At 36.7% G+C, this 72,089-nt stretch overlaps 1 protein-coding gene across 1 annotated transcript; it reads right to left on the bottom strand.

Annotated features, from left to right (window-relative positions):
* Positions 1–18,329: 18,329 nt before the first annotated feature.
* On the bottom strand, positions 18,330–47,719 carry LOC131062742 (uncharacterized protein At1g01500). The gene is made up of 2 exons (XM_057996468.2): positions 46,646–47,719; positions 18,330–19,023 (listed from the first exon to the last, which is right to left on the bottom strand). Exons 1-2 carry the CDS (start codon positions 47,315–47,317, stop codon positions 18,784–18,786), a joined length of 912 nt encoding a protein of 303 aa, XP_057852451.2. The 5' UTR covers positions 47,318–47,719; the 3' UTR covers positions 18,330–18,783.
* Between the last annotated feature and the right edge of the window lie 24,370 nt (positions 47,720–72,089).

Genomic DNA, 72,089 nt, shown 5'->3' on the forward strand with positions numbered 1-72,089 from the left:
AGTTGTGGAGAATACAAATTGGAGGACGTCTTATTAATAGGCAACCTCCCTCTCTCGCCTAAGTCATTTGGCAAACCAAAAGAGCTCAAAAAGGACCCAAAACCAATCATGCAATGCCAAAATAGCACTTTCTAGAAATGGGGCCCACTTAATGAGGAGAGCCTTGAAGCAGATGTCTCTTCCTGGTTGTACTGGGAAGAGGATGATGATCCAGCAAAAATATCCAAAAAAATGTACCCAAAAGCATCTGCCATAGTTGAAGGAATGGGTTACAAAGGACACGGCTTGGGACCAGAGGAGAAAGGAAGAAAAACACCCATAAATCCTATCTCCTATAGATACAACAGAGGATTGGGGTGCACCCGGTGCCTAAGATTACTATCGCTGGTGCCCCTTCTAATCCTTCTTCGGATATTGAAAGCGTTGATGAAGAGGAATTCCACGAAATGCCTTATGAATACGAGAAAGATATCTTCTTTGACACTTACATCAATACCATCACCCCTGTAACCCCTCCCACTTCACACGAGCTACATCTTGTCCATCCTGAACTCATTGACTGGGGCCAACGAGACAAACCCACTTTAGATATCTATGCCGACAATAATGCTCTCATTGCTCTCCTGATGGTGCAAAACCTGGAAGATTGTAACAGAATCGAGGGTATTCAACTACACGAAAAGGTATACTTTGGTAGTCAGGTCAATTCCCTTAGCCACAAAAAAAGATAATAAAAGGAAAATACTTGATTCCCTAGGTGAAAACCTCCCTAAGGCACCTTTGGATGAACAAAAATAACAACAAAGAGCGTATCCGAAAGTGAAAAATTGGAAAAAGCACTTGATGATGAGGGACTTGACCTCCCTACCATTGGTTACCTTCCACAGGATAAATCAAATTTGTTGATAGAAGAAACAGACAACATCAACATGGGCACCGAAGTCATTCCGAAAAATGTGCTCATTGTCAAATCCCTCACAGAAATAGAGAAACAAGACTTCATCAACTTCCTTACAGAGGTAAAAATCAATTTTGCATGGTCCTATTCCGATATGCCAGGTTGGATCCTGCCTTGGTGGTTCACAATCTCGCCGTCCGCCTAGACGCAAAACCTGTAAAACAAAAATTGCACAAAATGCACCCACATATTGCACTCCTGGTCAAGGCGGAACTCCAAAAGATGTTAGACACAGAATTTATCAAACTAGTAGACTACGCTGAATGGGTCTCTAACATTGTACCTATCGGGGGTATCCGCATTTGCACAGATTTTCGAGATCTAAATAAAGCTTGTCCTAAAGATGACTTCCCGCTCCACAATATAGACATGATTGTGGACCTTACAACAAGACATGAAATGCTATTGCTAATGGATGGGTTTTCCGGATATAACCAAATCAGGATAGCAGATGAGGATCAGCATAAAACCGCATTCACAACACCATGGGGTACTTTCTATTATCGGATCATGCCTTTTGGTCTCAAAAATGCTAGAGCTACATACCAACATGCCTTGACAACAATTTTTCATGACCTCTTACACAAAATTATGGAGGACTATGTGGATGATCTGCTAGGAAAATCTAAGACAAGACAAGAACACATTCCCATTCTAAAGAAGATCTTTGAAATATTAGAAAAATACAAACTACGCCTGAATCCCAAAAAGTGTGTGTTTGGAGTCACATCGAGAAAATTATTAGGATTCATTGTTTCTTGCAGAGGCATCGAGGTCGATCCTACAAAAGTAAAAGCTATCATGGAAATGCCTCCACCAAAAACTCTCAGACAACTGGGCAGTCTCCAGGGAAAACTCCAATCTATTAGACGTTTTATTTCACAACTAGCAGATAAGTGGCATCCATTTGCACACCTCCTACACAAGGACACGAAATTCAAATGGGACTGCTTATGTCAAAAGGCCTTTGAGAAATTAAAAGAATATCTAGCATCACCTCCAGTTTGATGCCACCTACCCCTGGAAAACCCCTCATTTTGTACATATGTGCTACTACAGTGGCATTGGGGGCAATACTGGCGCAAACAGATGATCAAGGGAAGGAACACACCATTTACTACATCAGTCGGACATTGGTAGGATATGATCTTAATTACACCCCCATTGAAAGAGCATGTTTGGCATTAGTGTTTAGCACACAGAAACTACGACACTATATGCTAAACAACAAGACAAAATTAATTGCTAAAATTGATCCACTTAAATATCTCCTGTCAAAAGCTGCTTTCACTGGTAGAACCGCCAAATGGGTTATGCTCCTAAGTGAGTTTGACATCGAATATGTGCTCAGTTGGCTGAAGCTCCACTTCCAGGTGACCATCCTATTCTCACAGAATTACTAGATGAGTTCATTATGATTGTTTCCACATCCTCCACATGGCAATTATACTTTGATGGCTCCTACACCCAAAAATGGATCAGGGGTAGGAATATTATTGGTCACACCTCAAAGAGATGGTATCCCCAAATCATACAAGATAGCCTTTGCATGTACCAATAACATAGCAGAATACGAGGCACTCATCACAGGTTTGTGTTTGGCTATCCACTGGAAAATAAAGGAGTTACAAGTTTATGGTGATTCTCAGCTCATTATAAAACAAGCCAATGATGAGTACCAAACAAAAGATGATAAACTCCTTCCTTATCGTACCATGGTTGGAGATCTTAAGAAACATTTCATAGCAATCACATTTAATCAAATCCCATGAACAAACAACAAGGCTGCAGATACAATGGCCATCATTGGCTCCCTCCTTCAAATGCCAACACACAGTCAAAAGTGTGAGTTCTTGGTCGAGCAATTATTTATACTAGCATATGACCTACCAGAGTCTGAAATGGTGTGTGTTCTCATTGGTCCTGAGTCCCCTTGGTACCAAGAAACCTTCGCTTTTCTCAAAGACAACACCATTCCCCCACATCTCACAAAAACCCAACAACAAACCTTCATCCGCCGATGTGCTCGTTACACCATCCTCGGAAACACCCTATTCAGAAGGCATTTTGATGGTTCCCTCCTAAGGTGTTTAGATAAACAAGAGGCGGAATGGGCATTACGCGAAGTACACGAGGGTATTTGTGGGGCACACTCAAGTGGGCTCACATTGGCTAAAAAGCTTTTGAGAACAGGATATTATTGGCCTAAAATGGAGGTAGATGCATATAATTATGTGAACAAATGCATCCCTTGCCAGCAACATGGCGACAAAATTCATGCACCGTCACAAGAATTGCAGCCATTTATAACACCATGGCCCTTCTCACAGTGGGGGCTCGATCTCATTGGTAAAATCCACCCTTCATCTTCCAATGGACATAAATCCATTATCACCGCCACTGAATACTTCACCAAGTGGGTAGAGGCTATCCCTCTTACTTTCACCACCGGTAAGCAAATATCCAAATTCATCCTGAACTATCTAATATGTCGGTATGGTATCCCAAAGGTTATTATCACATATAATGGCAAACAATTTAAAAACTAGGATGTCAAAGAACTCTGCCAAAAATTCAACATCCAACATCGCTTCTCCACCCCATATTATCCCCATGGCAACGGCCAAGCTAAGGCTTCTAATAAAACCTTAATCAAAATCTTCAAAAAGATAGTCAATGAAGCTGGCCATGATTGGCACCTCCAACTCCATCTCACTTTGTGGGCCTACCGCACCTCCATCTGCACCCCCACAGGCGCCACCCCTTATTCCTTGGTCTTTGGCTCCGAAGCCATCCTTCCCCTTGAGATCGAGATCCCCTCTCTAAGGGTATCACTGCAAGACATCCTACCAGAGGAAGAATACAAAATTGCCCACTTACAAGAGCTAGAATTGTTAGATGAAAGGCGCCTCAAGGCCTTGAACCATCTCCGGGTATATCAGAACCACTTGCGGATGATTTATCACAAAAGAGTCAGAACCCGGGAATTCCAAGTTGGTGATCTTGTCCTCATGGAGAATCAAAAAAATCCACAAGAAAGAGAAAAGAAGGGCAAGTTCGAGCCTAATTGGCTTGGACCATATGTAATCACAGCAAAATATGGATCAGGAGCTTATCAGTTGGCTACTCTTGAAGGTGATCCTTTGGATGATCCAATGAATATCATGCACCTCAAAATATTTTATGCTTAGTCCTCAGAAAGTCTTAAATTGTCAAAAAAATCAAGACAAAAATTTTATTAAAAAAAATGAGAAAAAGATCCTGAAAAAATCGTCACTTTGGTGAAAACCTGGCAAACAGGCACCTTATGACACAAAAAAATTAAAAAATCAGAAAAAAGAAAGAAAAACAATTTGTCCACCAATGAACCGCTTTGTGGCGCTATGGACAAGTACCTTGGTGAAAACCTCTGTGCAGGCACCAAGGTAAATAACCAGATCCACTGTCTAGCATGTCGATACTACAAATCATCTTCCATCCAGCCCACCCATGCGCAACATTCCTTCTTTTCCGCCTCCCAATAAAACATGTGTATGATGATGAGTCTTCACCTGAGTCATGAACAAGGAATGTCCCATTGAAACTGAGCTTTTATGCCTCTGTGTAAGCTTCAAGAAGTCTTGAGAAACAATCTCAAATCCACTAGTCACTCCAAAACCATAGAATCACTTGCCTAATCCAAAAGCCCACTTTGCCCTAGGGATGACACCTTCCCTCGCCTAGCAACCTAATCCTCCATCCTAGTTCTACTCTTGGCAAGAGGTATCATTTGGTCGCAAGGAAGTGACTTGTTAGATTTTGTTAGATCTTTTCATATAGACTTGCATCTTTTGCCCTATGACTGCCACTATTTATGACTGCCTGGGTTTTTCCATATCCAGGTACGCTATGATAGGCGCATACTGGGGCATATTTCATAGTATGGCATGTTTTGGATCCCTCTTGTATAAACCGGCGACCTGGTACTAGTGTTTATCAACACTTACCTTCTCATGTACAAGAGGCATCGGTGTGTTTGAGGGTTTCCTTGCACGAACCCACAACTTTGTATTAGTGTTTCTTAACACTTGCATTGTTGTGTGCAAGAAATTCCCGTTTGTCTACAGAGTCAGTCCACGCCTTGGGTTTCTCATGGCATCCCGATTTCTATAATCAATGGTGCAAGCCACTTAGGGCAACATCAAACTAGATTGGCTCTCCACATGTGTTGTGCACAAAAATCTCACCATCATTCCATCAAATCCTAAACTCAATAATCTCATGGAGTTCTCAATTTCCCCCACTTCCCATCCATTCCATATTCTTCTATCTAAGATCATTGTGTTATTATTGGCATATTCCCTCTTTTATTAATTCATTCACATCATATAAGATTGCATCACATAAATAAAAGATACACTCATCCATATAGCATTACATTTAGACTGCATCATAAATCATTCACACATGTGTATTTATACATAAAGCATAAAAAACACTCATCTTGCATCCAAAAACTATGTCAGCAACACATCATAAACATACATACATAAGCATCCACTCTGCATCACAAAATAGGTCAGCATATCACATCCATATATGACATCATAAGACAAACAAAAATAATTCATCACAATAAATGCTACACATCATCTTTAACCAATCGAATCATGTATACATATATATATAGAGGAAAATATGTTCGTCATGATACAATGACCCCTCATTGGATCCGTTGTGGCGTATATGGGCCCCCGTGAGGGCCCATCTTCCCCTGTGGTCTCGCCTCTACTATTCTTCTTTCTAAATTTTTCACGACTGCTTCATATTTCCTCCTCATTTATCCCTTCCACCCTGATTCTTCTTCCTCTTTTTTCGAGAATTTTTCGTCCTTTTTTTGAAAAAATTCTTGAGGGGACATACACCTCCCATGCTTTACGCTGGGGCATCCTTTTCTTCTTCTATCTTCTACACATCGCCAAAATGTAGACACTTAAAAATAATTATCTTAGTTATTTTTAATTCCTCACATAATTAATTCTAATTTTGATCATGTCTTATACAGGATGTATCCTTCCTGAAACCAGACGTTGTGATCTGATCATGTCTTATATACGATGAATCCTTCCTGAAACCAGACATTGTGATCCGATCATGTCTTATACAGGATGAATCCTTCCTAAAACCAAATGTTGTGATCCGATCATGTCTTATACAGGATGAATCCTTTCTGAAACCAGACGTTGTGATTCGATCATGTCTTATACAGGATGAATCCTTCCTGAAACTAGACGTTGTGATCCGATCATGTGATGAATCCTTCCTGAAACCAGACATTGTGATCTGATCATTTCTTATATAGGATGAATCCTTCTTGAAACTAGACATTGTGATCCGATCATGTCTTATACAGGATGAATCCTTCTCAAAACCAGACATTGTGATCCGATCATGTCTTATACAGGAAGAATCCTTCTCGAAACCAAACATTGTGATCTGATCATGTCTTATACAGGATGAATCCTTCCTGAGACTAGGCGTTGTGATCCGATCATGTCTTATACAGGATGAATCCTTCCTGAAACCAGACATTGTGATCTTATCATGTCTTATACAGGATGAATCCTTCCTGAAACCAGACGTTCTGATCAATCATGTCTTATACAGAATGTATCCTTCCTAAAACCAGACGCTCTGATAATGTCTTATTCAGGATGACTCCTTCCTGAAATCGGGCTGAATCTAGACCTTATCAATTGAATCAAACAAGATTATTCTTTGAATCAACGCATCATTACACCTCGCTTCAAAGAGGGGCAAAATGTAGACAACTAAAAGTAATTATTTTTAATTACTTTTAATTCCTCACATAATTAATTAATTAATTATGTTAATTCAAATTCTCCTCAATATTAATTAAATATAATTAATATTGTCACTATAGTATGTGACTGATTTATTTAATAAATCAATCCCTTTCTTTATTCTTCTAAAAAGATTAAATCCTCACAAATCATCCTCTTGGCTAATTAATTTGAATTAATTAGTTGACCTACATGATTCTTACAAACCATCTTCTTAATTCATCATTAACCTAATAAAGTCTTCTAGAAACTCCCTAAACTGACTTAACCTTATTCTTCTAATTTTTAATTCCCTCCACTCATTCTCTCTCCTAGTCAAATCCTCCTACAAATCCTAATCCCACCTAACATTTCCTCTAATCTCCCTCCTAATGAGTTGCTAATGGCTAATCATCATGATTAGCCACGAAGTCAACTCCTTGTCCCTTCCATCCAACCACTAGCTTTTAATGCTCTTTTCCTATGTGAATGTGAGATCTTCAAAATCTCACAATCCTCTAGGCATCTCCTCTCCCAAGGAATTTTTAATTCCTTCTTATTCCTCCAATTGCCATGATTATCCCTTTTGGGAGAATTTTAAATTCCTCCTCCCCATTCTTCAAGGAATGTCACATCCCTTGCTCCTCTCAAGGCACATTGGGAAGTCTTCCCAATGCACTTTGCTCTTCTCAAGGTACCTTGGGAAGTCTTCCCAATGTACCTTGAGGAGTGTGGAGACAAGAAATGTCTTTAAGGCATATCTCTTGGTCTCCACAACCTCTCTTGGGCTTTGTGGGAGCTCACAAGCAATCCTAGCCCTCCATCTTGAATCCATCCTAGCCATCCATTTTTCCTCTCCTCTTCCTATAAATTGAGAATGCCATCCCTTCATTTTTCATCTCCAAGTTTAGTAATCTTTTGTTGTCTTTTTGAGCCGAGGAAATCATCTTGGCAACCTTATCATGTTCAAATCATATCTCATCCACTCTTGATCATCTCTTCCTTATCATCTTCCAAATCCATTCCATTTGTGCACAACATTGGAAAGTCATCCACATCAAGCAAGCAAGAGGAGCACATCAAGTGGAGCATCACCAAGGGGCGCCTTCACTTCATCAAGCTCAATCCAAGGGAGAGGTATAAGGTTTTGTGAGGTATATGCATCTTATTCATGTTTTCATGTGTTTTGGAGTTATGTTTTTGATTTCATATGATTATATGTTTGATTTGCATGCTTATTAACTAATCCACCTCACAGGTCTTTTTCCCCTCTTCACATAATATTAGTTGTGACAATTGAATTGCTACCCAGATGTTTGTATTGCAATTTGATCTATGAATTCTATGCTTTGGAATCTGTGGCCTTCATATCTTGAAGATGGAAGTCGGTATGCTTGGAATTTGTGTTTATGGTTTCATGTCTATGGGTCTGGCAAACCTTTTTGTTTTGTTCCTAATAACTGAAGCATGTGTTCTAATAATTAAGAAGCGTGTAGAAGATCAATGAAGGCCAACTTGGTTATCGTGTTTTTTGGTCAAGGCATATTTGAGTAACGTGTTGATTCAAGCAATGAATTATTTGTATAAACTTTTTGTGCTTGGTCGACATATTATCTTGGTGTATGTGCTTATATATATATATATATATATATATATATATATATATATATATATATATATATATATATATATATATTGACATACATGTGCGGAGATAAAGAAAAAATTGTATGCGAGAAGTGTGCAGTGTGAATAGAAAAAGTGTGTAAGAGTGAAGGTGTGGAAAGTGCAAGTGCAGAGTTGCAGTAATCCCTTACCAGATCAACTGTAAGCAGTAGGATTGACAGATTGAAGATAGTGTTGTAGTAATCCCTTACTGGATCAACTGCAAACAGTTGTGTTGGCAGGTAAAAGAAAGTGTTGCAAAGATCCCTCACGGATCTATTGCAAGTTGTTTTCATATCTAAGCTTATCTTTGAACTGACCTCATGCATTTGGAGATACAATTTTCTTCAGTTCGCTTAATTCTATTGTAGTGAGCATTCTGGTAGTGAGCCCTATTGTATTCTAGTAGTGAACGGTATAATATAACTAGTTATATTATCTTGAGACCTAACCCTCTCAGTGGCTTTTCCCATTTGGGTTTTCCACTTATAAAATTTTGGTGTCTATCTTGTGAGTATGCTTTTGTTGGTTCATGTTGATGAGATTAATTGCTAAGGTTAAAATAAGTGAAAAGTTTTATTGTTGTGAAAATAATGATTCACCCCCCCCCTCTCAGTATTTCGGTCCCTTCAACCATTCAACAAACACAAGGTAAGTCTGAGCAGAAGAGACAGAAGAACACTTGTGACAACAAATTCGGCCTAAAAGTGCAAGACCGTGTGATAATTTTTGTTTTGGTCCCTGATGTCAGATGTAGATAAACTAAAATCTTTTGGAATTAGGATGTCGCACAGAATCTGTTTCCAAAAGCTCATCGAAAATCCTTGAGACAGTGGCAATTTTTTCATCCTAAACCTTTGATTTTCACCTTTGCAAAAGTCAAAACTAATCGTCATTGTCTCCTCTGTTGGAATCATTGTCCATGGCTCCTAGGCCTATCACCTATACATAGAAAGAAAGAAAATGTTGTTGTTGATGGGGGTTTGCCTTAGGTTAAACCCCAGATTTGGAATTGACCCTTGAATTGAAACTAAGATGTCATGCAAATGTTGAAGTAAAAGCTTATCTTTTGAGGATAAGGCTAGATCTGAATTTGAAATGCTTGAATTGGAATGTGATACTTTGATGAATCTTGCATTGAAGTCTTTATGCCAAGGTTGATAATGTCATGTAGGATGTCTTCATAAATTTTTTATCATGGACGCCATCATGAATGCTTGAAATCTAAACTTTGACCTCTCCTTCACTGCCTTGATGATGCTTGATTGCTTGCTCACTTGAATTTGCAAATGTCCAATTGAGAGATTGATTTTTGGTTACCAAATGAGAGAGTTAGGATCGGTTTTATATCTAATTGCACACAATATGTTTGAATTTTTGGGATAGGTCGATACCAAGAATGTTTTCCTACCTTCAAGATGTGATCATTGTGATGTCCAAATTTGGGCCCCTTTTGGGAGGAACATGGTGCCTAGAGCCTCCTGGTCCTAAGACAAGGGTGTCCATGGTGTCTTGGTCCTAGGACAAGGGTGACCAAAGCGCCCTAGTCTTGCTAATCAGGACTCAGATTTCAACAAGGCCCCACTTAGGTTGAGAAGATGTTAAATCTAGGTGGGTGTGAGCAAAATCAAAACAATATCAGGGATAGAAGACCAAAACACAAAAGCGAGGCCTAGGCGTGAATAAAATTGTGCAAGGCTACTATTTACGATGCTATAATATCAAACATAATAGTAATTTTGTGTTCTATTTTTTGTAATATGGTACCAAGCCCAAGGTGATCCTCGAGCACATGAGAGCGAATTGTCTTATGGATTGCTACCAATAGTGATGGATTGAGGAATTGTTGGTGAGATATAGAACGTGTCATACAATATAGTATGACCTCGTACAAAGACATCAAGGGTTTCTCGCTATAAAAATCATGTATTTTTTCTTGTTGTACATTGTGCCATTATTTGGAAACAAATTGTGTCATTTTTTGTTGAAAATTGCATTTCATTTCTCTAAAAAAATTGTGGGCCATTCTTATGGCAATTTTTTAATAAAATTGTGTCTATGTTTAAACTCAATTTTTCAAAAATCACAACATTCAAAGAAAAATTGAAGGATTTAATATGAGATTTGCAAGTTTTGTGCAATTGTTGCAAAAAAAATTGGCAATTTTATTTTAAAATGTGGACATTTTCAGTGGCTAGGGCACAAGATTTCTAAAAGAAATGTAGGTTTTGTTTTTATGATTTTTTGATAAAATTGTGTTTTTTGTTGTACAACTAGGGTTTTCAAACCCTATTGCGAGCTTCTTCAACCTTTTTTTATATTTTTTAATTAAAATTTTAGTATGTAGGATTGACTGGGGTTTAACCTAAAAATCTTCAAGACTACAACAACAAAAATTCTTTATTTTTTTCATAATTTTGAATTATGGGGGGGATAACTTCATTACCCAACATCATGTTGGAAGGTAGCCATCATTTTTCTAGTAAGAACTAAAATATTGGAAAACATATTGTCATGTTTTCTTAGTATAGATGGCTTGATAAGATTGTCCTTGAAATTGATACTCAACCAACAATTGTGGGCAAAGACTAGGACAACTTTGATGAGCATGATCGGGAAGTTGTCATGTCGATCAAGTTATCAATGAGTAATCCTACAATAATGAGTCTCACTTTTTCACCAAAGTAGGACATTGAAATCAACATTTTTAACTAATTTTTTATTTTCTAACACCTATCATTGTTAAATTGTTAAAAATTGGAAGATGATGCAAACTAGTGATTTGTGAGATTTGGTCTATAAATTCTATAAAAAAAAATGGAAAAAAATTGTGAAATTTTTATATAAATTTTAATAAATTATTTTTTATAGTAAACAACATTTTTTAAAAGTGACGTTTATTCGTAACACATAGATTTTTTTATACAAAGGAGACAATTCTATTTTTTTTAAAACATAGATTTGTAACACCAATATCTAGCGTTTGCATTTTGTTTCATAATGTTTTGTTGCACTTTTTTAAAAAAATTAAGTCTTGAAGTTAAAGTAATTATAACCTAGACATAGGTTTATGTTAAAACACATAACTTGTTTTGTATGTATCAAAATTCAAAAAGAATTGTTGGAACAAGGACATCAATACCTAATGTTTAGATATTTTTGAGAATTTTTTTCAATAAACGGCTATTTTTCCACGTATAGGACAAAGAACTTGATGTTTGGTGAAAATTTATGTTTAGTAAAACATAAAAAATAAATATATAATAAAACCAAAATAATTAAAATTATACTTGTTGGAAAGTGTAAAGTGGAAAATTGAACCCTGGTGATTCCTCACCTAGGAGAGAGAAAGGAAGTCACTAGGATGATTTTCACTTGGGAGAAACTTTACATTCAAAAGAGGGACTTGAATCCACTAGATCCAAATCCAAGGGGAACAAGGATATGGGAACAAGGATATGAATTCCAAATGGATTGAAAGGGTTGGAAAGTGATTTGCCCTCTTTTGTAAATAGATATGTTGACTTGTTGATTATGTAGAAAAGGGAGATAAAATGAATGAAATGAGGAGCTACCGGTTTGGGATCGCAATGTAATTTCGGATCTGAGATATTCAGACTGAGACGGATCTACCCTACAAATTTGAAGAAAAATCATCGAGACTGTCTTGAAAGTGCACACGGTCCTCTGGAAAATCCATATGCAGAAAAGGGGTTTTTCTTCTTTGTAAATGGAGTCCAATCCTGCAATTACAACCACGCACCTGCAACCTACACATAAAAAAGAAGGGAAGAAGGGTTGTGGATAGGGTTTTGCCTTGATCAAACCCCAGTTGAGGAATCAACCTTTTAAGAAAGTAATTGCAAATACTTAAATGTAAATGTAGGAAATGTCTATCTTGTAGATCTGCAATTAATGATGATGATTGCTTTGCTTCTTGAATGTAATCACAAATGTTGTATCAAATGGCATGTAACATGACAAAACCCTAACACACACATATGCTTGCAAATGAATGTTGTAATGTTGCTCCAATGGATGAATGAGGAAGACACATGAAGGAGAGAACTTGATGGATGCTTGATGAAGACCTTTCGCTTCAATTTCGCTTACTATCCTTATCTTGCCTATTTTCTCTTCTCCTTGAATGAGGGAATTAAATCTCCTTCTATACATGCCCAAGAGAATTAATTTTCATCCATCAAAGGCCGACAAAGAGAGATTTAAATTCCCAAAGAGAAGATTAAGCAAAAGGGGTCGGATGGACCCATCTTGGGGCCACCTTAAGAGGGGGGGATAGGGGCGCCACGCCCCTGTCCTGCCCTATTTTGGGGCCCAGACAGGGTCTTAAGACAACATAAGAGCCACAACAAGAGGAAACTCAGGATGAAAGTGTTGAAAGAGGTTCTCGTCGAGAGAGAGACGCAGTCGCTTAGGTGAGGACCTAAAATGTGGTCAAAATTGCGGGGGTCACAATTTTAGGACACTACAGAAAGCTCATCTAAGGGGCTATGATCTTGCAAATTAGTTTGTCAAGATCATTCCATTTCAAGGTCCAACCCAAGGTTTGAAACTAAATTTTCTAAGGAAAATTTGTGGAAGAGATTAAAAGTTCCAAGCCAAGGACCTTTGAACAAAGGTACCTTCAAGCGAACATATTACCTTTGTTTGAAGGGTACCTTTGGCGATCATGGTCACCTTCGAGCAAAGGTAGTTACTGGCGTTCAAATGTTTACCTTTATTTCAAGGTCCAATGGCGTTCATTCAAAGGTCCACCTTCAAACAAAAGTACTTGTAAAAATAATTATCTCCACTTTCAAAAAGTCTATGTCCCAAGTTTGGTACCTAGTATTGTGGGATGATCGCAATGATAGATGAAATGTTTTTGGAGCTTTAAACAAGCAAAACCTCTAGGGAGTTTTAGAAGCACTTGCTAGATCTGTGTGATGACAAATAAAGGCAAGACCTTCTTCCTAAAAAATATGGTTTTCTCAATCATGATGAACGAGAAGATCTCTTTGCAGGAATATATGATGAAGATTAAAGACATTCATGATCAATTGCAAGCCATAGATCATAGAATCACACGATAGAAGAAGATATGATACTAATAACATTGAAAAGCTTACCACAAGCAGATGAACATTTTATTGAGACACTCAACATCACATCTACATGTGTTGACCTGAAGTTCAAAGATTTGTGCAACAAGCTCTTGTAGCAAGACAAATGGAAGAAGCAATTTGGTAGCATTGATAATACACAAAATGTGGAACGTCTATGTAGCCAAGGACAATAGCAAAGACAAGTGGCCTCCAAAGAAGGGTTGAGGGAATAATGAAGATACTTCGAACAATTTCAAAAAATCATGTTATTATTAAGGTAAACGTGGTCATTTGAAGAAACACTATAGGAAGAGGTTGGCAAAAATCAAATCCAACCCAAAAGAGCCTCAACAAAAGGCTCATGTCACAAAGCATTCTAAGAGAAAGGAATTAGACTTTTATGCTTTCATGGTCAAATGGCCAACAAATCACTAATGTCTTTTGCATGGTACATTAATTCTGGACCATCTTGACATTTCACCCACAAGAAAGATTGATTCATGGAGTACATGACTTGCTTAGATTCAACAATTGTTGGTGATGGTGAGGAGTATATAGTTGTTGGCAGAGGAATTGTACAAATATCTTTTGGAGGGAAAACTCTCATTTTCCTCATTGTGTACTATGTCAAGAATGGAGCTCAATTTTCTCTATCTGAGTTAGATTATGTGTCATTGTAATAATTTGGATATCATATTTAGCAAACACAATTACTATCTAGTTGACAAGGAATCCAAGAAAATTATCATTGTTGGTACAGGAGATAATGGTTTGCATCGGCTTGTTGATATTGGAGAGGTTCAAAAGTATGTATTGGTAGCCAAGAGTACATCAAATATTAGTATACTATTGTATCAATAGTATGTGCACCTCAATTTAACTTTTCTCTCTTAGTTGGCGTGAGAGAATTCGGTAGAGGGTTTACCTAATATACAACGACAAATACATGGTGTTTACGGAGCTTGCCAAGCAAGGAACAACACAAAACTCCCTTTTCAAATAGATAGGATTGGAGAGCCTCAAGAGTCACAACCAATTCATGTAGATGTTCGTGGACTAATTAATATGGCATCAATCACTAGTATCAAGTACTTTCTTTTGTTTGTTGATGATTTCAATATGATTATATGGATGTTTTTTTTTAAGTCAAAATTAAATGTGTTTTAAGGAATTTCAAAAGTTTAAATCATTAGCAAAGAAAGAGTCAAGAAGTAACATCATAACTCTTAGATCTAGTAATGAAGGTGAATTCTATTCAAATAAATTTAATAACTTTTGTGCTAAACACATAATCAAACAACAATACACAACACCTTATACTCCACAACATAATGGAGTAGTTGAGAGAAGAGATTGTATAATTATAGAGATGGCTCAATGTATGTTGGAGAATAGGAGTGTTCTAAAAATGTTTTGGGTCGAGGTAGTTTACGTTGCAATCTATCTTCTCAATAGGTCTCCAACACAATTAGTGAAGGAGAAAACCCTAATGGAAGCTTGGTCTGGGAGGAAATTGAGAGTGAGTCATCTTAAGGTATTCAATTCTACTATATATGTATGCATTCCAAATGCAAAGAGAACCAACTTGGATTCAAAAATTAAGAAGTTGATTCTTACAAGGTACAGTGAAAATCATAAAGCCAACATATTGATTGGTGTTGACACTATCCACTTAACATTTAGCAAGGATGTTATGATCGATTAAGTTGGAATTTTTCATCTCTCTTTTGACATCAAGATTATTGAACATCAACCTATTAAGGCTATATATTCAAGTGTTTAGCTTCTACTAGCTCCACTTGAAGAGGGGGAGGATTCTTAGCATATGGAGTCTCCCAAGTAGGTACTAGTACCAAAACAATTTCTTGATGACAACCTAGATCAACATCTAGATACATAGAAATAAGCAACCCAAGTCATGATGGCAATGTTGATTTAGATGAGAGGTTTCTAAAAAGAGACCAAAGTGGCGGGAAAGTTTCATTGTTGATATTTGGGATGATGAAATGATCAAGGGTAGATCATAGAGAGGCAAGAGCAAGAACACAATTGACTTTGCTCTTATGGCTAACATTTAGAAAATTTACAAGCCATAAGTGTTTGAAGGAGCAAAATGTAAACCTGAATAGGAAAAGCCCACAAAAACCAAACATAAGAGACTTATGAATTTAAGTCTTGGATTCTTTTAGATTTTCCACTAGAGAAGAAACCCATTGATTGCGAATGGGCGTACAAAGTAATTGATGGTGCACTTCACAAGTACAAAACATGATTGGTTATAAAAAAGTTCTCACAAAGTGAATGCATTGAATATGAGGAGACCTTTTCTCCTATAGCAAAGATGAGAACCTGTAATGTCCCCTTTCTAGATTGCCTTATAATTTGCCCTAAATTCACAAAATCCAAATGAGACAAGGAATAAAATATATTTAGAGATATAACCCTCACCTAAGAATAAGATGAGATAAGCCTATTTTGGAATCACGCAACCAAATTAGATAGTAATATAGACATAATGCATGTAATACCTCCATTTTTACGATTAAGGGGGAAATACACTTACAACACATAATTCTCATGGGCTCAACCATAATGAGGGTTGAGATAGGAAGGACATGATGAGGTACCCTAATTATCCCTAGCCCTAGGCCCAAGAGCGGAAACTTTGTCCCCCTTGGTCTCATGTGGTCCTATCCATGCTCATCAGGTGGTGTGCCTAGCGGAGCTTGTACACTATTCCCTTCATCATGCTATCCTTTTTCTCCTCTAAAATTGAGGATCCCTTTCTAATTTACCTCAATAACTAACCCATATAAGGCTCGAAAGGAAAACTGCAAAAGGGTGCCCTTTATTCAATTTTGGCATAAACATATATACATTCATATCCATATGCATGAATAAACTAACTATGCCTCTATACTACAATGTTGAAGATGTTATCGCACAATCACCTTGATACTTGTATGATTATTCTGGATTTGATCGCTGCTTCCTTTCTAGTCGGGCAATGCCTATTTGTATCCCTCCACTGCATTTGGACGGTTATGTCTCTTCTTTGTGATTGTGACCCTTGGAGCGGGTCATGTCTCTTGCTGCCAGATTGTAACTCTTGCTACTAATCACACCTCTTCCTTGCTTAATCACCTCGTAAACTAATCCTTTCTTTGTTTTGGAGAAAATTGCATGCTGGAAGGAAGTTCGATCAAAGGTAATTAGCACTTAATACATATATTGTAGTTTCTCTCTCCCACGATCTGCTAAGGCAACCACAGACTATCTATTAAGATCATCATTGGCGTCTAGGGAGAGAAATCGTGAAGTCTTACAGTAGTAGGACAATTTCTTATTGTCTAATTGTTTGGTCAGGACATCACAATCCGCAGCATGATTAATCATTCCCGATGAATGTAATATTCATGAGAACCAATCAAGGGTGATCGCTAAGTTTTTCTGTACGTAAAATGGATATTGGATCGGGGGCATGACAAAACCATCCTTTTAGTTACGCCCGTGGTAGCATAGTTTGGCTGAAAAATCTATCATATGGACATAAAGAATGCCTTCCTCAATGATGATTTGGAAGAAGTGTACATGTCTCAACCTTAGGGTTTTCAAGTTGTAGGAAAAGAGCATCAAGTATGTAGACTGAAGAAAACTTTATATGGCCTAAAGCAAGCACCCAAGGCATGATACATTAAAATTGATAGGTATTTGGTTGAACAGGGATTCTAGAGGAGTCCTTCGGATTCAAATATGTACAGCAAAAGCATAGGCAATGCAATCATTCTACTAGTCATTCAAGTAGATGATATCATCATTGCAAATAGTGATATGTGTTTGCAAATAGTGATATGTGTTTGCAAATAGTGAGATGTGTTTAATTGTACAAATCAAATGTAATTTGAGTAAGGCTTATGAAGTTGTTTGGCATATAGGTGGTGGTATTTTTAAGAAAATTCTTTTCTTCTTTTAGTTAAGTTCTTATCCTTTGCTTTATTAATTGTCACTCTTATCCTTTATAGATAAATTCTTTGTAACTCTCATTTAAGGAGACTTTCGCTCCTTATTTTAATATTGAATGTCTTGGTAATCATTTTGTGTTCTATTTTTCATAATAAAATAATCATCTAGATATTGATTTCGACCTTCACTTTATACACATCTTCTTCTCTATCACCTCATGGTGAGGCACCATTATCAGCTTAGGAAGCTTTATTAATGGCTACAAAACTCATGGAAGCTCTATCCTCAATTCAGAACTCTCAAAATAATCAGAGTTTCTTTGAATTCCTGACTGGTTGGTAAGGTTCCATTTCCTCTTGAAGCTTGTTGCTAGTGTCTCAAATTCAGGGGTACAAATTTTGAATAAGATACCCGTAAACAAATCCACTTATAGGCTTCCACAAGGAATGTATTAAATGTAAATTGGCATCTATCTTGATGGTGACCTAAGGAAAAACTTTTCACTTTTTTTGCTGACAAATTGTATTAGAATCCAGCAGACTACCATGCAACTTCTGATGTAATACGTTTTCTCCACACCATCCTGCTCACTACAGGTGGTACCTTGGAAGAAAGTGGACGAAACCAACAATATTGTGTGTGAATTTTTGGGTCTTTGTAAGAGCTTTCCAATGTCTCAAATTTGCATATTCCCTCTTTATCTATTACTCTCGGCAGATCAATTATAAAGCAGAATGACAAATTTACAAGGAATTAAAGAAAAATAAAGTTCGGTTATGCAATGGCAGTGAATTTAAGCTCAAAACAAGAACTATGGAATAAAGAGCTCTAAGTTTTTAGTGCCCATGGCCATTGATACAAATGCTGAATCGCTGTACATGTTGTTGATTACCACACCAACAACATATCATTATATTCAATTATTTTGGACCATTCCTTTACAGCAAGCAATGTAAATCATTTACCAATGCTGTGTACTGAAATCAATTGCTTTGCCGAAATGTATAGAATCTGTCTGTCCAGACTGACCTTTTGCCCCATTGTTTGCCAACAGGATTTGGATGCTTTTTATCTACTGAACACATCACAGAATGTAGAAAATATAAATGACAAAAAGAAATGTTGAAACGAGAGAAAAAACAAAACTAAAATTTACATAAGGTAGTAGGCACATTCCTTGCTGTCTTACTGTTATCCTGTTTAGGGACACCAAAGTTGGTAAAAAGATTTGTTACTGACGGATTTTAGCATCAAGAGGTAAACTGCACAACTAAAACCGCCTGCTCCTACCAGCCTTTGTGGCTGTTTGATATGTGCTTACAAGCAATCCAACTCCTATTCCAACTGCAAAGCACAATCCTAGGCCAATTCCTAAACCAACGCTAACACCAGCATTGAACCAAGAGAGCTCTCCATTTTCCACTCCAGTGTAGTGATTACCCGGATCATAGTCAGTGAATGCAGGTCTAACATTTTCTTCTAGGTCTTCACCATCACTGCAATCGTTAAGCTGACACAAAAGAAAAGTTAAAACCAATTGTAATAAAAAACTGTGGAAAAAACAAAAGGGAGAGAAGGAGATACTTTAATAAAAGTGAATGTAATTCAGCTTTCAGCTCTCCTTTGCCTCTTGAAGCTGATTTAAGTATAAAAGTTCATGCTAAACATTTATTGCTTAGGAAATATGTGGTTTGATTTCTAAATGTGAAGTACAATCAGAGATGCTAGTTATATCATCTTATATAGATCGATACAACGCTGCAACACATTGTTCCTTATTTAGAAATCTTATTCCTGATATATGTGTCAGTTTTTCCCAAAAGAAATGAAAACCTAGAAGTTCACTCTCTTTTTCCTTTCACATCATGTTTAAAAGATACAAAATGTAGAAGGCGAATTTTTAAAACTTTGTTAAAATATTGAGCAACTATAAAAATAAATATGATATTGAAGATGCTTGTCCAAATACAAAACTCATATTCTCTCATTAATGCTGTTAAAACCAAACCAGTTTTAAAAGAGTTGAAGTACAGCCTCATTCTAGCATAAATGCTCCCAATTTTCTTGATATACAGTAGATTCAGTTTTTAATGCTGATACAAGGGTACCCCAATTTAAAGTACAAATCAGGAAAGGTCAATCTGAAGCATCTGTTAGCTTTTGAAATGTGTTGCTTGGCTGTTGTTCTCCCACAATTGGGCACTGAAAGCAGCTTTAGGTTTTAGTTTTAGTTTTAGTTTAATTTTTTTCTATTTTTAGCCAGGCACTGGAGTCTTTTATCTTTTCTATCTTTCAGTATATTTAGAGGGATGCTAAATTCATGAAGATAAGCCATTTTTGTTTCTAGAATAAGGAACTTTGTCTTGTGTTTTATTTATCTTTTTCTGTTTTAATTTTTTGTGAAGCCTAGAAGATTATCTTAGTCTATAAAAGCGATTTTGAGCGCATAACTTAACAGCAAGAAAAAATATAGAATACAAAAGAAGAATAGGGTTTGAGTGTATTTCAATTTTAGTTTAAGAAACAGTTTTTTCTGAGTTTTTGTTGTTTGTGTTTTCAACAATGTGTGTTTGTATGTTATCCTACTCAGGTCTGCTGTTTTCACTGAAGTTTCAGTTTCCAGCTAGGATTATTTTTCTGAATGCAGAATCTCCTTGCCATAGGCTGAATTTTAACATGGTATAAAAGCACAATAACTGAAGTCTTTTTGTCTGTGAATGGAATGTGTTGCTACATATGAGAGAAATTTGCCAGAATATTTTTGTAGTCTTACTTCAATCATCGAAGTCATCTACACTTGTGAAAGGTTGTAGGATGTGATGCCCTAACTGCTTCAGTGACTGGATTTTTTTATCTGCACCTGTGATAGGTCAGATAATTTGATTTGTTTTCAGCTGATTTGTCTAGTTTTAGCATGTTCCAGCAACTGTAAACTAATATCATTCTTAGAGAGTGTTATTGCCTACAGGGCACTTCCAACTTTACACCTTGGAAGTCTAGATTGCAGATGCTAATGGAAGAAGTTGGTCTTTGGGTATATGCAGACACCAAGGTTGCACCTCCTACTGATCCTATTTAGTTGGCTAAACATAACAAAACGATGGCCACAGCAAAGCAAGTCATCTTAGATTTAGTTAAAGATCATTTGATCCCTCACGCTGCAGTGATAAGGATAATGAAGGAGAAATGATACCTTGATCATTCTATATCAGAGCGTGAATATCTCTCATAAGATTTCGTTGAAGAATAAGCTTTGTCTCACATGTACGAGTGATACTAACACAATATCCACCTACCTAATGAAGATCACATAACTTCATAATCAACTCTTACGATTGAGGTAAAGATGGAAGATGGAGACTTGGTGCCTATTAATTTAAATGGGTATTTCTCCATCTTGGGATCTTTTCATTTGAGGCTTTTATCTCCATGAGAAGCTTCCCACTTTTGAGAAGCTTTGGGATGATTTCATCTAGGAAGAAACCAAACTTGAATCTACTTTAGGCACACTGGAAGATAGTTAGAACCAAGCCCTCGTCAAGAAGATGGAAAAAAGTGGCAAGAAAGAACCTATGAAAGGTCAGAAGGAAAAGTGGACTCAAATTCTCCTCAACAAGGGAAGAAAGAATTGAGCCATTGTTGGACATTGCAGATGCTAGTATATGTTGTTGTCATTGATGTGAACATATTCCTATGATTTATTGCTCCTGTGATTGTAGATTAGTTTATTGGGATCATGGTTCGTGTATGGAGTATTTCTAGTATCAGTACATCTTTCTGTATTGGTTTCAGTGATCCGGGAAGCTTAATTGAACATATCATATGCTCCGGTTTGCAATTTGGTTTTTCTAGATTAGTGCTTTACAAAGTTCGATATTTCCTCTGGTATATTCCAGTGTGATCAGATCTTGAGCTATGATTTTGGGAGATTGTTTGGGATGTTTTTGTGTATCTTCATTTTAGATGGATCGTGATTTGGTGCTCCGCAAGTTATCTTTCTTCGTGACAGTTGTTGTTGTTTGAGTATTCTTGAGGTTCAGATGTTGATCGATGAAGATTTGATAAGTGGTGTTGGTATAGCTATTACTGATGATTCTAACATGCTTGTTGGTGTTTCCTAATTATGTCTTATTTGTTTTGATGATCCGCATTGATCGTTATGCGATTTTTTGGTGGTTTTCATGAACTGGTGATGTTCTTCGTGTTATGCGATATTCTTGGTGGTGTAGCGTGTTGCAGTTGATCTTGGTGTGATTTCCGATGGTGTTGCATTTTTTGAGATTTGATTTAGGTCTATATTATGTCATGTATATTGGTCCTGTGGTCGATCTTTGTATCGTGTAATGTAATTTTGTTATTAGGTGTTGAGGTTTTAGCCGGCCTTGTTGTCAAGGTTGATGAATTGTTTAAATAGATGATAAAGTCATGTAATTTGAATAAGTGTAGTGTTTGCATTATCAAAGAATGATGTATGTGCAAACAAAGGAATTCATCCTTCGGTGTGATTGAACAAAATCTTGGTGGGTTGCAGAGCAGACATATGTGCTTAACTGGAACTGTCATCAGGCATTAGCAGATGCTATTATTGCAGTTCATTTGATTCCGGATTGTTGCCCGAATATTTTGTAAGTCAGTGAGACTTCCTTGTAAGGTAGTGAATCTTCCCTGAGGGTTGTAGCCTTTCGGGTTATTATATTTGAGTAGTGAGCTCTAGGCAATGAGCCTGAATGCAGGTGCATTCTCCATTGTAATATTTACACATACTATTGCAAAGTATCATCTTATTGTGGGTAGGTTCGCACCGTGGTTTTTCCCTTAACCGAGTTTTCCACGTCAAAATCTTGGTGTTGTGTGTTGTGTTGTTAATTTGCTTATCCTTGTTGTTACTGTAGTTTATCAGATTTGTGATTGTGGTTAAGTTTGTTATTCTGGTGAAAACTGATTCACCCCCCCCCCCTTTCTCTCAGTTTTCCTTCATTGTTGTTGCCAACAATTGGTATCAAAGCTAAATCCTCTGGAAGAAGCTTGACCGCTTGAGGTGATTGGGGATGGCAACTGGAAGTGTAAGTGTTATCTTTAAGAAGGAGAGTCCAATATTTGATGGAAGTAACTATGTGGTGTGATGTCTTCACACATCGCCCCATTGCAAATGGGGACTCCCACTTTTCGCTTTTTAGAGTGGGCAATTTTGCGTTTCCCGTGCCCGAGTCTCAGAGTTTTGATCATGCCTAGTGCCATCTAGGGTTTTTGAAGTGTTAGGATCAAGTTGCAAAAGATGATATTTTTAATGATCCTAAGTTTTGTCTAAGTGTTAGACCTATTGAACGTTAACATGTTTTTAAACACGTGCATCAATGATTTTAAAGTGCCAAGGTATTCACAGACCTTTTGGAGTTGTTTTCTCACTCCTAAGGTAATATTTAAGTTGGTTTCACATTTTATTCCAATATTTTCCTAGCGTTTTGCTCATATTTTTGGAAAATTAGTCTAAGTCCAATTAAATTTAAAGTCGCTGAGTGATTTTGAGTGGTTAAAATGATAAAAACCTAAGGGAAATCCTTATTCTAAGGGTTAAAAGGTCAAAATCCATGCTAGAGGTGTTTTTCCCCTCACATTCCAGACTACCCAACCATTCCCCCACTCAATACTACACATGGGTTTCCCCTGGAATCCATACTGGCCACTAATTTCCCCCCACTGTTTATCCACACCTAGGTCGAATTTCCCTTGGAAGTGCTAAAATTTGGCTAAGTGTCAGGATTTATCTAGACTGCCATCGAATTTCCCCTAGGAGTGCGGACTGGAGTGCGGACTGGAATGCAAGGATAATTCCATGCCTGGGTCGATTTTCCACCAAGATTTTTGTGACAACTAAGTGATGATTTTTGTCCGGATTTTTATCCAAACAAGGATCAATTTTCCCCTGAGCATTTTTGTAAGGATTTTTGTCTGGATTTTTATCCAGACAGGGATCGATTTTTCACTGGGAACATTATGAAGAGTTTTTAGTCCGGATTTTTGTCCAGACTAAGGTTGATTTTCCACCAGGGAGGTATTTTTTCAAGTTAAGTGAGTTTTGAGTGTGGATTTTTGTCCATACACCCATCGAATTTCCCCTAGGGCGTGATTTTTGCAAAATGAGTGCATTTTTGTCTGGATTTTTGTCCAAACTCATATCAATTTTCCCCTGGGATGGTTTTTATGTGCATTTTGATGAAATTGAGCATGGATTTTTGTCCAAGCATGGGTCGAATTTCCCTTATGGGGCAAATTTTGACACTTGAGTGATTTTTTAAAGGGATTTCTCAATCCCAACTGATAGCGATTTTCCCCTGGAGGCTTTATTTTGGATTTAAATTGTAATATTTTAATAAATAAGCTCCATTTTGATTGCTTTTAAATAATTATTAATGATTATTTAAAATTTAAAAGCAAATTTAATAACTTGCAATAATTATTAAATGTTTGAACCTTCTAGAAGCAAGTTAGGGTTTCACCAAGCAAGTATTTATACAAGTGTTTTTTATCCCACATTGCTTGTGTGGTGAAAGTTGGAGGTGAAAGCAAGTATATGAGAGGAGACTTAGCATTATTTTATTATTATTTCTGGCAGGTGTCTCCATGAAAGGTGATTTTTCTCCCTTATTGGCGAATTTTGGCAAAGTACTCAAGTGAAGTGTTCGGTTGAGGATTTTTTCCTCCATTTTTTCCAACTTGGCTGTTCTAACCTCCATTGTTGCAGATCCAAGCTGCCATGGAAGACATTTTCAGAATTATGGAATGGCGCCACAGCTGGGAAAATTTCGATTTTTATTTGGGAGTGCTTTGTGTCGTTGTTTGGGGTGATTTTCTTCATGCTTGGTGGCTGCCATTATTTTCAGACCTTGCTGGGAGTGATATGACCTCCATTGTTGGCTGGGAACACATTTTCAGAATTATTCTTCATTGCCCAGCTCATCCACACTAAGGCGATTTTGGTTAAAGGCTGTTTGGAGGAGTTTTCAGTGCATTTTCAAGGGCTGCCATTGTTGTTATAGTCTGAAACTCCATAGTTGCAAGTTGTCTTCAGACTGATTTTCATTTCCAACCACTTGCCAACTTGGAAAATTTCACTTGGGCGTCATTTCTTATGAGTTTTTTTGAGCATTTGGTGGAGCTTGCATTGCTGATCTAAGTCTGAAACTCCATTTTCAGATTTGTCTTCAGACTTAGATATTTTTTACCAGCCCTTTGTTTATGCTCAGATTTGACAAACTTTACTTTCGGAAGGTGAAATCCATCAAATACAGGTGTTTCCTATGACTGCGACAAGTTTAAATGACTGATTTATTGAAGTTGCAAGTTGTCTTCCGACATTGGGCAGCCATTGTTGGACCTTGGAAGGGTGTCTTCAGACTTTATGAACTAAAAATCAGACTTCTCCACACCCTTTTCCAAGCATTTTCAGAATTGTGGTATACTTCCGGGCACCATTTTTGACATTTTTCTGAGTATACCAGGTTGTCTTCAGACTAAAACTTCATTTCCAGCCATATAGTTGTGCCCAAATGTGACCATTTCTGAGTTTTGAAGGTCAAAATAATTCAAATGCAAGCATGTGACATGGCTGTGACCACTTCCAGCCATTGATATTCATCATTTTCAGAGTGTCTTCAAACTTTTTGGAGCCATTTTCAGACTTTCACAAGGTGTATTCAGACTTAAGAATCAGAAAATCAGACTTCAATACACCATTTTTTGAGTATTTTCAGACATTGGAGGGCGTATTCAGACTTTGTCCTCAGAAAATCAGACTTTTATTACAACTTTTATATCGAAAATCAATCACTTTCTGAGTGTTTTCAGACCTCCAAGTGATATTTCCAGACCTGGACATTCATTTTTGGGCTCCAAACACTTGATTTTCTGAGTTTACATGGGTGTCTTCAGATTTAGCAATTATGATCAGACTTATCCTAAGTCTGAAAATCGGTTTTTCTTAAGGAAAATCTTCCAAACTTTAATCCGGACCTTCATATTTTCCAGAATTGGTGTTACAATTTTCTAAGATTACCTAACATGCTGGGACAAAATGTCAGGAACAAAGTCCTGATGGTGTCTGGATTTCCACTCCATGGAATGGTGATCCAGTCAACACAAGATTTTCAAGGACAGTGAGTCTGGATGAGGATCGGATTTCCACTGCAGGGCGGAATTACAAAGGAAGGAAGTTGTCCAGATAGGCATCAAATTTCCACCAAGTGAAGAATGGACAAGGATAATGCGGATGGTTTTGAGGAATGATCAATCCATATGCGGATGAATTTCCCACCAAGGTTGAAGTTAAGTTCATCATACTAGTGTTTGATTCAATGCTTATTTGTTTTGCAGGATTGTTATGAGGAAAGGAAGCATGATCAAGGCTTGAAGTGAAGGAGGATGCACGCAATGCGGATAAGGAAGATCAATACTTCAAAGATTGGATGGGGATTTCCGGACAGAGATTCCAGAAGGTGAAGATGAGGACTAGATCAATCATGAAGAAGACTTCACCTTGATGATGAATAAATGAATGAAGGCGAGTTCGAGACATGAGCACAAGGGATTTCATATCAAGAAATCCGGAACTACATCAAGGAATTCCAATGTCAAAGTGCATCAAGGAAGGATTTCAAGATTCCAAGATTGGGAAATTTTCCAAACATAAGGAGGGAACAGTTCATGGAATTCCTTAACATAAGGATGGAATGCAAAGTATCATAAAGGATTCCAAACATTGTGAAGATGAAGAATGTACAAGGCAAATTGATTAAGTGTGCAAAGTAAGCTGAAGTGGCATCCTAGTCACCATCCGTTCAATCAAAGGGTGCCAAGTCAACATTCATTCAAGGAGGGAATAGGTGACACATGGCGCTACATCAAATATTATTTATCTTACCTACCCTCGTTTCTTATTGGGCAATGTAATGGTGGTTGTACAAACCCTAATTAGGGTTTTATCTTGTAATCTTGGCCGTTGATCTTAGATCAATCTGGGCCATCCATTTTGTAAGAGGCTCTATATATGCCCCTTTGTCTCTCATTTGTAAGAGAGAGTTTTTGTAGAATTGTTGGTATATGCTACAGCTATTTGAATCCTAATCATTGTTCAATTGTTGGTGATTTTGCTCTTCAAATGTTGTATTTGCATTCATGGTTCTCAATTCCTCCAAGTTAGATTAGAATTTATTTTCATGTATGTTAGATTGAGTGGAAGATTTGTTGAATTTATTTGTGTGGAATCCTTAATCCATACCACTAGCCTCTTTCCACTGGTAAGTGCGCCTTGTGTGGTCAACTGGAGTTTGAGTAAGCATAACTTCAACTATTATACGTCCGTTGACAAGCATCAACTTGGATGGTGTCTACGTTTGATGGTAATAGTCTGAAAATCATTAAGTATACCTTAGATGATTGCACTAAGCTTGTGTCAATACCTGATTGTGAGACCTTGCCTGGTTTGATTCCATTAAATCCATTCATCATTTCCTACATTCCTAGTTTAGTAAGAAGTAAATCCAGAGCCTTATTGATAAATCTTAAGTTGTCAGCACACCTATTCCGCATCATTCATGATAATCCAAACATTTGCGTAAGTCCCCAAGTGAAACACAGCAATTCACATCAACCACTGAACTTGCCCACTCGTCAAGACCTGACATGTAGAAACCTTGGAATCATTTTAGTTGATCTCATTCTTAGCATCTGAGGTGATTTTGTTCAAGAGAAGGTAAATTACTTTGGTAATTTATTTTGTATTGTTATGTGCATAAAAAACACATCAACACTATGTTGTATGAAAGAACCGGATGGAGGTGCATTTGAGATGTCTTGGAGAGGATTACTAGAAGATTACTAAGAATGCCTATTATGTTCCTCCGAATGGACCGGTTACTGCTGATGAGATCAAGGAAGCCAAAAATAACATTAGAGGTAAAGAAGCATTGTTGAGTGCCCTGACTGATTCAGAGATGACTAATGTAATGGGACTTCAAACTACACATGAGATCTGGGAGAAGCTTGAGACCTTGTATGAAGGAGATAAACAAGTTAAAGTTGCTAAGTTGCAGAATTTGAAAGGGAAGTATGAGATGTTGAGAATGGGAGAAGATGAGAACATAAATTCCTTTATTACTAAGGTGAATGAACTTGTCCTAGGTATCAGACGTGCCGATGGAACCCTTGAAGAAGATGAAATTGTTGCTAAGATGTTGAGATCATTGTCTCCTGCTTACAAACATAAGGTAGCTACTATTGATGACATTCGGAGTGTGACTATTGTGACAAGAGATATGCTGGTTGGAAAGATCGTTGCATTTGAACTGAGTGAGTTTGGTGAATCACATGGAAAGTCTGAGACAACATTTAGAGAATCTATATCCGAAAAGCAGAAGTATGATCCTGAAGAATGCAAAATATCCAGATATGAAAGAGAGAGAAGAGAGATGGAAGAGAAAGAAAGAGAATTGGAGGAGCTTGAAGCATTGATTGCCCGGAGATTGCCTAAGGGAGCCAGTAAGTATGATGGAAAATTGCCTTTGAAATGTTTCTCTTGCAATAAGATAGGACAATTTGCTTCTAGATGCCCAGAGAGAATGTCTAAATATGATAGGCATGATAAATTTGATAAACATGATAGGAATGATAGATATGAGAAGCATGAGAAGTATGTCAAGCCCTACAAGCCTAACCAGAAGTATAAGCATCAGAAGAACTGTTATTATGTTGCTGATGAAGGTGTTATAGATGAAGAATTAGAAGGAGATGAAGTTGTGTTTATTGCTATTAAAGAAGATGGACCGATACCTGTTGATTCCACAAGTTGCACTATTGAGGAGAAAGTTCTAGCTGCTAGAGTTGAAAAGAAAGATGAATGGGTGATTGACTGCGGTTGTTCACATCATATGACCAGTGATAAAAACAAATTTGTGAATATGGAAAGATATGATGGTGGAATAGTAAGATTTGGAGATGACAAAGCATGTATGATCCGTGGTAGAGGTTTTATTTCCTTTGATGGTAAGCATAACACTGATGATGTCTGCGGTTGTTCACATCATATGACCAGTGATAAAAACAAATTTGTGAATATGGAAAGATATGATGGTGGAATATTAAGATTTGGAGATGACAAAGCATGTATGATCCGTGGTAGAGGTTTTATTTCCTTTGATGGTAAGCATAACACTGATGATGTCTTGTATGTTGAAGGCTTGAAGCATAATCTTTTAAGTGTTGGACAAATGGTGGACAAAGGTTATGATTTGCAATTCAAGAATGGAAAATGCAGAATCTTAAATGCCTCTGGTATAGAGATTGCATCGGGAACTAAGACTGAAGGTAATATCTTTCATTTGAATGCTGATGAGAAAAGTTGTTTGATTGCTCAGATTCATGAAAGTTGGTTGTGGCATAGGATAATGTGTCATGTTAATTTTGATTCAATAATTAAGATCAATTTTACACAAGTTGTTAGAGATTTGCCTAAAATTGTTAAGCTTGCTAATCCGATATGTAAGGAATGTCAAATGGGAAAGCAAACAAGAATTTCTTTCAAGAGTAAGCAGTATATGTCTGATGGATTGCTAGATCTTGTGCATACTGATCTATGTGGACCTACAAATATCAAAAGTGTGCAGGGTGACAGATATTTTATGTTACTGATTGATGATTATTCCAGAATGATGTGGGTTGTCTTCTTGAAGGAGAAATCAGAAATATTAGATAAATTCAAGATATTCAAAGCAAAGGTTGAGACTGAAACAGGATTGAAGGTGAAATGTCTGAGATCTCACAGAGGAGAATTTTGTTCTGGTGAGTTTGATTCATTTTGTGAGAAGCATGGAATTAGAAGACAACTATCTGCTCCTAGAACCCCACAACAAAATGGAGTTGTTGAAAGGAAGAACAAAATTGTTTTGGATGTTGCAGAGACTGCTAATTGAAGGGAATGTTCCGAAGATCTATTGGAGAGAAGATGTAAACACTGCTGTTTACACATTCAACCGAGTGCATATAAAAAGTGATACCAGTAAGACTCCTTATGAGCTATGGTTTGGTCATGTTCCTACTGTGATATATTTCAGAATTTTTGGAAGCAAGTGTTATATCAAGAGAGATGACGATATAGGAAAGTTTGATGCAACAAGTGATGGAATTTTCTTGGGATATTCAACAAAGAGTAAAGCCTATTGGTGCTACAATAAGAGACTGAGAAAGATAGTGGAAAGTGCAAATGTGAAAGTTGATGAGAACATTGGAAAAGAGATCAGAGCATGCGGATATGATGATGATAAGAATGTTGTTTTAACACTAAATCAGATTGAAGAATTGAAGCAGAATGATCTGGTAGAGACTATTAATTAGGATGTTGCTGTTGTCGGTGAAGAGGTGCAGGAACCTGAAAATCAGAATAATTAGAAGACCCCAAGGTATGTAAGATTGAATCACTATGAAAATCAAATCATTGATGATAAAAACAAATGCGTGATGACTAGAAGGTTAGTTGCTGAAGAGATATGTTTGATTTCTAAAATTGAACCTAAAGATGTTGTTGAAGCTTGCAAAGATGAAAATTGGATGAAGGCTATGGAAGAAGAATTGGATTGGATTGAAAAGAATAACACATGGGAGCTTGTGCCTAGGCCTAAAGATAAGAATGTGATTGGTACTAAATGTGTATTCAGAAATAAATTGAATGAAGCCGGTGAAGTTGTCAGAAATAAAGCAAAATTGGTATGCAAAGGATATTCACAGAAAGAAGGAATTGATTATGAGGAGACTTTTGCTCCGATAGCTAGACTTGAAGTTGTTAGACTATTGCTTGCATATGCTAACTATAAGAATTTCAAGGTATATCAGATGGATGTTAAGTCATCTTTTCCGAATGGCAATCTTGAGGAAGAAGTCTACATTGAGCAACCTGATGGATTTTCATTATCAGATGATGGAGACATGGTATGCAAACTGAAGAAAGCTCTTTATGGATTGAAACAAGCCCCTAGAGCCTGGTATGCTAGATTGGATAAGTATTTGCTGAAATTAGGATTTAATAAAGGTACTGCTGATAGTAATCTATATTTCAAAATTGAGAATGATAACATTTTAATTGTTGAAGTTTTTGTTGATGATATTATCTTTGGAGGAGATGATAACTTGAGCATGAAGTTTGTCAGTGATATGCAGAAAGACTTTGAGATGTCTATGATAGGAGAGATGAAATTTTTCTTAGGATTGCAGATTTCACAGACTGGAAAAGGTATTTATATATCTCAAACTAAATATGTGAAGTAATTGTTGAAGAAATTTGGGTTAGAAGATTCTAAACCGGTTGGAACTCCTATGGTCACTGGCTGCATATTATCTGAAAATAATGAATCTCCGAAAGCTAATCAAACTTTGTACAGATCTATGGTTGGTGGACTACTATACCTAACTCAAACTAGACCTGACATTATGCATGCTATGTTCAAGGCTTCTAGATATCAAGTTGATCCGAAAGAGAGTCATATCACTACTGTAAAGAGGATATTCAGATACTTGAAAGGAACTATGGATTATGGTTTGTGGTATCTGAGGAATGATGATTTCATGTTATGTGCTTACACTGATGCTGATTGGGCTAGTGATGTTGATGATGGAAGAGTACCTCCGATGGTGCGATCTTTTTGGGTAAAAAACTGGTTTCATGGGCAAGTAAGAAACAAGATTCAGTTTCCCTATCTATTGCTGAAGCTGAGTACATTGTTGTTGCTAGTAACTGCACTCGGGTAGTTTGGATGAAGCAAATGTTGAAGGATATCAGAGTTATCTATGATGAGCCTACTATCATATACTGTGACAATTCCAATGCTATAAATATGTCAAAGAATACGGTGCAACATTCAAAGACTAAACATGTATCAATCAAGTATCATTTCTTGAGAGAAAAAGTCAATGAAGAGGAAGTGAAGCTAGAATATGTGTCTACAAAGGAACAAATTGTCGATATTTTCATTAAGCCTTTGCCTACAGATACTGTAATGTCCCTACTAGTTAGAGATCATTAACCTGCAAAATAGATTGTTAGAATACAACAAACATATATATATATATATATATATATATATATATATATATATATATATATATATATAATCTAAATTACAATCTAACTTTAAAATACTTACTTAACATAATCACAACTTTTATCTAATAAAAAGGATACGATTGCCATACGAAAGTATGTCCTTAGGTGGCCGTGAAGCTCGCCTTCTTGGAACCCATCTTGGTTCCAAGCCCTCCAAGAAGTCGAAGGTGAATTCGACTCCTATCTTGAATGTAATTTCTTACATCCAAGCCCTCCAGGAAATCGAAGGTTAATTCGACTCCTGTCTTGGGTGTAACCTCTTACACCCAAGCCATCCAAGGAAGACCCTATGTCAATTCCTTGCCTTGGATGATGCATCCCATCATCCAAGTCCTTAGAGGGGACCGGCCAGATCCGTCTCTTCTCGGATGAACTTAGTCAACGAAGCCATATATATGCATATAGATATTCAGTATATACTGCCTACCAGGGATTATCATAATCCCTCCATTAGGCTAAGGGAATTTCTTCCCTATAACCTTCATCATATAATCACATTAATATTACATTTTATAATTCATTACTGTTTTCCATTCCAGAATTTACGTCTTCATTTACATATTCTTTAATCTTTCTAATGATCCTAAATATACATACATATTCTACATAGATTCCTATCTTTATTGCTACATTCATATAAGTAATCATTAGAGATATATGTATTCATAAAAATGCATTAATATATATGTGTGTGTGCGGCACACATGTCCACACACATATATACCTTAAGACTTCTTAACCCCTCTTACTTGTACGCAGATTGTAGCCTACGGTTGGAGTTCGCACTGTAGATGTCGCTTGCAGATTGGGAGGCATACCACAAAGAACACAAATGTTACTTCCTGTAACTTGATAACTATTCTGATCTAATCTTATCAATGGTGATGTCACTAGATGTTTTTGATTCCTTCCCTTTATATCTCTCAATTTGAGGGAGAGGTCACACCTCTTCATCATGTATGCCCTTTGGCAAGAGACATACCCTTTCACCATTAGCACCCTTTGAAAGAGTGTAACTCTTCATTATTTCTACCATTTGAAAGGGACACAACCTTTCATAATCAGATCTGCACTTATTATTTAAATCAAATCTGCACTTCTCATCACCCAATTCATCCCCCCTCTCAAATGAGGTTTTCTTCTCCCTTCTATATATCATTGTTGAGGGAGTCACAACGTTTCCTTTCATGTCTTTTGACTTTTCATTAACTTAATTAATTTTTTATTAATCATTATTAATTATATCATTTTATATTTTAATTTTATTATTATTATTTATTATTAAATTCTATTTCAAAGTGGAGATATTATAGATACATTTGTCTACTTAAGAGACAAGTTAGGGGTATCTACCCCTCCTGATGAGAACTAGATGCATTGAGTTGCATCAATCCGGTGGACTTCACAGTTTTATCCTTTTGTCTGGATTGATGAGTTGGTGTTGCTACTCTGCTGGAGTAGTCAGTGTGTTTAAGGAGAGAATCATGATTTGTTTATCAAAGGGGGAGAGTAAGTTTGGTTTTTTGTTTTGAAGACCTTTGTCATTGATGTCAAAGGGGGGGAGAAGCATGTGAAAAACTGTTTTATCTGCCTGATCTTAGGGGTAGTTTGTTGGTGATCTATTTTCTTTATTTCCATTGATTTTTTTCACATTCATATGTTGCCATCAATGCCAAAGGGGGAGATTGTTGGACATTGTTGCTACTTGGATATGGCGTTGTCATTGATGTGAACATATTCTTGTGATTTATTGCTTCGGTGATTGCAGATTGGTTTATTGGGATCATGGTTCGGTGTATGGAGTATTTATAGTATCAGTACATCTTTTTGTATTGGTTTCAGTGATCTGAGAAGCTTATTTGAACATATCATATGCTCTGGTTTGTAGTTTGGTTTTTCTGATCAATGCTTTACAGAGTTCGATATTTCCTCTGGTATATTCCGGTGTATCAGATCTTGAGATATGATTTTGGGAGATTGTTTGGGATGTTCTTTTGTATCTTCATTTCAGACAGATCGTGATTAGGTGCTCCGCAAGTTATCTTTCTTCGTGACAGTTGTTGTTGTTTGAGTATTCTTGAGGTTCAGATGTTGATCGATGAAGATTTGACAAGTGGTGTTGGTACAACTGTTACTGATGATTCTAATGTGTTTCCTGGTGTTTCCTAATTATGTCCTATTTGTTTTGATGATCTGCATTGATCGTTGTGCAATTTTTTGGTGGTTTTCATGAATCGGTGATGTTCTTCGTGTTATGCGGTATTCTTGGTGGTGTAGCATGTTGTGGTTGATCTTGGCGTGATTTCCGATGGTGTTGCGTATTTGGGGATTTGATTTAGGTCCATGTTATGTCATGTATATCATTATATTGGTTTGGTAGTCGATCTTTGTATCATGTAATGTAATTTTGTAATTAGGTGTTGAGGGTTTAGCCAACCTTGTTGTCAAGGTTGATGAATTGTATAAATAGGTGATAAAAGTCATGTCATTTGAGAAAAAGTGTAGTGTTTGCATTATCAGAGAATGATGTATGTGCGAACAAAGGAATTCATCCTTTGGTGTGATTGAGCAGAGTCTTGGTGGGTTGCAGAGCAGACATATGTGCTTAACCAGAACTGTCATCAGGCATTAGCAAATGCTATTATTGCAGTTCATTTGATTCTGGATTGTTGTCCAAATATTTTTAAGTCAGTGAGACTTCCTTGTAAGGTAGTGAACCTTCCCTGAGGATTGTAGCCTTTCGGGTTATTATATTTGAGCAGTGAGCCTGAATGCAGGTGCATTCCCCATTGTAATATTTACACATACTACTGTAGAGTATCATCTTATTGTGGGTAGGTCCCCACCGTGGTTTTTCCCTTAACCAAGTTTTCCACATCAAAATCTTGGTGTTGTGTGTTGTGTTGTTAATTTGCTTATCCTTGTTGTTACTGCACTTTATCATATTTGTGATTGTGATTAAGTTTGTTCTTCCGGTGAAAACTGATTAACCACCCCCCCCCCCCTCCCCCCTCTCAGTTTTCCTTCATTGTTGTTGCCAACAGCCATATCATGTGTTTCAAATGCCACAAGGATGGCCACTATTCTTCTCAGTATCCTAAGAAGAAAAAGGGGAAGAACAAGCATTAGAAGTAATTTGCACGGAGTGTAGAAGCTCAATAGTGAATGAGCTTTGATCCAAGCTCAAGACAACCTTCTCCATGGTATCATGCTTACCAAAAACACTATTTCTACTGTAGGGTGATAACTGTACAGCAGAGCATCAAGACTCTTGTTCTTCAATAAAAAGGTTTTCAGATGACTTTAGAAGTAGAAAGCAAGTATATAAGTAGATCTTGGTGATGATGCCAGATATCTTGTTATGGAAACTAAAACTATTACTTTTTTCATGCCTTTAGGTTATGTTCTTAAATTTCATGATGTCCTATATATTTCTAGATTAACAAAAAACTTACTTTTAGTTTCAGCCATGACAGATTTCATGTGGGGCTGAGTTTGATAATCAGCAAGATGTCATCAAAAATTGCAACCAAGAACCTAGTCAAGTATTGGCTAGAGGTATGTGAGAGGGTGGTCTTTATAGGTTGATTGTTAATTTGATCAAACAGAAAGCCTTGACACATGACAATAACAAATCATGTGAGCTTTGGCACAAGATACTTGATCACTTACACTATGGAGCTCTACCTCTCTCAAGGGATACTTCAAGATGGAAATGACTAGAGTGTGCAAGAGTTGCATAGTTGACAAGCACACCAATGCTACTTTCCTAGTAATGAGCACAAATCAAGGGGGATTCTTGATCTGGTTCATTCAATTATATATGGAACTATATCAGTAGCTGCATTGGAAGGAAACATTACTATGTCTCATTCATTGATAATTCTTCAAAGAAAATCTAGATTTACTTCATGAAGACCAAAGATGAGATCGTCAGAAAATTTCAAGAGTTCAAAGCTCTTGTGGAGAATCAGATAAGAAGGAAATTAAGTTTTTTTAATTTTGACAATGGAGGCAATTATATCTCAAAGGAATTTTATGTTTTTTTTAAAGATACAGGGATCAAGAGAGAGCTCAACAAAATAGAGTTGAAGAGAGGAAGACCAGGTCCATTATAGAGACAACAAAGGTTATGATTGATGACTTAGATTTTACTTATGTTTCTTTGGGCAAAGGCATACAATTGTGTTGCGTATATATTAAACATGTGTTCTTCATAGGGTGTTGAAGGACAAGACTCCAAAGGAAGGTTTCATAGCAGAGAAACCTAATTTTTCTTATTTTCAAGTGTTTGGGAGTCCTGTTCACATTTATGCGCTAGAAGAGAAAATGACTAAGTTTGAAACCTTTAGTTTGAAGGGTATCTTTGTAAGATATAGTAAGCCTTCCAAGGCTTACAAGGTCTATGTTCTGTCACAAAAAAAGATACAACTGAGTCAAGACAAAAACATATGATGAGGATGTTTAGTCTTGTAAGTCTCAAGAGCCTCCCATGGAAGTTGAATAAAAGTGAGCAAGTTATTCCAAATTTTGATCAGAGGAACACAACTGTACCAACTGCAGATCAACAAAGTTCTAGTCTAACAGTGAATACCTTTGTGCTAACTAAAACAGCCAAGAAGAAGTCAAGATGGCTTATTTAGACATTATAGGAGACGCAAAAACAAATTGGGGCACTGAAAACTTGTTTCAAAGTGAATCATCCACCTAAGAAGTTTCCAAGTTATTTTGCATTAATGACTTCCATCATTGATGTAGAACCTTCTAATTTTGAGAAGACAAAACTCAAAGTAGATACAGCAAGATGTCATGATTGGGGAATATAACTCCATTATTTCAAATGATGTTTGGGAGATTGTGTCAAGATCAAATGGAAAGTCAGTGATTGATTCAAAGTAGTTGTACAAAGTGAAACATGCAACAAATAGGAGTAGGAAAGTTCAAGGTTAGATTTGTGGCACAAGAGTTCTCTTAGAAAGAGGGAATCAACAATGATATGACTTTTGCTCTTGCATCTCCTTTTGCTTGGTGTTTATATCAAAGGGATGTAAAAAAAACTTTTCTAATGTCAACATAAAGCAAGAAATATATATAAATCAGCCAAGAGGATTTGAGATGCATGGGCAAGAAACCCTGTATATAGGCTGAAGAAGGCCCCATATGGGCTCAAGCAAGCACCTTGTGCTTGTTCCTCATGAAGTGATGAATTTATTAAATTTGGGTTTAACTAAAACTATGGCAAACCCCAATCCTTATTATCTATTTGATAAATCTAATTTGTTAGTTTCAATCATGTATGCAGATGACCTTATTCTTACAGGAAATAACGATAAGTTCATAGGATGGTGCAATGAGTTGGCATCCAAATTTGATATGAAGGATATTAGTCCTAGACACTATTTCTTCGGTATTGAAGTGTGGCAAGGTGCAAGACAAATCTTCCTAAGTCAAGAGAAGTACATAGTGGAGATTCTAAAGAGATTTCTGATGATGGAGCCCCTTATCATACCACTCCTATGATTACAAATCTTCAGTTTACTAAAATTTTAGAATCAAAGTTGGTAGATCATTTTGTTTATAAGCATTTGATAGGTTTTGTCATGAACTTTGTAAATACTAGACCTACTATTTTCTTTATAGTAAATACATTGAGTCAACATATGATTGAGCTAAGGCCTATTCACTGGAATACTGGAAAAGAAGTGCTTTGAAACTTGACGGGCACAATTCATTATGGGTTGAGGCATGTTGAAGATAAATAATTTATATCATATAGCTTTGCAGATTCAGACTAGGAAGGTGATGCTAGTGCTAAAAAGAGCACTTTAGGTTTATGTTTCAACTTGGCGTTAGGCATGATATCTTGGTTCATCAAGAACCAAGTTGTAGTAGCATTAAGTTCAGTTGAATTTGTAATGAACCTTTGTTGTACCTACCTTGCCTTTCTGATAATTAGGGCCTGATCTATCCACCAAGGTTGGATTTAGGGCCACAAAAGGAAATTACGGTTTCCTGCAACATTTAGATATTTTATTTTATGTCAGTAGTAATATTAGATCGGTGGCATAATTATTGCAGCACAAAATACATACACGACCCATTCTAGATTTTGAGGATTTTCCAGGTTGGCTGGGCTACCCATCCAAACCCATCCCGTCTCTTAGGGCTAATAGGGCCACCTGAGGATGGGCCCAACATACCCCTGGCTTGCACTCATTATCTTGAATGTACTAACAAACAGAGAATATCAAGAAGATAACAAATGCATACATAAAACATAGATTCATGACTATATTACTTGGTTAACATTTATCCATTATATATAAATTTGTAGGGACTAATTCATTATATTTGTGCCTAGTTGCAAAAACATGACTATCATTAATTAGTATTCCTTTTCTCTACATATTGTGTCTGGGAATGAATGAATTATTTTTATTCTTTTGTCTATCATTAAAGTGTATTTTAATGCAGCATTCTAAACCTGATATTGCAGGTTACCTATCTAGCGTGAAGATTAAATTCATTTTACTAGTGTTCCACGGGGACGCGTCCCCCCCCTTTTTGGGCGCGTCCCCCCATCAGAGACGTCTCGGGGACGGGGGAACAGGGACGCGACGTCCCTCGCCATCCCGCCACCGCCACCCAAACGCCGCCGGGACGTGGAGACGTCCCCCGCGTCTCCCAGGGAGACGTGGAGACGTCTGGGCATCTCCTAGGAGACGTCTGGGCATCTCCCGCGTTCCCACGCGAAAAAAGACACTTTTTTAAGTTTTTTTAAAACATGTGCCTTTTGGAGGGGGTTAAGGGGTAACCCTAATTGGACGTGGGCCCCACCCTACCCCCCAAAACAACACAAAAGCATGTTTATTTTGGATTTCACTCTCATTTTGGAAAACTGATTTTTTTTCCAGCAACTTGAAGAGGAGGAAATACTTGAAGAAGATTGATTGAAGGGGTGAGAAAAGTGATTGCAAGCGTGATAGGAGCTAGAAGAAGCAAGAAGAAGAGGAAGAAGAAGATTCTTCTACATTTTGGAGAGATTTTTCAAGCACAAGGTAGGGTTTTTCAACTTCTTCTTGTTTTTTTTTTGTTTTACTTTCTGATTTTCATTGTTCTATGTCATTTTTGGTTTTTTTTTTCCCTATTCATCTCAAGACTCAAAATGAGATTTGATGTTGAATCTTGAGGGCAAAATGATTCATCATTTTGCCCTCAAGATTCAACATCAAATCTCATTTTGAGATGAATAGGAAAAAAATTTAAAAATATATTGTTAAACAAGGCTGATTTTATTTTTATTTTTATTTTGTGAAATGCAGTGTCAATTTCACAATGAACTCCCAAGGCATGAGTGAAGATGACATGGAAATCCATTCTCATAGTGAGAATGATTCAAAATATGAACCTGAAAATGAGGAGGGTGACCATGGGGCTGATCTTGGAGCCCAATCTAGTTCTATGGCAAGTGCACCAGCTAGTACAGGTTGCCCTTCAGAGTTGTTGGCACCATATGCTAGGGGTCATTTTGATCCTAAGTCTCCTCTAAAACAATTTGCTTCACGAATATCAGTACAAGGCACTACATCACATTCAAGTGGGGGAACAAGGAATTGGAAGTGCAATATTTGTGACAGAGAATGGTTCGGTAGCATTAGCAGGGTGAATGCACACTTTCTGTTTTGGAGAGGAAAAGGCGTGAAACATTGTAAGTTTTTGGAGGAACCCAAAAATATACAGTACAGAATTGAGTTTAACAGGCTTTGGGGGGTTCCAGATGACACAAATATTTCAATGCCTACTACTTTGTCTGCTAGGGCATTACTTCACGACAACCAGAATGTGCCAGTGCCACATACTTATCATGCTTCGCAGGCAGGAGGAATGATGTTTGGATCTCCATCTACTTCCACTTCTATTGCTACCAAGGCTGGGAAACGTAGGTTGCATACACCACAGAGCAACCCCATTGCTGATATGTTTAATGTGCAGCTGAGAGATGAGATAGATGAATCCATTGGCAATTTCTTCTTTACCAATGGCATTCCATTTCATGTTACACGGTCTCCTTATTATAGGAAGATGATGGATATGGTGGCCAAGGGAGGACCATCTTATGTGCCACCAAGGGAGACGAAAATGAGGACCTTGATCTTGGATAAAAGCTATTCCAAGATCAATATTTTGATGGAGAAGATGAAGGCATGTTGGGTGGCATCAGGGTGCAGCATAGTTATGGATGGGTGGACGAACATTAGCCATCGTCCACTCATCAACGTCATGGTCACATGTGCAGAGGGCCCATACTTCCTTAGAGCAGTTGATTGTACAGGGCATCATAAAGATGCTGATTTCCAGTTTCAGGTCCTCAGGGAGGCTATTGAGGAGGTTGGGCCACAAAATTTGGTCCAAGTAGTGACAGATGCAGCCTATGTGTGTAGAGCAGCAGGGAGACTCGTTGAGGCAGCCTATAGACACATTTGGTGGACCCCATGTTGTGTGCATGCCATGAACAATGCACTCAAGGACATGGGGAAGATTGACTGGATTAGAGGAGTGGTCACCGATGCGAGAGATGTGCAGATGTTTATCTGCAACCACCACACTTCACATGCACTCTTCAGGACCTTCGCGAAGGAGTTCTTGAAACCAGTTGAGACTAGATATGCATCCTATTTCATTCTCTTGGAGAGAATGATTGAGTTGCAAGAGGCATTGCAACTCATGGTTATGACTAATGAGTGGAATAGGTGGGCTGAGGCCAAGACAGAGCAGGGGAGAAGGGTGAAGGAGATAGTGAAGAGTGATGTGTTTTGGACTGATGCAAAATACATTGTCTCCATCATTTCTCCAGTATTCCAGGTGATCAGATATGGGGATGGGGATGCACCTAACCTTGGAGAGGTGTATGAGTGCATTGACTCTATGCTTGACCAGATGAGGGCTGCTGTGCGAGTGAAGGACCCCTCTCTAGCATTCTACAATGAGCAAATCCGGCCTATCATTCAGAGTAGATGGGAAGAGTTGAACACTCCTTTGCATATGGCTGCCTTTGCCTTGAATCCTAAGTGGTACAAGGCTAGACCGGGTAGAATGACACCGATTGAGGATGATGAGGTGAAGGCGGGTTTCTTTAGGTACATAGAGAAGATGTTTGATTCCAGAGATGCCGGCACAATGCGCACTAAGTGGGGAAGATTTGCCACTCTTAGAGGTTATTCAGATGTGGCAAAGATGGATATAGACACTATGGCACAGGAGGACCCACTTTTGTGGTGGACTTGTCATGGCCCGAAATCTTTGACCACCACTCTAGCCATCTGTCTGCTATCCCAGGTTTCCAGTTCTTCAGCTGCTGAGAGGAACTGGTCTACATATAGCTTCATCCACTCTCTTAAGAGGAACAGACTTACCTCTAAGAGAGCAGAGAAGCTTGTGGCTGTACACAGTGCTTTGCGTCTCATAGACCGCAAGACACTCGTGTACAAGGAGAGTCCAGCGGCACGATGGGATGTAGAGCCAGAGGAGCCTTCACAGATTGATGAGGATGATCCTACCACTTCAGATACAGGGCTAGTTGGTGTGAGCTTGAGGGACCTTGATCTTCAAGAGTCCAGCAGTTCCAGTGAGGAGGAGTTCGCAGATGATTAGAGGCCTCCATTAGCGACATTTTGAGTTTTGTCATTTTGTCTTTGACTCTAGTCTCTTTTGTAATGCTATTGCTACACGTATTTGTATTTGGCTACTCATTGTAATGATGAATTATGTAATCATCTTTATTATTATAGACTTTGCAATGGCATCAGATATTCATATTTTCGTTTTCCTTTTTCGATATTCATATGATAGAAATGAGAAATCTCCAATTTGACAATTTCATTTGTCAAATTTTATTTAGCATTTAGCAATTAGTATTACTAATCTAAGTAATCTTGGTATTTCCTATAGTTTCATTTGAAATCTAATTCTTATACTGTTATACTGTTATACATCTTTTCAAAACTAGTTTTTCAAGTACTATATGTATATATATGAGCACCACCACCCCGCCACCCCCCCCGCCGCCGTCCCCTCGCCGTCCCCAAATTTAGGCCCTTGGCCCCCCCGTCTCGGAAACGCGTCCCCCTCGTCCCCCCGTCCCGCCGTCCCGAACGCCCGTGGAACACTGCATTTTACCCTTTTGTACATTATAAATGTGCTTAGTTCATTTGGTAAGACATTTTTAGGCATGGAACCGATTTAGCAAATTAATCTGGGTCACTAGTTAAATTATATTAATTACTGTTATATGAGGAATGAAAACAGTTTTAATACAACTGGCACAAAACATACTTCAACATTTCGACATTTAAGCGGATTGGCCTGGGGACGTACCAGCCTACTAGTGATGGGAAGGAATGCTTACTAGGCGCTGGTTCTTCATCGCTGGGAAGAACCAGCGACTAGCCCTTTTACATCGTCTGCTGACTGATGCATTCCCCAGACAATCCTCATGGTTGTCTAGGCATCATAAATTATGAAAACTGAAATAAATATTATTACTGAGTAACGAAGTTACCTGTTGGATGCTTCTCCTTGTCCTTCTCTCCTTGTCACTCCCTCTCTTGTGTTTCCTTGGGGTGCGCTTTATACCTCTTTGAAACCACGCGATTCCCTTTGAAACGTGGTGTCTATTCCGGAGGTGGCTTGGGAATGGACGAATCCTTTCATTACTATTTAAGATAAAATGTATTTTCAGTGGTAAAAATAATTTATGTATTGAATATATATATATTTATGTACATGTATTGTTTAATGTTTCTAATCATTGCCTGCTGTCTACATGGGAATATGACAGAATTCAAAGTACATAGCAACTTATTTTGTTAGTTGGGAGGCTATGTAGCTTTGCAAGTTGATAGCATAAATTACTGATTAAATGTTAGAGCCAACAATATTGTACTGTGACAATTGAAGTAGCTTCAAACTTTCTGAGAATCCAGTGTTTCGTGATTGCTCCAAGCATATAGACATTTGGTATCATTTCTTTAGAGACACTGCTCAAAAGGAGCAATAGTTCTTCAATATGTACCTACAAATGGATTGGTTGTAAACATTTTGTCTAAGCCCCTAACAAAAGGGGATTTTGGGAGATTGACAGAGAGATTGGGTTTGATGGAGAACACCTTCCTTGCAAAGAGGGAGTGTTAGCTTTTTCTGTTTTGCTGTTGTTATCTTACAGTTGGGTGCTGAAAGCAGCTTTTAAGTTTTAGTTTTAGTTTTAGTTTTGTTTTGTTTTCTATTTTTTAGCTGTGCATTGGAACTCTTGCAGCTTTTCTAGCTTTTGGTATATTTAGAGGATTTTAGATTCACGAAGATAAGCTGTTTTTTTTTCTAGAATAAAGCACTTTGTTTTCTGTTTGATTTAGCTTTTCTAGCTTTAATTTCTATCAAGCCCAGAAGATTATCATAGTCTATCAAAGAGATCATGGGCACAAAACTTAGCAGAAAGAAAACAATATAGAACATAGAATAAAAATATCTGAATAGAGTTTGAGTGTAATCTAATTTCAATCTAAGTGGTTGTTGTTTGCAGCAGTTTGTGTTTACAGGTTATCATACTCAGATCTGCTGTTTTCAAGTTTCAGTTTGTAGTTGGGATTATTCTCTAAGTGCAGAATCTGCTTACTGCGATCTGATTTTCAATGATGTTAAGATTGGTCACTTAGAATGTCATGCATTAGATTGAGTATACATCACAATTAGACCTTTCATTTGAATAATGATCTTGGTTCCTAAAGTTGAAATCACTGTGTATAAACCAACAGGGCTGAAGGGGGAGTAAAAGTATAAGAATTAATTTCTATAGGAAAATTAAATGCATATATATAGGCGAACGCACCATGTAGCCATTCTGGCATCTAATAAGCATACACATGTAGAACTAGTAAAACAATAAGGAAATGGTAAGCAAAGCATTAGCATTTCTTACTTTAAGACTGGTTGTTGCGGCTACATTTGACTAATTACTTTCTAAGGCTGGTTGTTGTGGCCACATTTGTCTTTGGAGTTTGCTTGATATGCATAAGTGCTCACTCTGCTTCAACAAATATTTTCTTCTTAAGGCTTAAGTAAGTCATTTATAAATTCATTCCAAAATGTACTAAGAGACAACTATTTTCCTATGTATTTTTTTCCCTGTCATATTGGTTTCATTGGTTGTGGCAAGAAAAGAGCCCTGTGGTTTGAAGTGCATAGCAAAGCAAGAAGATTCTTGAAATATTGAACTTTAGAGTCTTGGAACATACAGGCTTCAACCTCAGCCAGACTGCCCATAGATACTGTAATTCAATCCCAAACAAGACACTTTTGGAAGACAGAAGTGTATAGATAAAACACAGAAGTTTCGACATACACATTTTGAAAATGACAACCTGTGGAAAAATCTAAATTTAGATATATTTCTAGTAACATTGCTACTCTCCAAATATGATGCCTATAGCAGCTTCTATAATAATTTTTCCAAAAATACTTCAAATTGTAGCATTTATGGCAAAGTTGCAGAGCCCTATAGGTATCCCCAGTTTTCATGAAGCGTTTCTTGAAAACAGGAAGGATCCAATAACTTATTCTTGCCTCCAGATACTTAGCAAATATAATCACTGGCACTGACTAATCATTTGCAAGTCATTCATATTCCTAATAGAAAGGAGGATCTAAACCCCACTGCATTAATGTTTGCAGTTATAATTCAAGCATATCCAAAATTAAAATCATAAGTTCGTGACTACTTGACATGAAGTGAAGCAAAAATCAAATACTTTCACTGGCAGATGAATCTTGATATTGACTTTTAGCATCGTGTCTTTCCTCAATCACATTTTGCTTGCGATTACCATGGTTGAATGTATCTGATCATAGATTAATCTATTTATTCAAACAATAATAAATTTTATCTGATGTAGTTCTTTGAAGGAATCATTCAAATGGATCTATCATTTGCTTGTAGGTAAGTCTTCATCTTTTAATTGTGCTGGCAATATTGCTTGCTACTTTGTAACAAACAAGCTTATGGCATCTGTTATATTTTTCCTACAAATGTCTAGTTGCAAAGACTACAATTGGCCAATAACATTCCATAATTTTAAGAGTTTCGACATCTTGCATGTTTAATACAACTTTTAATATTCTTTCACTAATAAATACAAGTAATGGCATCCTACACAATAGAAATACAACAAAAAATAATTATAACTTCTGATATCTCAGTTGCTATGTTTTGTTAGTTCACATCATTATCCCATTTTTTGTGCCACTCCTCTAATGCCTTCTCATTTCAAACATGTGATAGAAGCAAATATTGGCTCAAATCATTTTTAACATCTAGAACAGGCTTATGGTTAATAGATTTGTAACAAAATACACCTTGGTCAATAGAAGAAAAAAATATTCATGGTATGAGGACTTCAAAGATTTTCCAAAGCCAAGATTAAGGTCTAGGTACTTTGAAGTGTGATTGTTACAGATTGTATTTTGCCTAAATAAGATCCTAGATAAGTGCAATACAGAGTGCCTGAAAGAATGCTTATGGAATTGTGTAGAAAATATGATTGGGGCATATGAACAAATGGTTATTAACTTAAGAATCTGCAGTCCAGGAGTGAGCAGCCATGATAGAAAGTCAACTGGCTTATGGTGAACTTTATAAGAGCCATGCATTCATTAAGAGGACCCTTTGGCTTCTTAAAATTATGGAGGTCCTATTGTTTTTTATCAAGATTTCTTATAGATCACAAACTTATTACACAAAGTTACTAAAGATTCTTTCCTTGTTTCTCCTTAAGGCTGTAACAGCATGCAACAAAACGCCTGAGTATATATGAAAACGCCTTTCACCTAGTAGCAGAAATATTCAAATGAGAAACAGCAGGAACTTTGTACATTTGAATAGAAGTCAAACCCCTAGCACAATTCAAAAGAAGCAAGCTACAACTTTATTTCAACTTGTTAGCAAAATGATGAAAAAGACTTGGAAGCACTGCAAATGCAATGAAAAGATCTTCCCACCAAAGTTGTAAAATATCTCATGGTCTACAACATCAACAGATTTAAAGAGTGCATAAGAGCGATCAACTGATGCTCTGATGAAGCTTTATGGTTCTTATTTAAGTCATGCTCACTCCATTCCACATACTTCTTTGTTTTTCTGTAAAATATGCTTCACTGTGTGTGTTTGTGTGTGTATATTGCAGCATACCATTCCAATCCTTTTCTCAACCAGCCCTACGTATTAGCTTGGCAAACCTTAAAATGGTTGTGCAACTTCGTGTGTCTAGAGTTTCTCAATGAACTAGAAAGCTAGTACAATATGAAGAAAAAGCGAGTAGGTTGTGTTGGAGGAATGTTTGCTCTGGTCTTCTGGCAATGTGTTAATTGATAAGCGAAATATTAATCAAATCTAGTGATTAAAAACGTAATTCCTAATTCACAAAGAAGTCAATGTCCAACAAGGCAGAGACGTGGAGGGAAGTGAGGTGTTTAACACCATAAGGAAGGAATCCATTTCCATGGTGTAAGGGTGCTTTATAACACACATCATTCGAACTGACGAACAAATGCTGCATAAATAAAGAATCCAGAGCTGAACCTAGGTTGTCATGCTGTACACATTGCAACATATAGTCAACATAACACCACATACCTCTATATGACTTAAACTCGAAACTTGATGAGCATACACTGTTTATAAAAGGCTAAGAAAGGGACTGCAATTCCCAACAAACCTAGATGCAATTCTTGAATCTCACTTAGTCATTTATCTTGTCCAGACCATTTACGCCTCAGTAACCTGATGCCAAGGATGCATAAATTATACAAAGCTCATGTTTCTATAAACAACAGACTCATGGCACACAAATGTCCTTCTGCACTCAGCATCCCAATAAAACCGCATCAAACATCTGAACACTTATAAAGTAGTAAAGACTTAAACATGAAATCAACATACCTGAAACAAAGCATCCCTCCTCGCTCTACTCTCACAAGTTTTTTTGATTTCCTCATCTTCTGCGATAGCAACCAAACAGGGTCTCCCTGCACCCTCTCTCTCTCCAACATTTCTCCTGCAGACAAGTTCAAGTCTCTTTGTGAAAATAACAGGTCTCTCAAAGGAACAACCAGCAACATAGACCTCCATCACAGGAGTAGAATCACTCCAAGGTCTCAGCTCAGAACTCCTCCTCAAGGACACCCAATCTACCAATCTAAATGCTGCGGAGCAATCCATGCTCCACTCCAACTCCTCATCCTTTTCAAAATCCTCAATCCCGGTGTACAATCTCTCCAGCTTCGCACATATCACCAAAGATTCCTTATAATAAACCTCAAATCTCAGGAGCCCTGTTGTCCTAACACTGTCTGTACTTACATATGTAACTTCATCACTTTCTTCATCAATCCTATCTCTTTGCAGAACAGAAGCAACAATCTCAGAATGAGCAATATGCTCCCCGTTTACTTCAAGCCCAACTGAAAAATCTCTAGGAAGAAGATGCAATGATAAAAACTGTGGACATTTTTGAAATGGGCATGAGCTCATTCTCACATAGAATACTCTCAGATCCAACCAGTTTTTATCTATGCATTTTTCCTGCAAATTAATAACTTGAGAAGTTTTCATCTTTTGTTAATCGAGAAAATAAAGGATTTCTATAAAACATTACAGAAAAGATTCATGTCAAAAATGTAATGAGCTTGGTGGGAAGATGGCAAAAGGTTCTAGAGAACTGATTGAAAGAGGGCGAGCTTTAAAACTATACGTCCACGTAGCTGCTGATCCACATGGTTAATCTGAGTACCCCAACATGCACGGATTCCTCATGATTTGACAGAGCTAATCCTAGGAGTCATACCACAAATTGGGGATTCAAACTCAGTAATCTATGCCACACCTGTTGCTGAATTAAAACAGTTCGACAAGTTTCAAGGTATTATAAAACAGGTCGAGCATACAGGATCGTATGTAGGTAATCTTGCCTCGTGTCTAAATTCTGAATTTTGTTTTTTCTCAGTCCCTGCCATGAAAACGTGAATAAGTTTCAACAAAAAAGATTCCATTATAAATGTGTGTAAATATTTGAGTTGGGCTGTTTTTTTAATATTAAAAAATAATAATAATTAATTAAAATTAAAATTATTTTATCTAAAACATTTAAATTCTAATTTGTTAGATGAAAAATGTATTTTTTACGTTACTATTATAAAATATAAATATATTTTTTTTAATGATTGAAAGACATGAAGAAGGTGTGCACATTCGCGTTCAATGTCCTATGAGAGTTTGCAAGTAGACAATTTTTAAAATAATTTTGTTGGCTTGTATCTAGAAAAGAAGCTTGAGAGTTTCCAAATGCTCATAAAAAGGATACAATTAGAAAACTTCAAATAGGGATACTCTAGTAGAAAAGGCACTAAGCAAAATGTGCTATCATGAGCTCCAAAATAGGAGCCCAGACTATATGGAACCTATTTTTCCATTAGAGGCAATGGACTAAAGATTTTGTCTGTCATATAGTTGCAAGACCATAGGCAAATGTGGGGAAAACTAGGAACAACTTTTTGTGAGATTTGTAATTTTGAAATGCAATGTCAATATACCATTTCTAATCCTTCCACCATGGCTTACTGCATCCAATTACAATCATGTGAACAATATCCACTAGCACAAACACCATAATGACTTGAAATGATTCATGGTCTTGAAAACTAAATTTTAGCTTTGAAACTAGACTAAGTCATCCAATTTTTGGTAACTCTTGAAAAAATGTTTGAAACAAAATAAATCCCTCTATAATAGAACTTAGTAGAATGAACCCAAGGAACTTTGGTCCAGGGTCTATCTTGAAATGATCATAAGAGACCACCAAAGAGAACGAGGTTTGATAAAAAGCCCAATGTGGAAATGATTCCCATTCCAAATTAATCAAGGTTCCATAGCTTCCTAAGCTTTCCAAATGTTTTTGGTAACATATATCTCTTGAATTTGAATTAGTGTTACTATAGACACATTGATTTCTTGAATGGTGAAGGAGTGTTGTGTTGTTGGGGACATTTATAACTATGTTAGGGCAAGGATTAGTCATTCCTATCATATTCACACTAATAATAAGAGAGGCATATACTATAAATAATTCATTTCAAGTGGGAATGAATATCTAGTTAGAACTATCATAATCTTTTGCATCTTTTCATGGCATTGTTCATTGAGATTCTCCATGGTATCTATTTCTATGGACCTCTCTTGAATATTTTGTTGTTGCATCATATTCTTCCCACTACTACTACTTGTACAATCACCACTAGCAACACTATATTATCTAGCTCACTTATTTTATAGATTAAATCTTGAACAATTGAAGACCATTGTGATATTGGTTGTGATTGTATCTCAAACTAAGGATATGAAGCTAGAACAAATTTAATTGTACTACTTGGAGTTGCAGGGCCTTATGCTTGTCAATTAGCTATAAGGCCCATTAAATGATGAGGTTTTCTAGTGTCTAATAGTGTTACTAGATAAATGGTGCCTTATCTTATTAGCCCCAAACCACCACCTTCATAACCCTTTTTCTAGACTATGGTTTCCTTGAGGAATTTTTTTTTTTTGTGTGTGTGGTGTTATTCAAACCAAGTAAATATGAATATTATGCACTAGAATCAAAGGGTTCCTCTTCACTAATAATATTAGGTTCAACATAAATTTATTAAGAGAAGTACTCTTTATTCCACAATTCACTAAAGTATTGATTTTTTGAGATCTCAAATTCTATAGTAGTTTTTGGTTCAGCTAAATCCTTCCTCAGATACCAAAAGGTAACTTCATTTTTTATTTTACCTACTTAGTCTCCATATAAGATTTTTTTGATTTTATTTTACCTACTTAGTCTCCATATAAGATTTTTGTGAGGCTTTGACAACTTTTTAAACTACATTTTTAGCAACTCTTTGATAAAAATTAGCATATAACTTGACTAGAATCTCTAGTTGTGATTGTTTGTCTAGATGAAATGTCATTATTTTTGTTGGCAATTGTTCAACAGTAATACTTTTCTCATAATTAATTTCTTTCATTTGTTTTTTGACCTCATCTCAACAATTCTTATTTTTCAATCTTTCTAAAAGAGTTTACTTTCATGTTGGAACTTTAGATGTAATATTCTTATTGACTGCGACCCTTGATTTAATCACTTAATATGAGTCACCTACTAGTGATAATCAAGATATCCACATACCATAGTGAACGATTTTATCTCTAATATTATCTCTCTATATGCAAAAGGTAAGAAAGAAAATATGCTCTTATTTTGCTAATAAACATAATATAGTTGATTTATATTTCTCGTCTAATATATATGTATTCTAAAGAAAAACCCCTCTCTCGAAAATGTATTAGAAGTTTGCAAGGCTTTACTCTTGATTTATAAAACCTTAGCATTATATATTCTTCCATGAAGTACTATTCAACTAATTACATTTATGTTCTAAGTTGAATACAATTTATACAAAACTTAAGAACAAATATGAGAACCTGTAATGTCCCCTTTCTGGATTGCCTTGTAATTTGCCCTAGATTCACAAAATCCAAATTAAAAGAGGAACACAATATAATTAGAGATATAACCCTCACCTAAGAATAAGACGAGATAAGCCTATTTTGGAATCTTGCAACCAAACTAGATAGTATTATAGACATAATGCATGTAATACCTCCATTTCTAGGGTTAAGGGCGAAATACACTTATAGCACATAATTCTCATGGGCTTAACCATAACAAAGGTTGAGATAGGAAGGACATGATGAGGTGCCCTAATTATCTCTAGCCCTAGGGCCAAGAGCAGAAACTTTGTCCCCCTTAGCCTCATGTGGTCTTAACCATGCTCAAGAGGTGGTGTGCCTAACAGAGCTTGTACATTGTTCCCCTTCATCACACTATCCTTCTCTCCTCTTATGATTGAGGATCCCTTTCTAATTTACCTCAATGACTAACCCATATAGGGCTCAGAAGGAAAATTGCAAAAGGGTGCCCTTTATTCAGTTTTGGCATAAACATATATACATTCTGTAGACACATAAATATGTCCACTAATTAAACGAATATTTAATATTTATTTAATGCAATAATATTTCTCTATTAATAAAGTTTACATATAATTAATTCATTTTCGCCTATTCTTCTAATCTAATTAAATAAATTTATTTAATTACTAACTATACTCCAACTATTAAATAAATTAATAAATTTATTTAATTCCCCTTTCCTCTCATTTAAATAAATTAAATATTTATTTAAAATCTCTAACCAAATCCCTATTTAAGTAAATCATTATTTATTTTAAAAATCCCATCCACTTGCATTCTCCTACAAATGCAAGTTGCACCCCTTATTTTAATTAAATAAAACATTTAATTAAAAGGCCTATTTATCCTCACCCACTTGCTCACTAACCCCCTTCTAGATTCTACTAACCCCATTCTAGGTTCTTCTAAGCCCTTCTAAATTAGCCTAATCCCCCTTCTAAACATTTGCACAATCCTAATCCCAAGTTAACCCTCAGCCCATCATCTCACACATGAAGGACTTTTACAGAGTCTTAAATGCTTTGCTTCTTCAACACACTAACCCACATGGGTTTTGTCCCTTTCGTCAAAGCCTAACCATGGGTAAACTTTGCACAAGAGTTTACCCATTGGATAATAACCTTACTCTTTGGATAAAAGTATAATCTCATAACCCAACCACATGAGGTTACCCTCATGTCCCCTCAGGCATTAAATGCTTCTTCCCTCTCCTCTCAAGCCCTCTCATGGTGACACTTGTCAACATGGGATTGATTTGAAAACTATCACATGGATTGAGAATCATGCAATCCTAGCCCTTCACAAATCAGATCAATCTTGACCCTCCAATCCACTATTTTTCCTATAGATAGAGTCTCATTCTTCAAGAAAAAGAGGAAGCATTTTAGAGCATTGTCATTATACTTGCATAGATACTCACACTTAGAGCTTTCTCATAGCAACACTAGCTAAGCATTTACAGAGCATTAGTGTTTTATTTTCAACCATTTCAATCCTCCATTGGCATCCATGGTTTTATGCTAAAATTGAGAGCTACACTCACTCATTTGGATCTTGGAGAGGAGAAGAACAAGGGAGAGTTATCAAGCAACATGAGAGCATCTTAGGGAGTTTTTTTCCCTCTTTTGTTTTGTTTATGCTTCATTTGTGTGCTTAATCTCTTTTGATGTGAATCTTAGAGGATTTTGGTTCATTTGTTTTAGTTTTTGGTTGAAAACTAACGTATTGACATTTGAACTTTGTTTGTGACTATGTCCCCTTTTCCATGCATCACATTCATATCCATATGCATGAGAAAACTAACTATGCCGCCATACTACAATGGTGAAGATGTTATTGCACTATCACCTCGTTGCTTGTATGATTATTCTGGATTTGATCGCTACTTCCTTTCTTGATGTGCAATGCCTCTTTATATCCCTCCATTGCATTTGTAGGGTTATGTCTCTTCTTTGTGATTGTGACCCTTGTAGCGGGTCACATCTCTTGCTGCCAGATTGTAACTCTTGCTACTAATCACACCCCTTCCTTGCTTAATCACTTCATAAACTAATCCTATCTTTGTTTTGGGGAAAATTGCATGTTGGAAGGAAGTTCGATCAAAGGCAATTATCACTTAATACATATATTGTAGTTTAACTCTCCCACGATGTGCTAGGGCAACCACAAACTATCTTTAAGATCATCATTAGCATCTAGGGAGAGAAATCATGAATTCTTACAGTAGTAAGACAATTTCTTGTTGTCTCATTGTTTGGTCGAGACATGACAATCCGCACCTTGATTAATCATTCCTTGATGAATGTAATATTCATGAGAACCAATCAAGGGTGACTGCACCTTATCATAGTCAATCCTCAATGAGTGTAACTATTGCATGATGGGAGAAATTGATCAAACTCGACTTTTATGTCATAGGCAATTGAGGTGTTAATGAAATTGTGAAGTCTTACTCCGTAAGACAATTTCATATGCAAGCTTTTTTGGACGTGAAATAAAAATCGGATCGTGACAAAACCATCTGTTTAGTTATGCCCATGATAGCACAATTTGGCTGAAAAATCTATCACATGGACATAAAATGCCCTCTTCAATGATGATTTGGAAGAAGTGTACACGTCTCAACCTTAGGGTTTTCAATTTGTAGGAAAAGAGCATCAAGTATGTAGACTAAAGAAAAATTTATATGGCCTAAAGCAAGCACCCAAGGCATGGTACATTAAAATTTATATGCATTTGGTTGAAAAGGGATTCTAGAGGAGTCCTTTGGATTCAAATATGTACATCAAAAACGTAGGCAATGCAATCATTCTACTAGTCATTCGTGTAGATGATATCATCATTGCAAAATAGTGAGATGTGTTTAATTGTACAAATCAAATGTAATTTGAGTAAGACTTTTGACATGAGTGACATAAGCATCCTACATTACTACCTACGTGTAGTTGTTTGGCATATAGGTGGTGGTAATTTTAAGAAAATTATTTTATTCTTTTAGTTAAGTTCTTATCCTTTACTTTATTAATTGTCACTCTTATCCTTTATAGATAAATCATTTGTAACTCTCATTTAAATTGACTTTTGCTCCTTAGTTTAATATTGAATGTCTTGGTAATCATTTTGTGTTCTATTTTTCATAATAAAATAATCATCTAGATATTGATTTCGACCTTCACTTTATACAGATCTTCTTCTCTATCACCTCATGGTGAAGCACCATTATCAGCTTAGGGCGCTTTATTAATGGAAGCTCTATCCTCAATTCAGAACTCTCAAAATAATCAGAGTTTCTTTGAATTACTGACTGGTTGGTAAGGTTCCATTTCCTCTTGAAGCTTGTTGCTAATGTCTCAAATTCAGGGGTACAAATTTTGGATAAGATACCCGTAAATAAATCCACTTATAAGCTTCCACAAGAAATATATTAAATGTAAATTGGGACCTAGCTTGGTGGTGACCTAAAGAAAAACTTTTCACTTTTTATGCTGACAAATTGTATTAGAATCCAGCAGACTACCATGCAACTTCTGATGTAATACGTTTTCTCCACACCATCCTGCTCACTACAGGTGGTACCTTGGAAGAAAGTGGACGAAACCAACAACATTGTGTGTGAATTTTGGGTCTTTGTAAGAGCTTTCCAATGTCTCAAATTTGCATATTCCCTCTTTATCTATTACTCTCGGCAGATCAATTATAAAGCAGAATAACAAATTTACAAGGAATTAAAGAAAAATAAAGTTCGGTTATGCAATGGCAGTGAATTTAAGCTCAAAACAAGAACTATGGAATGAAGAGCTCTAAGTTTTTAGTGCCCATGGCCATTGATACAAATGCTGAATCGCTGTACATGTTATTGATTCTCACACCAACAACATATCATTATATTCAATTATTTTGGACCATTCCTTTACATCAATTAATGTAATGCCTGTGTACTAAAATCATTTGCTTTGCTGAAATATATAGAATCTGTCTGTCCAGACTGACCTTTTGCCCCATTGTTTGCCAACAGGATTTGGATTTTTTTTTATCTACTGAAAATGTTGAAAATATAAATGACAAAAAAAAATGTTGAAAGGAGAGAATAAGCAAAACTAAAATTTACATAAGGTAGTAAGCACATTTTCATCTAGGTCTTCACCATCACTACAATCAGTAAGCTGACACAAAAGAGAAGTTAAAACCAATTGTAATAAAAAACTGTGGAAAAAACAAAAGGGAGAGAAGGAGAGAAGGAGATATGAATGTTCATGCTAAACATTTATTGCTTAGGAAATATTTGGTTTGATTTCTAAATGTGAAGCACAATCAGAGATGTTAGTTATATCATCCTATGTAGATTGATACAACCCTACAACACACTGTTCCTTGTTTACAAATCTTATTCATTTTTCCCAAAAGAAATGAAAACCTAGAAGATTACCCTCTTTTTACTTTCACATTGTGTTTAGAAGATACAAAATGTAGAAGACGAGTTTTTAAACTTTAGTACAACCTCATTCTAGCATAAATGCTCCCAATTTTCTTGATATCAAAAGTAGATTCAGTTTTTAATGCTGATACAAGGATACCTCAATTTAATGTACAATTCAGGAAAGGTCAATCTTAGAAGCGATGTTTGTTATCTTTTCAAATGTGTTATTTGGCTTTTGTTCTCCCACAATTGGGCACTGAAGGCAGCTTTAGGTTTTAGTTTTAGTCAAAAAAAAAAAATTATTTTTAGCCAAACACTGGACTCTTTTATCTTTTATATACATGCATGTATCTCTTCTTTTCCTCTCTCTCTCTCTTGTCTTCCTTCCCCCATCATTGTCTTTGTCTATTCTGAGCCCTAATTATCTTCCCTGAGTTCTATCTCATCTCTCTCCCCCTCACACTTCTCTCTTTTTTGATTCTCTTGCCCTTTTCTCCTTCTCGTTCTCTCTCTACCTCATCTCTCTCTCTCTCTCTCTCTCTCTCTCTCTCTCTCTCTCTCTCTCTCTCTCTCTCTCTCTCTCTCTCCTTTTCCAATCTCCCTCTCTCTCCCTCCCCCTCTCCTTTTCCCAATCTCCCTCTCTCTCCATCTCCCTCTCCCCGTCTCCTCTCTCTCTCTCTCTCTCTCTCTCTCTCTCTCTCTCTCTCTCTCTCTCTCTCTCTCTCTCTCCCCAATCTCCCTCTCTCTCCCTCTCCCTCTCCCCCTCTCCTTTTCCTAGTTCTACATAACCCGTACGGGTTATGTAGAACTAAGGCCAAAACTTCTAGTTTTACATAACCCATATGGGTTATGAGAAATTGTGAACATTCACATAAAAGGTTTGGAAAATCTTAATATATTTTAGTCCCAACGACCTAAAAACCAGCATTGCAAGTTGTTTGAAGGCCCCACTGCTTTTGCAAATAATTTTTTTGGGACAGTAACAGTCATGTTTTCATATTCTTTTGTCACTTTTGCTTTGGAATGATTGATTTGTCTCATATATTGGATTATTTTTGAAGTTATTTTATCATTGTTACTTTAGATTATAACAAAATGATGATCATGATTGATTTGTCTTGTATTTTGGTTTTTTTTGAAGTTATTTTATTATTGTTACTTTAGATTATAACAAAATGATGATCATTTGTTGTTTTTTTGCTATTTGATTGTGGATTGTCATCATGATGTTATGTGTAGGACAATGGGAAAGAACAAGAGAGGAACAAATGAACAAAGAAAGGTAGCAAAGGAAAGACAAAGGGAGCGTATGAGGAGATTACATGAAGGTACATAATCTAATGCACCTAATGAAAGTGATGAACATTCAACAATTGAAATTGATATGATGAATGCACCAAATCAAAATGATCAACATACACCAATTCAAATACATATGATGAATGCAATGAACATAGACCATTTGAAAATGATTCGGTGAATGCACATGTTAATGAAATTGAAGAAGATATACCATTTAAATTTGATGTGATCAATGCACATAATGCACCTATTGAAAATGAAGAGCATGCACCAATCTTAACACCTCTTAGAATAATTCGTAGAAAACCAAAGTTCCTAATAGATATTGATGAAAATATTGTGAAGCCAATGCATGATAAAATTTCCGAAAGAACTTGTAGAAGAACGGTTAGAAGAATTTGGAATAACTATTTTGAAAACTTAAATCAAAGTGGAAGATGCCAATTAGTTGTTGAAATGATTAAAAATCTGAAATTTAGAGAGAAAATGAAAATTTTGGGGTTAAGAACATCTGAAAATAATAGTGAAAGAACCATTGTGAGAAATCTTTTTGATGCATACCAAGCCATTGGTTCGAAATCACCCACGAAAGAAGCTAATGTTACTCGTCGTGTCCTCACATCAACCATAATGGGAAAGGTAATGAAAAAATCTCATTTAATAAGTAGAACCACATTACACTATGCCTTAGAGAGGCGAGAGAAAATCGAGAATCCTAACAATAATTCTCTTTGGGCATTCTCAAGTAGACTCCCACGCAAGGACAAGGTTTTTGTTGATGCACTAAGAACGTTAATTGAGAAATATTGGCATGACAACACAAGGGTTTCACCCAACCAAAGAGATGTTGTTAGAAGGTGAATTGGAATTAGTAATCGTGAGCCATATCCAAAACAGTAATTAGATACCACTCAAACACAATTTCATGAAAGGTTTCTTCAAAGCTTTCCTCAGATTAAAATTAGTCAAATATTTTTTGAGATGACAAAGCCATTTTATGTTAAGATTAATCATGCACGTACTACATGTTGTTGTAGGGTCCATGTTGAATTTTCTATACATTATGATATTTATCGCTATATATGTTGTACTTTACACAGTAACAATGTTTTGCAGGAATATGGTCTACAAGCACCTCCTAAGACACCAAGAGAATTTATTTCAAGTGTACAATGTAAATGAGATGACGGGTGCATTTACTATAAGATGATGTGTTTATGAGGTTTTTGTCCTATATGTGGCGGTTTGCAACAGTTGCATAGATGCCTACATCTGGATAGCACACATAAAATTGGCAAGGAACTAGTTTCTATTGGAAAATATAAGTCAGTCACATATGGTGTTAAAGATGGAAAAGAATTAAAGAGGTGTGAGATAGTGAAAAGGGATATATGCGTAGCTGATTTAATGAAGATGTTTCAAGAGAAACTAGTGTATGAGTACATAGGTCACACACATAGAGCTAGGTGGTTAGATGAGAAATTCAAGTTGTGTAAGGACACTTTCCCCCTCGGCACTATTGTCTCTGTCATTGATTTTGTTGATAATTATACACTAAAGCTGCAAAATGAAGTACAATCTATGTATTGCCATTCTACACAAGTTACAATTTTTGTACACATAGCATTCATGCATGCATATGATAGCACCGAGGAGGACATAAAGGTTATAAGAGAATATCACTTTTATATCAGTGATGATCGTACTCATTCCTCAGAGTTTGTGCAAGGATTCTTTACAGTCTTCTATGATAGTTTAAGGAAAAGAGATATAAGATACAACCAACACTTAATATGGTTGGACAATTGCACCGCACAATTCAAGAATGCAAGGATATTCTACTGGTTGACTAGGATGCATGTGACAAGTGGTGTGCAACATTTTTGTAATTTCATTGAGGTAGGGCATGGAAAGGGAGAGCATGATGGTGTGGGAGCATGTGTGAAAAGAGCTCTTACCAGAGAGGAATTGAAGTACGAAGGTGGTGCAATGTTAATAGATGCAGAAACAATTGTGCAATGGTGTAACTCTATGATGGGACCAGGTAATGCAAGTAAGTCTATGGTTTTCTAGATATTTTTGGTTAATACGTGAATCTAACATTGAAAACTATCTAGATTGTTGTACACTTACTGGATCAAGTGACATGCATTCATTTAGAAGTTCAAATGCAACATCACTAGTTATTTATACTAGACATATTGCATGTTTTTGCTCTTCGTGTATGCATTTTGTGTGGGATGAATGTGAATCAAAAGAGTGGGTTGACCAATGGTCTTGTAGACCTTTGCAAACCCTAGATACATATCAACTTCCTAGAGCACTACAAATGAACCAGATTGAAGCATCGGTGGATTTTGACCATGTATCAGACATAATTGAACCAGGTAAAGGGTTGCAATTTGCTACAATTTTAAGCTTAATTTATTAGTATTAACTTATGCTGATTTTGGTATTAACTTATATCCTTCTATTAAATGTAGGTCATGTATATGCAGTTATTGCGGATGAGAACAATGAAGACGGAACAAATTACTTTTTATGTCGTTGTATTGAGGCCAAAAAGAAATTGACTTCTCCAGTGGTTGATGGAGAGGGTATTGACTACCCAATAGGATCCGTTGTTGTGACAGGAACATGGCTTAGAAGGTACCGTTGTTGTGTTGAGTTGTATTGAGACCTCTTAAACTCATTTATTTAGCAATCGTTGTATTGATTTTGGCATTAAATTATCCTTCTATAAAATGCAGGTACCCCATCAAAAATTCTAATGCCTGGTTGTTTGAGGACTTTGATACACATAGACATATTCTTCATTACTCAAACCTTCTTGTTACAACAAATATTCATTTGATTAAATATTGTGGTAGACCTCTTAACAAGGATTTGTGGAAAGTTCGTGAATCAAACCACGAGGCAATACTTGAGACACTAAGGGTTAGAGCTGATCCAGAAAGTTCACTTGATTGATTTTGGGCCATCTAGAAGAATAATTCTACAATATGGTAGAATAATTTTGACAATTTTGTATATATCTTTTGCGAAACGTTGTAACTTCGCTTTTTTGGATGTGCTCTACATGCATATGAGCTGTAATATGCATATGAGTTGTAATGTGCATATGTAGATGCCGAATTTTGTATATAAAAACATCAATGAGTTGTAATGTGCATATGTAGATGCCGAATTTTGTATATAAAAACATCAATGAGTTGTAATGTGCATATCTAGATGCCGAATTTTGTATAAAAAAATAACAATGAGTTGTAATGTGCATATCTAGATGCTAATTTTTGTATAAAAAAACAACAACGAGTTGTAATTTGCATATTTAGATGCAAAATTTTGTAGATATAAACAATAATGATCTTGATCATTTATATTAGATGCCAAATTTTATATATGAAAGTGTCCATGGGGCTGATTTGCAAATTTTGAGAGCCCAATTTTGTACCATTTGATTATAAATACATTTGTAATAAACTTGTACCATTTGATTATAAATTTGTACTATTTGATTATAAATAACTAAGTCTGATTTTGACATGTAAAATTCCTGGGGAGCGAGACAAGCGCACACCTAGGGTAAACTCGGCCACCCAGATGCGCTCGTGCTGATGGTTCGTTCCCACGACGAGCAAAACGAAAGATGCACTATTTTGCCACCTCTCACTGACAGTTTTTTATACGCTAGAAAAAATCTCACCACAAGAAAATGGAATCGAGTTATCCAAAACTGAGAGAGGCTTTTTAGGAAGCAACAACACAACCCCATAGGTTCAAACAGATCGTCCATAAGTGCCACTGTCTCCGAGTTACGCGATGTCAAAGTTTTACCATTTTTTCCACTTTGAGCACTCAAGGGAAAACGTCGCTATGAGGTGGCTCGAAATGATCGGACATCTTGGGGAGAGAGACAAGGGCACACCTAACATAGACCTAGCCACCTGAACATGCTCGCACTCACGGTTCATTCCCATGACAAGCAGAATGAACGATGCACTATTTCGCCACCTCTCACTGACGGTTTTTGATGCGACAGAAAAAATCTCACCACAAGAAAACAGAATCGAGTTGTCTGAAACCGAGAGAGAATTTTTTAGGCAGCGATAAAATGACCCCATAGGTTCAAATGGATCGTCCATAAGTGCCACAATCTTTGAGTTACACGGCGTCAAAGTTTGACCATTTTTCCACTTTGAGCACTCAAGGGAAAACGTCGCTACGAGGTGGCTCGAAATGATGAAAAATCTTGGGAAGCAAGACAAGGGCACACCTAGCATAAACTCGGCCACCTGAACAGGCTCATGCTAACGGTTTGTTCCCACGACGAGCAAAACGAAAGATGCACTACTTTGCCACCTCTCACTAACGGTTTTTTATGCGACAGAAAAAATCTCACCACAAGAAAACGGAATCGAGTTGTCCGAAACTGAGAGAGGATTTTTTAGGTAGAAACAACATGACCCCATAGTTTCAAATGGATCATCCATAAGTGCCACGGTCTCCGAGTTACACGACGTCAAATTTTGACCATTTTTTCCACTTTGAGCACTCAAGGGAAAACGTCTCTACGAGGTGGCTCAAAATGATCAGACGTCTTGGGGAGAGATACAATGGCACACCTAGCATAAACCCGACCACCTAGATGCGCTCACGCTGACAGTTCATTCCCACGACGAGCAAAACAAAAGATGCACTATTTTGCCACCTCTCACTGACGGTTTTTGATGCGACAGAAAAAATCTCACCACAAGAAATTAGAATCGAGTTGTCTGAAACCGAGAGAGGATTTTTTAGGAAGAAATAACATGACCCCATAGGTTCAAACAAATCATCCATAAGTGCCATAGTCTCCGAGTTACGCGACGTCAAAGTTTGACCATTTTTTCCACTTTGAGTGCTCAAGGGAAAATGTCGCTACGAGGTGGCTCAGAACAATTGGATGTCTTAGGGAACAATACAAGGTCACACCTAGCGTAAACCTGACTGCCCATACATGCTTGCGCTGACAGTTCATTTCCAGGATGAGCAAAATGAAAGATGCACTATTTTACCACCTCTCACTGACAGTTTTTGATGAATCGAGTTGTCCGAAACTGAGAGAGGATTTTTTAGGAAGAGACAACATAACCCCATAGGTTCAAATGGATCCTCCATAAGTGCCATAGTCTCCGAGTTACGTGACTTCAAATTTTAACCATTTTTTTCCATTTTGAGCGCTCAAGGGAAAACATCGCTATGAGGTGGCTCAGAACGATCAAACATCTTGGGGAGTGAGACAAGGGCACACCTAGCGTAAAAATGGCCACTCGAATGCACTCATGTTCAAATTTCATTCCCGCAACGAGTAGAACGAAAGATGCACTATTTTGCCACCTCTCACTGATAGTTTTTGATGCGACAAAAAAAATCTCACCACAAGAAAACGGAATCGAGTTGTCCGAAATTGAGAGAGGATTTTTTAGGCAGCAACAACATGACCCCATAGGTTCAAATGGATCATCCATAAGTGCCATAGTCTACACGATGTCAAAGTTTGACCATTTTTTCCACTTTGAGTGCTCAAGGGAAAACATCGCTACGAGGTGGCTCGAAATGATCAGACGTCTTGGGGAGTGAGACAAGGGCACACCTAGCATAAAAATAGCCACCTGGATGTGTTCATGTTGACGGTTCGTTCCCACAACAAGCAGAATGAAAGATGCACTATTTTGCCACCTCTCTCACTGACGGTTTTTGACGATTTTTGATGCAACAAAAAAAATCTCACCACAAGAAAAAGAAATCGAGTTGTCCTAAAATAAGAGAGGATTTTTTAGGCAGTGATAACATGACCCCATAGGTTCAAACAGGTCATCCATAAGTGCCACGGTCTCCGAGTTATGCGACATCAAAGTTTGACTATTTTTTCCACTTTGAGCGCTCAAGGGAAAACGTCACTACGAGGTGGCTCAAAATGATCGGACGTATTGGGGAGCAAGAAAAGGGAACACCTAGCGTAAACCCAGCCACCCAGATGTGATCATGCTGATGGTTCATTCCCACGACAAGCAAAACGAAAGATGCACTATTTTGCCACCTCTCACTGACGGTTTTTTATGCAACAGAAAAAATCTCACCACAAGAAAATGGAATCGAGTTGTCTGAAACCGAGAGAGGATTTTTTAGGAAGCAACAACACGACCCCATAGGTTCACATGGATTGTCCTTAAGTGCTTCAACTCTTATTTTATAGGTGATTTGGATGAATAGGTGTGTCTCTTACCCTAAGGCTAACTTGTTGTGGAATAAAATTTAAATGAAATTCTTACCTAAGCCGACTCATCCTTAGATAAATTTCAAATTTGATTTGTTCTCTCAAATTTTGTCTTAATTGATTCTTGAAATAATGAACTTCGCTCCATAAGCACGAGTTTATGAAATAATAACTTCACTCCAATCTCTTCATGCACGAAGGACTCAAAGAAAATTCACTCAATCAAAATACACAATATCAGCATTACCGGTGTCAGTACTTGGGTATACACAATATGAGCAATAGATAGTTTAAAAGTATATGCCATATTGGTTACAAGTAATGAACAAATTGGATCACATTTCAAGACATATACACAATGAACAAGTTTGATCACATTTCAATAGAAAATAACTAAGTTTCAAGAATATCAAGTTTCATATATATCAAAATGAACAATAATCGTGTACATATCAAAAAATGGCATAGATGCCAAATCAATAATAGTTACAAAAATGTGGCATGTGCCATGTCTGTCAAAGTCGATATATACATATACAAATGTCGAATATATAAAAAAATTGGTCCTTCAATGACCACAACTATAACTATATGTCTCTATCGGTATCTATGACTATGGTGGATCATCAAAATTGAGCCTCTTCGAAGCAGTACGTGGCTCTATAGGTGGCTACACAAGGACAATTCAAATGTCAAATCAGACATATTTTCTCAATATAACATCAAAATAACTAAATACTGAACTCTAAATTGTTTGAAGTTGAAATGTTGATTACCTCATCTTTGTCTTCTGCAATTGGGTGAGGCTGAGGATCCGTGGGATGTCCTGAAGGAGGTTGTAACTGGTAAAACAATATTAATACATGTTAATAACATATATGTCAAATAACACATATATGTATAATAACTAAAAATGAATAGACTAAAAAACTAAAGCATATCGGATCCTCAGATGGATGTGTTGTGGTCGTAGGAGGCAAAGTCACAGATGAATCAATTACGACCATTTCCTATATCCATGGTAAGTGATCCAAAAGGAGTCAACTAGACGGTTTCAACTCCGTTGTACACTTAGTGAAAAGGAGTTGATCTAAGACAGACATACCTTTTCCCTTGGTCGTGTTGGATCCCATAATATATGTGTAGGACTTCTACTGAAATGGAATGGTAGAATAACGGTAGGAAGTTTGGAAGGGGCTTGTAATAGGTTAAAGACAATCATACAAGTTAATAACCCAAAGTTGTTGACAAGATAGATAAAACAAATATTTTTAACATATGTAGAACAAATGCACATTGAAGCCACGTATAGTTCTCCTGTAACCTTAGGAGGCCTAGTCGAATCTGATGCAACTGTTACCATTTCCTGTATGAAAAATAATAACATATGATATAGACATAAAAGGATTTAGTTATTTCAAACAAGCAAGAATGCAATCCAAAGTGAATATGAAGATATCACCTCTTCCCTTTGTTGAACCTCATCAACATCAGGTACATTCATTAATTTTGTAAACCCCATATGTTTCTGTATATAGAACAAATAAATAGTGCATTTATCAGTATCTACATATACATGTTTAATCATAATACATTTCAACATATCAATTTTAATTGTACTGAATTACCTTCTGTCGTTTGGATGTCCGAGAGGATATCTTTTTCTACCTCGGAGTGCTAGAGGATGGCTTTCTCACATGAGATGTCCTCGAGGTAGGTGGGGTAAACTAACGGAAAAAAATTAACATAAGGGAAAAGAGCATGTATTTAATATATCACTTAAGTCAAAAATATATAAATCTAAATGGTACCACATAGCTATCTTGGCCAAAGTCAATTGCCGAAAGTGTGATATCATCAAGTTGGGACATCTCAGCCACCAATAAGCCCTATAAAATACCAAGTAATGATACATATAATTAACAAAAGATATTTTAAAACCAATGTATTATTATATTTTTAACAAATTTACAAATCTTTACCTCTGGTGGTGAAACTACTCGTGACCGTGGAGTCGACTGAAAAGTATGTGGTGTACTCCCACCACTTGTTGCACCCTGCAATGCATTTTATTTATATGTCAATTTAAATTGTTCTAAAAATAAAAATTCATTTCTTTTTATAATATTTAGTCACTTAATTGATAACATGTCATAAACAAAGTTAAACGCACCTATGTCTGATAGAGAGGGTACAACATATTGATCAGTTCGTCAGTGAGGGCCACATCCTCTGCAGTGGAAGCATGGCATCTACTCCCGCAACATGTAAATGAATGAGATGTCAAACCATCCTCATCTGCATCAATGTCTACACCAAAACATACACCTTGGCAAGTGGGGCACATATGATGAATGGGCTGGCTCGTGCCAAATGATGCATGAGGTGTTGCTAATGAAGGAGGTGTCACTGAGGAAGGAGGTGATGCTGATGAAGGAGGTTTTGTTGATGAAGGAGGTGCCACAGGTGCTAGTACATCCTCTGCTCTGACCAGTTGTGTGCCATGTTGAACAATGACATCAGTCAATGATGCAGCTGCTTGAAGAGTCTGTAATTCCATAGACTCCTTCAAGGATATAGGGATAGTGACATGAACCATGGGTTTAGGAGTTGTACACCTCATATGTTGTGGCTCTACCACCCTATGGGCCCCAGGTCTATCCTGCGCAAAGCCTCTCCCTCTACCCTGAAATTATCGGATGTCAAAGTAATTTGGCTTCTCACCGAGGATAAATTCACAATACAACTTTCTCAAAAAATATAGAGGCACCTCCCAATTATTACAAGGTGGTTGGTCAAAGACCATATACCACCTATCCCAAAAAGCTTCTTTCAACCTAGCATGAACACACCAATGTATAGGAAGCCAAGTTGTATTTAGTTCTAGGTTGTTACTAGTAACAAGATCGGTGAAAAGACTACATATGTTAGCTTTACCTATGCCCTTTTTTTTCACTTGATCATATGACAACCCATCTACATAAAATGTTCAACATCTATCCCTCCATGAACCCCATTTTGTAACCTCCCTAGATACCTCATTTGCACTATTAGCCATTGTTTCTAGTGTTCTGGCGAGGGTTGAGTGGTGCTTAAGCCTAGAGCACCTCAACCTATTCACCAATATATAAATTTGGGCATTATTTTGTGTAAGACGGTTGATGAGATACTCTTGTGTGGCATCTACATGATCTAATGGAGGATGTGGAGGGTTTCGAGGTGGTGGTGGTTGTTGAGGAGCAACATTTTGAGGATTTTGAGGGCTTTCTTGTTGCTCTTGTGCAATGTTTACAGGGTTTTCTTGTGTTGCTTGTGCAGGAGGAGGTCTTTGTTGTCTATTTCATTTTTGGGGATTGCTTGATGAATGTGACATCAAATTAATAAAAACAAAACTTAAATCAATTAAAAAACCCTACTTCAATTAAAATGCAAACAAAAATAATCAAACCAATCAAATCTTACCTGTTTGACGGGGTGCCATTGTTGAAAATTGCTCTCAATATTGGGCAAATCCAAAATAGTTGCAAACCCGTGCGGGTTCTATGTTTTTTTTGGCTTTTCCTTGCTGCTATTCCATAGGTTTTGGCATTGAAAATTGCCAAAACCCATGGCCTACACCAAAAAATAATGTTTCCCAAAACCCGTACCGGTTTTGAGAAACTTTTAATTTTTTATTAAAAAATAAAATGTTCCTCAAAACCCGTACGGGTTTTGAGGAACTTTTGGTTTTTTAAATTGTTTTTCTCTAGACATTTTTGAATTTTTAGAACCCGCATGGGTTATGAAAAAAATGTTTTTTTTGGCATGTGGCCACTTTTCTGTTCACCATCTTGGTGCACTTACCCATTTTTAGGGTTTATATCCTGCAAACTCATAAAAGAAGTTTGTAATCAAGTGCATAGTGAAATTTGGATAAATGTTGAAAAGAGAATCCTTCAAAGGGCCTATCAGTGAAATTTGAGCATTTTTCGAGAACTTACTATTTTTAGTAAGTTTCAATGTGGCCCCGGTTGGCCTAATTTTGAGTTTGGACAAAATTACTATTTTTAGCAGTGCCTATTTTTAATAAGTTTCACTGTGACCCCCATTTGCCCTAATTTTGTGTTTGGAAGAACATATTATTTTAGTAAGTCTATCCTTGGCAACAGACAAAGCATTGACTCCTGAAAGATCTCGAGTATCCAATTCTAAATCCGAAAAAGCAATGAGCAAGCAAGTGATCAAATTTTAACTAAGTTTGGAAATCCTCCTTGGGAGAACTAAGAATGACACAATCTATTCTTGGGTGCAAATCCTAATTCCTAAGAAGGGGAGGAATTTTCCAAAAATCCAAAAATCCTTGTCTGGCACTCCAATGTGCAAGTGAGAAGAAGAATTTACAACATCTTGAATTTCCTCTAGAAATCCAAGACCAAAAGTCAAAAGGAAAAGACTCAAGGAATGATAGTCGTCCACAAGGAAAGATATTCCAAGAAGGTGAATTCCTAAACCCAAGTACGTGGAAAGAAGGAAATGATAAAGGAAAAATAATTTCAAAAGAGTTGATCAAAGTTAGAACCTTGGTCCAGATGATGCAATTTGAGAATATACTCCATCACAAATAGTCAAAATGGAATATTCCTCATGATGATTTATCGGGTCCACATGGCATCCAACATGCTAAGGTTGTGCCCTGTCACCCTCTCTGGCCAATCACATGTTTCCAAACCGTCATGACCAGATTCATTGTATTTGCTACCAAGGAGAAGGATAGTGGGTGTGCTATTCTAGGTCATGAACTATAAAATGCTTGGTGGGCATGTTGTTCTAAGTGATGGGATACTAAATTCTTAGTGGGCATGTTGTCTCATTAATGACTAAGACCCACTACTTGACACCACAAAGGGTTCATTTTAGTCAAAACCCTAATTAGGCTTTACATGGTGTTGCGTGGTGTTCTTCCAATTTCTCAATTGTTAAATGAAGTGCATTGATGTTAATGGAGAATGTGACAATGTTTGATGAATTATAATGGTTCATACTTTTTGCACTTAGAAGATTTCTATTTGCAGTGTAAAGTTAGCTTGAGCCTTTTTTATATGCATGCTTAACTTCAATCATTGAATGTTCATTATTCGTTATGATGGTGTTCATTATTCCATGAAAATTATTTGCATAACCCTTGGAAGATTGCACCAGTCCTATGGAGTTATTGTTGAGCTCGACGAAGCAAAATTTGGTTAATCATGTGAAATTCGTCCATTGGAGCACAATCCATTGATATCATCATCCTTAGGAGTAAAATAGATTCTCTAACCCTTTCCCCTTTTTTACTTATAGTATATTTCTGATTTTTTCAAAGAGAGAAGCATCACAAAATTACAATATTTGATGATCAAGTTCCAGCAACAACAAAGAAGTGAAAGAACGATCCAAACATAAGTCCCTTTGTGTTACCAGCATATTACATCAAGCCAAACACACTCATATCCAACACAAAGTCACATGTTCGAAGTAGGAACCTTGGAGTCGCCTCTATGATCTTCACAATATTAAGCATACAAGGGGTCTTTGCTCAAGAGAGGATAGAGTGTCCTTTGGAAACTTTATTCTATGTTGGTGTGGTCACAAAACACCTGTCAATAGTTATCCTACTCAGGTCTACTGTTTTCACTTAATTTCCAGTTTCTAGCTAGAATTATTTTTTTGAATGCAGGATCTCCTTGACATAGGCTGAATTTTAACATGGTATAAATGATGGACTTGAAAAGCACTGAGAGGGGGGTGAATCAGTGACACCAAATAAAACATTACTTCAAACACTAACTGGTAGATGAACTTAATCAAGCATTTAAACAAAATACATGCTATCCAAAATGATATAACAACGTCCACAAAAAGTAAAACACCCACCATAACACAAGTGTTTATACGTGGAAAACCCAAATAGGTAAAAACCATGGTGAGATGGAACTCACAAGTTAACTATCTACAGTAATAGATAACTGACCGGTTAAGGCCTTACAAAGTGCTCTGCTTGGAGCGAATCTTGTTAGAGATCCCAAAGCTTGATTAGAAGCTTATACCATGTTAAGAGTACTACCATGTTAGGAGTAACCTCGCTGGAGGATTTGAGAATCCAAACTAATGGTTCACCTTGTTAGAGGATTTGTACAATGAAGCTTGCTAGAGCTTACCCACTTAGGGGATTTTGATTTTGTTGTAATGATTAGAAAACAACAAGAATGGTTTGATCTATTCTGAGTGGCACAATACTTGCTTGATCAAATCATTCTAAGTACATTCAACATTGATCTTTATCTTAACACTTATCACTCTTCAACAAAATCTTTCACTCGTTATGCATATCAGTATTCGCATAACATCATTCTCTATCACCTTCAAATGATTCACTAAGATGTCTTAATATAGACATTCAAATCTTATGTCAGCCCAAGGAAATCAAAACACAATTTCCTAGGTGCAGTGTATCTAGATAAGTGATCAAAACTCATCACAAAAATGACCGCCAAGAAGTCGATGCTGGTAACACATCACAAAATCAGATACCGATTAGAATAGTCAATACCGGTTGGAACAAAACATGTGATTCGTTGTCCTGGAATCTTCCGCTTGATCTCCATCTTCATCTTCATCTTCATTTTGATGCTGATTTAGTGTAGCCACAAGTTGTCTCTTATGCACATAGCGGTTGACACAAAGTACTAGTTAGAGATGAACCTTAAACATACCGGTTAACAGTGTAAACCAATGAAGTTGCACCAGTAGTCAATGTAATCATATGTGTGTGAGAGAGTGTTTCATCAATGAGAATAAGTGATGAATATATTATAATCATCATCAAGCCAACAATCTCCCCCTTTGGCATTGATGGCAACACTTAGAAAATTTTAGAGTAATACAATACCACTAAGTGTGCATACACAACAAATTTACACATATACTCGTACTCCCCCTTAATGCAATACTCCACCTTAATGCATGCATAAATACAAAATTTTCAAAAACACACATACATATTTCTACTCCCCCTTTGACAACAATGCCAAAATGAAAAAGTAATATATATATATATATATATATATATATATATATATATATATATAGAAAAATTGTATCAAAGTGTTCAACATATATTTACAACTTAAAATAGTTCATGCATTGGCTAATCTCATAAAAATATCATTGAAGTTCTGCTTCATCTGTGATAAAGAATTTTCCCATGATTCCAGTATGTTAGTAGTGTACACAAATGTAGACATCGGTTGGGAATGGAATTCTTCCATTGAGTCTAGCATGCAGGTTTCAGGAGTATCAAGAATAGCTTCTACATTGGAGTAGGCTCTCTGAAGAATGCCGACCTATAATGTAAGCAGACTCTTGAGCTCTTTTAGAGATCGAAATATCTTAACCTTCTCATTATCATTCCTGACCAATATGTCATGCAAATCATCTACAGACTGGTTAAAGGCATGAATGGAGTCCTGGAGTGGGACATATGCCTTGCATATCCTTTCCATTTCTTGCTCGGTTTCAACTTGACTCTTAGAAATGTCAGAATAAAAGAAAGAAACATTGGAGGTAAAGGCAAGATACTTTCCTCTAGATTCAATAGCTTTCTTCAATAGACCTTCGTTATGAGATAGAGCCATTTTGCCACTTTCAATGTTCTTTGCCAATTTATCTTTCTTCATGTGGCTCTTCTCAGCAGAAATTTGAGCAACATCTCCAAGCGAATTGATTTGATCATATGCATCTGCAACTAACTGACCAAGTTTGCTAATGGGTGTAGGAAGATGCGCAACAACTGTTTCTGATAGTAAACCAAAAAAAATTTCTACTACATTCAGGATTGTCTCTACTTCAATCCTTTGCTCTTTCACTCTCTTCTTATGTTCTCTAGATTGCATAACATTAGCAATCTTCATCATTTTTGACACGCTCAAAGTGTTCATGTCAATGGGTCCCGAAATACTTAAAGAATCATCATCATCATCTTCAAGTAGTTTCTACTTCGCTGGTTCAGGAGGTACACTCTTAATGATATCTTTCTCTGTGTTCTGCTATGTTGTCTCTACAAGTAACTGAGTGACAACTTCCTTAGTAGACTCCTTTTGAGTATTTTCAATGACCGGTGGAGATTGGGGTTTCTTCGCTCATTCTATCGTTGGTTCATTGTCCACTATTACTTGAATAGCTAGTTTATCAACTAATGTAACATGTACTTCAGTAATTGTAGGAGGCTCCATATCTGGTGCAATGTTGTCTCCAAATAGGTCCACTGTGTTCTGATCATCTTCATCAACAAGAATAATGGAATCATCCTTCTTCTTGATTGGATAAACTATGTCAGATTGAACAATCTCCTCTTCATCCATTTCCGATTGAGGAACATCATCTGTAGTATTATCCTTATCTCTAGAGTGGATGAGTTCTTCCCTCTGTTTGATTACACAGGCTATCTGATGTGTCTCAGACTCAATAACTGTCATTTTTGCATTAAGAAGCTTCAATCTTCTCATTTTGAAATCAAAATGTAGTTTGTATTGCCCAACCAAAGCACTAATTCCATCCGAGGACAAACTGGGAAAATATTGTACAAATATTTCATTAATAATTTTCTTTTCTAATTGAATAGCTTCCTCCAATTTATCTAAAAGAGTATTATACAAAGAGATTGAAATATCCTTTTCCAAGTCATGCAGAAATATATTGTAATGACCCAAATAAGTTATTACCTGTTGAATGACTTGTTTCTGCTCATCTTCAGTGAAAGAATCAAAATATTCTTTGACATTGTCAAACCTATTTCTTCCTAGTGTCTTCATTGTTCTCTCAAAAATTGTGTCAGGTTTGTAGGTAGCTATATCAATAGGTGTAGTTGCCTTTGGCACTACCTTTGCCTTCTTGGGTGTTCTGTCGGTTGCTTTTTCCTTCTTTGGTTCTTCTTCAGAATCTATACCCTCGGACTCTGGTTGCAAAATCAATTTCTGATTTCTCTTCTTTGGTGCACTCTCCTTATTTACATATACTTTAGGTGTCAGTTCCTTTCTAGTTAGGACACTACGATTCACCCTTGTGGTCTTTTTCATAGGAGATGTTTCATCAGAATTCTTTTTCTTTCCTTTCACATTAGCTACAGGTACAGTATGGGTTTCTGTTGGTACAACTTGGACTGCCACAAAGTCCAATTTTGCCTGTTGTTTATCTTTAGGCAATGCTAATAGGGTATTAGCATAGCCAACTAGTAAATCATGATTAACCTCATAGCTCATATCTTCTATCTCTTCCTTCTAGGCTCAATTGCTTGCATCAAGCAAAAGTTAGTGGTAATAGTGAAGACTATGTCTTTTGCAAAGTGTTTTACATCTCTAGGTAACCTCATTCTCATGCTCATCTTTTTCTAAAATTCATTAAAATACTTATTCACGACAGCTGAAAAAGTATTCTTCATAGCTTTAATGTTGTTCTTGATCTGTGCATTGACCGGTAGGTCTTTGGACCTTTCAATGTCTCCAACTCCGGGTAGGAAGTTCTGAAAATAGAAAAATAACCCGGCTAATTGCTGACCATATTTGAACTTTTGAGTGTTTTCCTTCTTAATAGATTGCAAATTTTGAAATAATTGCACTCAGATGGCTTCACAGAGATCATAATCTGCATTATCAACAAGCATTCTATGTGTTGTATGAATTGTTGCAGATGGAACACTATTAAGTCTACTGGAGTAAAATACCCGGTAGCCTATCACCGTTGCTACTAGTTTCACTACAGGGTCTCCAATATTGTTGATAGAAAAAGAACACTTATTAGATGTAGAACCGGTTAATTTGAAG

This window comes from Cryptomeria japonica, chromosome 5 (genome assembly GCF_030272615.1).
Source record: "Cryptomeria japonica chromosome 5, Sugi_1.0, whole genome shotgun sequence".
Lineage (NCBI taxonomy): Eukaryota > Viridiplantae > Streptophyta > Pinopsida > Cupressales > Cupressaceae > Cryptomeria > Cryptomeria japonica.

Bases quoted from the DNA above. Each gene is read 5' to 3' on its own strand.
- LOC131062742 (XM_057996468.2), bottom strand. From the start codon at position 47,317: ATGAAAACTTCTCAAGTTATTAATTTGCAGGAAAAATGCATAGATAAA. The intron at 19,024-46,645 runs GTATGTTGATTT...CTTTTGTGTCAG, and splicing joins GGAGGGATGCTTTGTTTCAG to CTTAACGATTGCAGTGATGG.